The 71,652-nt window shown below is 40.4% G+C and overlaps 5 protein-coding genes across 6 annotated transcripts; all 5 read left to right on the plus strand.

The window, feature by feature from the left end:
• The first annotated feature begins 12,000 nt into the window (after positions 1-12,000).
• On the plus strand, positions 12,001-17,933 carry LOC103509438 (2-hydroxyacylsphingosine 1-beta-galactosyltransferase-like). The gene is made up of 5 exons (XM_017444287.2): positions 12,001-12,215; positions 12,994-13,220; positions 13,911-14,133; positions 15,761-15,980; positions 17,299-17,933. Exons 1-5 carry the CDS (start codon positions 12,119-12,121, stop codon positions 17,597-17,599), a joined length of 1,068 nt encoding a protein of 355 aa, XP_017299776.1. The 5' UTR covers positions 12,001-12,118; the 3' UTR covers positions 17,600-17,933.
• LOC103509448 (2-hydroxyacylsphingosine 1-beta-galactosyltransferase-like) lies at positions 14,951-29,819 on the plus strand. The gene is made up of 10 exons (XM_026823687.1): positions 14,951-15,251; positions 19,536-19,780; positions 24,924-25,028; positions 25,116-25,248; positions 25,845-25,870; positions 26,558-26,912; positions 27,201-27,244; positions 27,967-28,149; positions 28,362-28,584; positions 29,150-29,819. Exons 2-10 carry the CDS (start codon positions 19,586-19,588, stop codon positions 29,449-29,451), a joined length of 1,566 nt encoding a protein of 521 aa, XP_026679488.1. The 5' UTR covers positions 14,951-15,251; positions 19,536-19,585; the 3' UTR covers positions 29,452-29,819.
• A 986-nt stretch (positions 29,820-30,805) lies between these two features.
• Positions 30,806-55,594, plus strand: LOC103509301. The gene is given in 16 exon segments (XM_008473911.2): positions 30,806-31,002; positions 31,092-31,851; positions 32,160-32,382; positions 32,847-33,066; positions 33,936-34,235; positions 36,432-36,870; positions 37,285-37,510; positions 37,932-38,151; positions 49,154-49,440; positions 50,476-50,704; positions 51,357-51,688; positions 52,412-52,678; positions 53,104-53,693; positions 53,925-54,153; positions 54,893-55,097; positions 55,099-55,594. Coding segments are annotated over 16 exon segments (4,896 nt in total). The 5' UTR covers positions 30,806-30,934; the 3' UTR covers positions 55,400-55,594.
• LOC113467544 lies at positions 39,056-41,260 on the plus strand. 2 transcript variants are annotated; one of them, XM_026823783.1, is made up of 3 exons: positions 39,056-39,195; positions 40,714-40,869; positions 41,105-41,260. In XM_026823783.1, exons 2-3 carry the CDS (start codon positions 40,714-40,716, stop codon positions 41,204-41,206), a joined length of 258 nt encoding a protein of 85 aa, XP_026679584.1. In that variant the 5' UTR covers positions 39,056-39,195; the 3' UTR covers positions 41,207-41,260. The 2 variants fall into 2 exon arrangements, with proteins under 2 accessions (XP_026679584.1, XP_026679589.1); XM_026823788.1 differs by lacking the exon at positions 40,714-40,869 and having other exon boundaries at positions 40,949-41,260.
• Positions 55,595-66,082: 10,488 nt separating the features above from the next.
• Positions 66,083-71,007, plus strand: LOC113467541. The gene is made up of 2 exons (XM_026823772.1): positions 66,083-66,373; positions 70,781-71,007. The coding sequence occupies exons 1-2, from the start codon at positions 66,106-66,108 to the stop codon at positions 71,005-71,007; spliced, it is 495 nt and encodes a 164-aa protein (XP_026679573.1). The 5' UTR covers positions 66,083-66,105.
• The last annotated feature ends 645 nt before the right edge of the window (positions 71,008-71,652 follow it).

A 71,652-nucleotide genomic window follows, 5' to 3' on the forward strand; every position in this document is an offset into this window, starting at 1 on the left:
TCTCGGGCGGGAATCAAACCGCTTAGAAAGCTAACTGGGCTAGAGAGGAGGTGATTTATTTGTATAGTAGGTAGACCTTTTTTTAGAAAACAGTTGGTAATAAAAGTTTTTTATTCTGCGTGGAAACTAGTCTTTAACCATCTTCTTTGTCTCCTGTATGTGTTCCCAGGGTCCTGTAGTGACAGATAACGGGAACTTCATTCTGGACTGGCAGTTCCCACCTGAAACCCTCCAACCGCTTAGAAAGCTAACTGGGCTAGAGAGGAGGTGATTTATTTGTATAGTAGGTAGACCTTTTTTTTTAGAGTTGGTAATAAAAGTTTTTTATTCTGCGTGGAAACTCGTCTTTAACCATTTTCTTTGTCTCCTGTATGTGTTCCCAGGGTCCTGTAGTGACAGATAACGGGAACTTCATTCTGGACTGGCAGTTCCCACCTGAAACCCTCAACAATAGTTGGGAGTCCATAAACAACAAACTCATACTCATTCCGGGTAATTGTACGATTTGTACTCTAATAATGCTTTGAAGGCCTGGTCCCACTTATCGTTCGGAGAAAAAGTTGTGTCATATGTTGTGGGAACACTCTCATTCAAATTACATTGCCTATAGGACATTCGGGGAAAAAATAGGATAAAAGGATGAAACTCACAACAACTGGGACCGGGCCTTACCTGTTCACTCTGCATGTAAAAAAAAAAAAAAAAAAAATCTACCCAAGGTATTTATATAAAATAACTTTTCTTTCCTACTGTATTCTGTAGGTGACTGAAGAACAGGAAATCTCCACTCTCCTTCGGCTGGAAATGGTTCAGGCCCGCTGTGGAAGAAATGAGATTTTTTCAAACAGGTTTGACAGAGAGGGAACTGTAACTGCTAAGGTCTTATCGTCCCGAGAGCGAAGAGAGAAGGAAAACAGGACTGGAGAAAGGCGTTCCGAGAACGAACCTTATCTGTAGAGGATAAAACCTGCCCCGGGCGGGAATGGAACCCTCAGCCTAGCGTTTACAAGGCAGACAGGTCCAAGCTTTTTTTTTAAAAGAGGTTTGACAGAGGGAACTGTAACTGCTATAGTCTTATCGTCCCGAATTCGAAGAGAGAAGGAAGACAGGATAGGAGAAAGCCAGCCGTTCCGAGAACGAACATTATCCCATCAGGATAAAATTCGCCCCGGGCGGGAATCGAACCCGCGGCCTAGCGTTTACAAGGCAGACAGGTCCAAGCTTACTGGGCTGGTTAGTGGCTACTACAGTAGAAAAGATTCTATGAACGCCTGGTATCTCAACCATGTGTATGCAATATGGTAAAGAAAAAAAAAATCTCCAAATCCTGCGCATGTGACTAGTAGCGGGCCTGGACAACTGGACATGAGGCCCTGACAATAAATTTAATTAAGCCATTGCTCAACTAGTCACATAAGTTAAGTAATTTGACGCTCGGTTGAAAAATGGATGGGTGACCGTCTGGGCAGTCTCGTGCGGCAATCTTTTCCCGGGTAGTGAGGTCAACATGCGTAACTAGTTAATACCTATATCAAAGTGGAATGAAAAATAAGAAAAAAAACCGACCATCGAAAATTTCAGCCTATTAAATTACTTTCCTTCCATACCTAAGGATAAGGAACGTAGGTAGGTACCTACCTAGTAAAAAAAAAAAAAACAAAGTTTGATATAGGGAACTGCAACTGTCAAAGTGCTAAGGTCTTATCATCGCGAAATCGAAGAGAGAATTAAGACAGGATAAAAAAAAACCCAGCCGTTCCAAGAACGAACATTATCCGTTCAATATAAAATCAGTCCTGGGCTGGAATCGAACCCGCGACCTAGCGCTTACAAGGTAGACGCGCTACCATCCTAGCCAACAGGCTAGCCTGAAGTTTTAGTGAACTTGGCAAGTCCTGGAGATTTGAAAATGTTCACCAGAATTCCGCTAGAGAGCGTTACCTGCTTCGATATCAAAACTATCGATACTTGTTCATATTTCGATATTTTTTTATCGATATCTCATTTTCATATCAGTGGCGGATATCCATTTTGAATTTTTGATACCAGTTTTATAATTTATTGTTTTAAACGAAATAATAACTGTATTAACTAATAAATATAATAATATTGGTGTTCTAGAGATTTTTTTAGCCCTCCTGGCTGTATTATCTTAAACGTTTTATGTTTTAATTTCCATTTTGAACAACGCTTAAAACGATACGTAAAACGTGTAAACGCGGCTTGAAAAAATTGAACACAACTATCGATATCAGTTTTCGATTCCGGTCACAATCACAATCGAAAAACCGTGTTTGTCGCTATACTTGCTAGTCTTGCTATCAAAATTTGAAAATGTTGATAATTTTACCAAGGCTGGGAGCTTTTGATAAGGTGAAAGTTTTGCTGAATGTAGTCCTGTGTGTTTCCCATTTGAAGAGAACTTTAGCCATGACCAATCTCGTAGAAGAAGCTAAGAGGATCGCAGCTTATCAGGCAGTGGATGATAACGTTCTTGTAAGTTTCCTGCATTATCTGTTGAGACAATCTGGTTTTTTTGGTGACAATGTTGCTCGTGTGAAATTTGACTAGAGAGGCATTGACCTTAGCATTACATGTTCACTCGTTGACCTTACACCATTCATTCATGACTGTAACACCCCATGCAGCTTTTTTTCCTTTTCTCAAAGTAATGGGTTTCCATTTTCCATTCGTACATAGCAAAAGAACTCATGGTTTTTCAGCTTGCAGGGTTAGAATAGGGAACTTTTTGGTCTTGGTAGGTAGGAAGTAGGTAAGTAAGTATTTAGCTTTGTAAAATAATAATGCAGGTAAATTATACCTACCCTGATTTCTTAAAATTAGCACCGAAGCAGTGGCGTAGCGTGTATGTATGGCGTGTATGGCGGCCATACAACTCAAAAGTTCACTCTAATCCCCATAAATATTAATGCCATGTACTGTGATGGGACTTGGTAGACCTGTGCATGAGCCTTACAACGCCCTACACTTGAATTTAGACCACGCTACGCTACTGCACCGAAGCGAATACAATAGTCCGTCCACTATACCTTTTATTATTAGTAATAATAAAGGAAGGACGGACTAAAAAGAAACTATAGCTACGTCTACACTCGTGCCTTTTTACGTGCGCTATGACGCATGCGTCATGTTGCCACTGAATTGAACGTGGCATGCGCTATTGAATGCCTCTTTCGAGTTGAAAGCAGACATTTTCGTGTTGAAACTGGTATTGAACGTGAATCCAACCTACTTGGATATTCTTTACTCTTTGCGCTTTTGAGTTTAGGTACAAGTGTTCCCAACTGTTTACAAAGTTATTATCAATTTAAAATTAGTTATTATCAAAATGAAAAGTTAATAAAAGAGATAGGATTAGGGCTTTGCTAGCCTCTGTATTGTTTAAGAACAGCTAAATGGGTTCTTTCATAATAGCTTTAGATGGTGTTTTAAAAACCTTAACGAAAACGACCTTGGGAATGTCTTTTAAACCTCAGTTAAAAATAAAGCAAACTGCGAAAAGTTATTATCAAAATAAAAAGTTTTTGGTCGAGTTGCATAGACAATTTAAACCAGGATTAACTTTAATCCCAAACTAAATTTGCATTGGTTCTTATGGAAAAGACCTTTATCCAAATTTAATCCTCTGATCATTTGAAAGTTTCTTGTTTTCAAATACTTCTTCACCCATGATCTCTTCTTTTTTTTTACGTTTTAACACTAAAAAAGTGGAACTTAGAAGAAGAGCACACAAATTCGAATCTGAATCCATTGTACTAGTTGAACGGAACAGCCTTATTCTTGACCATTATGTAAAGTCTATATCTGTATATCTAGAACATAAACCAGGTTGTTTGCAAATCCCTATGTGTAGGTACCATACAAAATCATTCAACTGAAGTACAAGACCAATATGTCTGATCAGACCAAGCCGTATGTCAGACAGTATGAGAACGCTTCTAGTGACTGCTTTCAGTAGGACGGGGCTTACCGTGTTGTGGCGATATGAGGGGGACTCCATTGAGAACCTGCCGGGTAATGTACCCCAACTTTTACAATATCTCTAACCGTTTAGTCGGTATAGCTGAAAACCGCCAAAAAACGGTCGAAATCTGTGCTTCGGCTCGCTGATCAGACCAAGCCGAATGTCAGATGGTATGAGGACGCTTCTAGTGACTGCTTTCAGTAGGACGGGGCTTACCGTGTTGTGGCGATATGAGGGGGACTCCATTGAGAACCTGCCGGGTAATGTGCATATACGAAAGTGGATCCCGCAGCAAGATGTGTTGGGTAAGACCTGGTTTTATACTTTTCGGTTCAACTTCACAACAATAGTTGTAATTGCGGCATTTGTTTTAGTGGAGTAGTGGTCCAACATGCCTCGGTGGTGTAGTGGTCAAGACGCTCGCCTGGTAAACAGGAGGGCATGGGTTCAATCCCAGTCGAGGTATGGAATTTTATTCTCAATATAATTTGAGAATTTGAACACAATAATAGTAATGGCCTATTGTCGGAGTAAAGGGACTCCTATGCGAGCAGTAGAAGAAAAAAAAAGTAGGTACTTGGTACTTGAAAAAGATACATCAACCGGATGACATCATGAGGATGAAAAAAAAATCTACTACATTAGACATACTACGGGATGGGCATGTCTGTGTCGTAACATGCCCATCCCGTAGTATGTCTCTAATCAGATTCAATCCATGTATCCATTTCCATTCCCAGCTCATCCAAACTGTCGCCTGTTCATCAGTCACGGAGGTGTAAACAGCGCCCTGGAGGCTATTCACTACGGAATCCCCATTATAGGTGTCCCCTTCTATGGAGATCAGCTGTCCCATGTTAGACATATAGTGGACCTGGGTGCCGGTGTGGAGCTGTCCTATTTCAACATCACTCTGGAGTCTATCGCTTGGGCCACTAGCATTGTACTCAATAATCCGAGGTATGTATGTTTTTACGTCACTGTATAATAACTGCTTGGTGTATAATAACTGCTACACTGTATAATAACTGCTCGGTGTATAATAACTGCTATACTGTATAATAACTGCTTGGATCTTTAGAGCCCGTTCCCACTTGTCGTTCGGAAAAAAAATCGTGTCGTGGGAAGTCTCCCATTTAAATTACATTGGATACAAGGACATTCGGGAGAAAAAACAAGCTGGGCCCGTCCCTCCGGGAATTTTTTAGCCCGTAGTTTATTCGATCGTGATTAAAGAAAATCAGTACCTACATATGTATGTACCTACCTAATTTGTTTAATATTCAGTTTATTATTATTCTTGATTTAATTTTTCGATTTTACTTTCATGTAATGATTTAAAATGGTAATACTAGCAAGTACACTTTTAGATGAATCTGTGTAATTCCTTGAACTTGATGGGTCTCGAACTTTTACTGCTAGAACCTAGAACCAAGGTCAAATAAGTAACCTTCACTATAGACAACAATTGCTAGTTGATTTTATTGGATAAGAACACCGACTCTAGGTATTTATTGGAATTAGATTAGTCTTGTTCTGGCAGAGCCTGTATTCAGTACATACGGTATTTTTCGGACCAGGTACGTAAGTATATTTCGAGAAATAATTTACACACTTTTGTTTTGTTGTTTATTATTATTATTATTATTTTATTTTTTTAAGACGGTATTAATTTTCAAAATAGACATTCCGAAAAATGAATTTTAAAGGTAAAGGTAATTTATTTATTGGCAAATGTAATAATTTTACAACGGTTGTAAATAATTACAAGTTAAAAAGCCGGCACCCATTTCTTGGCGCGTTATACCGGGCGTTGCTTAACCTTGAATGGCATGTGGCGATGTAGTGCTAGTGCTACCTGACATTCCCTTTAGAATCTTGAGATACTGTAGAGTTCCTTTTTAGATTTAGATCTAACAAACTCAAGTCAGATCTTGGTAACCAAGTACCAAGATCTGACATCTGATTCGCTTTACATCTACATAATATGTAGGTAAGTAGATTTAACAAAGCAAAATTATCGGATTTTGTACCTATGGGTACCTATTTACTAAGGGTTGTACATGATTTTTGAACTGCCATTTATTTTGCGTTATTTTTGTTCTTTTTTTTTTCTGAGGTTTTGTCACCGGAGCCACCCAGTAACTTGCCAAATTGGCCTTCGACCTTGGAAGGATCATTCCCCGGACTCGGGCTACCGGAATGGTTATAGTTCCAACCAGCTCCCAATCACTATCCTCGTACAGAAATCAACTTGTTCCTAACCCATCTTTCTCTCCCCCCCGTCAGCCATTTGTATTCTTAAATAACAATACTTAATACCAAGGTGTAATAAAATGTCCTTTGTTTCTTTCCAGCTTTCCACCAACCTCAGTGGTGCAGTTGTTAACATGTTGGACTTTGGATCTGGAGGTTGGTGGTTTGAGTCCATGTCAAGTCATAAAAAAATTATCTAGGTGTAATAATCGGGGATTGATTTTTGTGACAAGCATTTAAATATGCTTAACACAATTAAAAAATCCTTAAAAACTCCTCCTTTGTTTCTTTCCAGCTGAAAGAATCAAAGCGGAGAAACTGAAGATAGTATGTGTACCGACTTCATTCCAAGCAAGACAGCTAAAAGCATTTAAATATGCTTACTTAACACAATTAAAAAAATCCTTGAAAACTCCTCCTTTGTTTCTTTCCAGCTGAAAGAATCAAAGCGGAGAAACTGAAAATAGTATGTGTCCCGACTTCATTCCAAGCAAGACAGCTGATTCTAAAGAACAATATGGTTCTTGGAGATTTGGAGACACATCCAGATGTAAGTCCAGTAGCGTAGCGTGGTCTAAATTCAAGTGTAGGGTGTTGTAAGGCTCATGCACAGGTCTACCAAGTCCCATCACAGTACATGGCATTAATATTTATGGGCATTAGAGTGAACTTTTGAGTTGTATGGCCGCCATACATACACGCTACGCCACTGTGTAAGTCCTACATATTACCTACTGGTGATAGGTATTTATTTATTTTCTCCAATAGGATGGATAGAGGGAACTGTAACAATCATCCCAAAATACGAGAGAAAGGATAGGATGAGAAAAAGCCAGGTAGTCCAAGAACAAACCTTATGTGTTTAGGATAAGGTATGTCTTTTACAGAAATCAAACCCATGACCTAAGGCTTACAAGGCAGTACCCTGTACTACAAGGCAGTACTTAGACTTTGTATACCTACTCTGAAAGTGCAAAGGTCCACACACACTTATCCAGCATGAATACAGTCTGTTTCTATGCTGAAAAAGTGTGCAATTGTGCATTTGATCCACTGTAAATATGAAACAAGCTCAGTGGTGTAGTGGTTAATGCATTGGACTTTGGATCTATAGGTTGGTGGTTCGAGTCCAGGTCAGGTCAGTTTATCTAGATCTAATAATTTTGGAATGGTATTTATGATAAGCAATGAAGTATGCTTAACACAATTAAAAATTCCCATTTCCTAGGTATGTGGAACAAGTTTCATGGAATCGAGACAGAACATATCCATGACGGATAATTGGGTGTGAACTGTGCACTCTAACAGAGTTTATATTTGTTTCAGCTATCCTGTGTGATAGACGGTGCTGATGAAGTGGATGAGAATCTTGTAGTCCAGTAGCGTAGCGTGGTCTAAATTCAAGTGTAGGGTGTTGTAAGGCTCATGCACAGGTCTACCAAGTCCCATCACAGTACATGGCATTAATATTTATGGGCATTAGAGTGAACTTTTGAGTTGTATGGCCGCCATACATACACGCTACGCCACTGTGTAAGTCCTACATATTACCTACTGGTGATAGGTATTTATTTATTTATTTTCTCCAATAGGATGGATAGAGGGAACTGTCACAATCATCCCAAAATAGGAGAGAAAGGATAGGATGAGAAAAAGCCAGGTAGTCCAAGAACAAACCTTATGTGTTTAGGATAAATTATGTCTTTTACAGAAATCAAACCCATGACCTAAGGCTTACAAGACAGTACCCTGTACTACAAGGCAGTACTTTGTATACTCTGAAAGTCCAAAGGTCCACACACACTTATCCAGCATGAATACAGTCTGTTTCTATGCTGAAAAAGTGTGCAATTGTGCATTTGATCCACTGTAAATATGGAACAAGCTCAGTGGTGTAGTGGTTAATACATTGGACTTTGGATTTATAGGTTGGTGGTTCGAGTCCAAGTCAGGTCATAAAGTTTATCTAGATCTAATAATTTTGGAACGGTATTTATGACAAGCAATGAAGTATGCTTAACACAATTAAAAATTCCCATTTCCTAGGTATGTGAAACAAGTTTCATGGAATTGAGACAGAACATATCCATGACGGATAATTTGTGTGTGAACTGTGCACTCTAACAGAGTTTATATTTGTTTCAGCTATCCTGTGTGATAGACGGTGCTGATGAAGTGGATGAGAATCTTGTACTTATCAAGGGAGGCGGAGGCTGTCTCACCCAGGAGAAAATTGTTGCCTCCTGTACACCTAAGCTGGTTATTATAGCTGACCACACGTAAGTTACCCTTAGGATATCAGTGCTGTTTTCAGGTACTTTTTACTTTCCTTATCTTATAGGAAGGAAAGTAATGTATTAAAATTCATATCAGTACCTTCCCAAGTAAATAACAACAGCGATGCCAGACTGTCATATGAGGCATAAGCATTAAGAATGTTTTCTCCACATAATTTTGTATATTGTGTAGTTATCTATGATGTCATTGCCAGCCTAGTAAGCTCGGAGCATTTGCCTCGTAAACGCTAGGTTGCAGGATCGATTCCCACCCGGGGCATATTTTATTCTGGATGGATAAGGTTTGTTCTTCAGAACGAACCTGCTAGGTAAGTGGTATTCCATTGGACCCAGTCCTGATAAAGCTTTTTTTCATGGATTAGAAATCTGTGATAGCGGGAAAATAGTTAAATCCTCAAATTAATCAAAGGTATTTTCCCCCATATTTCCAGCAAACAGTCCAAAAATCTAGGCGACAGGTACAAGAAAGGCATTCCCATTGAAGTGATACCATTGGCGTATGTACCGGTACAGAAGAAGATACAGACCATATTTGGAGGACAGGCTCCGGTCCGGATGGCCAAGTCAAAAGCTGTAAGTATATGTTGAGTGCTGAAACTGATTACCTTTTAAAAAGTAGAACACCAGTAACTTGTACTCTTCACAGTAAGAGTATTTAAGCTACTGATGTTCTTCTTTTCAAAATTAATCTTCACAAAGTCACGTTAGAATCTATAAGTATGATTACCTTTTGTCCAATCAAATACGTGGACAGCTAGCCCAGTGCCCTAAATCACCAAAGTATGGAAAAGTATTTACAATTCCATATTTCGATATGATTCGTCCAAATTCAAAATTCTGCTTTTCCATTGGCTATTACACTTGTAAGATACTTTTCCATACTTTGGTGATTTAGAGCACAGCTATTACCTACATACCTACCTCATTAGCTCATTACCTATAGTTCTATTACCCACCTCATTTTGCCCTCGTATTTTAGCGACCACCGTTTCATGGGCTGGATCGGCTGAATTCGTATGCCTTCGGCTCCATAATAGTCGACATAGTCAAAGTCCGAAAGTTTGAGCTCTGTTTTTGGCAACTTTTCACTGACCAGTATTCCATCTTCTTTAGTCTGGAGAAAAAAAAAAGAACGATTACCATGATTATTATCATAACATCAGTGCTTAGCTGCTTAGTTATACCTTTTTTAAGAAAAGATATTGTACCTTGGACCGCTTTCGGATTACTTCAAATCACATTCTTTTACAGCCATGCCTGATTGCCTATCTAGGAACGGAAAAGTTCGGTCAGGAAAATTTCCGTCCCGGCTGGAATTCGAACCCAGCACGTCCAGATTGAGAGTCAGTGCTCTTGACCACACAGATCGGAAGAGCTTCATTGCTGGACTGGCCAGTTCCACCTGAAACCCTCAACAATAGTTGGAGTCCATAAACAACAGAACCTCATACTCATTCGCGGGGTAATTGTACTCCCAATTAATTCCTCGCCGCCATCGCGAGGCCGTGCGGGTTCAGTTCTTTCCAACTGGCGCGAATGATCTCTATGATATGCGCTGTCCTTTCATCGGCAAAAGTCCATGTATATCAAATTATGGGATGAACTGACGCCGTCCTAAAAAAAAAAAAAAAAAGGGCTTACAGGATATGCCGTTACATTAACAAACTTACTCTCACAAGTGTTGTATACTGTGGTTAAAAAAGGAGACTTGCGTATACCCTGGATTTTTATTAAACTTATATTTATTTCTTTTCAGGAGTGGTCGAGACCGGTCTATTTATCAACATGGCATCCCGAGTGTACTTTGGTCTGCAAGATGGAAGTGTCATATCCAAAGTTCCAAAGTCCTAGTGAACACCAACTGCCGAGTCCATGCCTAGGAATTGAAAACCAAATTTTTGCTGGAATAAATCCTGATGGCTGGATGACTCTCTGATCTACCGAAGTTTATCTTTGTTTCGCCTCCAAAAGTTGTGACGTCATTATTACAGTTGAAAAACCTTTTAAAACATTCCCTAACCATTGCATTAGTAATATGGTGACGTCGAAAAATTGCGAAATGTGAAGTCAAAGTTGCTTTCACGAAGTTCTGGAACGCACTTAAAATTTTCCAGAGTTACTACTTTGGTCTCATGGCCGGGACCAAAATCTGAATTTAAACTCAGTTCAACTCTAGGATTCAGCAATCTGATTGACTGAACGTGGGTTTCACCAATGACTTATTGAGAGATTGCACTAATGGAAGATTTTTTTAATGATCCAAAAATTAGTTTTTAGTGATCCAAAAAGGAGAAGTTTTCGAAAACTCCTGTTTGGACCATTAGAAACTCCTTTTTGGATGGTTAAAAATTATCCCGTTAGTGAAATCTCTCATAAAGTCATTGGTGAAATCCACCATGAATTGCTTAATTCTAGATTTAACCTTAAACCAAGTTTAATCTCGTATTGTGGTTCCGGCCATTTGTAGATCTCTTTGGATGGTAAGCAAGTGCTTTACAATTCGATTAATCTTGCCTCTTTATTTTTATGAATTATTTTTTCTCTACTTTCATGAAACTGTTTGCTCATGCTATTTTTAAGGCTGTAAATGTAAATATTTATTAGGAATTATTTTTTATAAATGGTTTATAATCTTTAAAGTCGGTAAAATAACAGTGTGATAAGTTGATGTGACAAATGACAATGGCTGCTAACCATTGAACTGAAAACAGGTTGTTTATGCTGTTGATAAAGTTGGATTCAAAACTATTTGAAAATGGATTTCTATTTCTACTTAGGGGAAGATAGGAAGAATCTCATAGTGATTTAGGATAGGGGTAGGTATTTAGTTTAGGTATTTTTTTTCCAAGCCTTGAGAGATTTATTTATTTATGGAAATGAAAAACTGCTGTTTTATACAAGAAATACGAAGTTACTTAAATATATATATTTCCTTCTTTTTTTCTTATGGCCGAGTGGGAACACTGACTCACAATCAGGAGGGGCTGGGTTCAAATCCCGGTCGCTGCTGACATTCCCCGTTCACAGATAGGATAGGTATGAACCACATTGGACCATGGATGCAAAAGAATGTGGCTTGTCAAAATCAGGCTTTTCTATCTAGCTTTTTCCCAAAAAAAAAACAGCCGTTCCGAAAACGAACCTTATCTCCTTAGGATAAAATCCGCCCCGGGTGGGAATCGAACCCGCGACCTAGCGCCTACGAGGCAGACGCCCTACCCGTCAAGCTAACTATGCTGGCCAAAATTCTTTGATCTTTTCTACTTTACATGGGTTCCAAGACTTCCAAGCTATGTAGATCGGCTTCGGTCAGCTGTAATGTAGACGCATTTTTATAAAGGTGTGCCCAAACATAGTCGACCGGCCGTCGGTCGATCGACGGCTACCGACTATGTGTGGAGGTGGACTGTGTGGACACACCTTTAAAACATCTTTCGACAAATTCAATTTTTTTTTGTTTGCCCAGGTTATCGGTGAGATTTGGTTCGCTCAGGAGGCCCTGGCCGTATTTGGGCACAAATTCCAAGCCCCTATCATAGGTCTCATATCATACGGTACCCCCCATACTGTATCGACCTACATGGGTACGCCTAACCTATACTCTTACATGCCGGACTATAAGTTTGCTTTCCCGGCCCGGATGAATTTCCTTCAGAGACTCCAGAATACTATCCTGGGTGAGTATGATAAATCATAACATAATCAATCTACGCTACGGTAGCTACGTAGCGTGGCGTAGGTTGAATAGTAGAGATTACCTGTGGATAATTGGATTATTTTGGGCGTCCAAGAGGTTTTTAAACCCCCCCAATCCTTTGAACACCGTGAGATAGGTGGCATTCCTATCTCACGGACACGGAAAGCAAAGCAAACATTGGATATGATATCGCCCTTTGCTTGTAATTTATTGTTGTATTGAGTATCTACATGCTTAAAACCAATAAAGGGTCTCATTGCCAGCCTAGTGCTACGGTAGATACGCACCGTGGCGTAGGTTGAATAGTAGAGATTACCTGTGGATAATTGGATTATTCTGGGCGTCCAAGGGGTTTTTAAACACCCCCAATTCTTCGAACACCGTCAGATAGGTGCCATTCCTATCTCACGGACACGGAAAGCAAACCAAACATTGAATATGATATCGCCCTTTGCTTGTAATTTATTGTTGTATTGAGTATCTACATGCTTAAAACCAATAAAGGGTCTCATTGCCAGCCTAGTTAGCTTGGAAGGTAGAGTGTCTGCCTTGTAAGCGCTAGGCCGCGGGTTAGATTTCCGCCCGGGGTGGATTTTATCCCAAACAGATGAGGTTCGTTCTCGGAACGGCTGCCTTTCTCCTATCCTGTCTTCCTTCTCTCTTCGCTTTCGGGACGATAAGATCTCGCAGTTCCTTCTATCAAACCTCTTGGGAAAAAACACCGGCCCAACGGACAACAACTTTCATCTCTTCCCCAGGCGTCTACACCCAACTGGTAGGGGACTGGTGGTACTATCCCAAACTGGATGGCATCATGCGAGACTTCGCCAACCACTCGGCCGAGCTGCCCCATCTGACTACCCTGCTCAGAAATGTGTCCACCACCTTTGTCTATTCGGATGTCATGCTGGAATATCCGCGACCCCAAACTTCCAACTTGATCCATGTCGGCGGGATCCACCTAAGAAACAAGAAACTTCCCAAGGTAATTCAACAAACAAACAACACCACTAATAAAACAACAACAACGACGACAAACAGAGAGACAAAAAGTTCATTTTCCGACTTTCTTAGCTGCAGGGTTTTCTGAACTAGTATTTTTTTCTTTCACTGTGAGTCTTTAAGATGTTTTACCAGGTCTTGAATGTTCCTAGACTTTGTGAGTCCCTTATCTATTATATCCTACTCGTATATCGTATATATCCCTATGAAGTCCAAAATCTATCTGCAGATACATGGTAAGAGTTACCATATACCTGAGTCCTGTGCATTGGAATTTCCAGGAGATTTAGAGTGTGTACCTACTACCTACCTGCCTAATATTTAGAGTGTGTACCTACCTGCCTAATCTGGTGTTATACTGCGATAGGTTTGGAGATAAATCAGGATATCCTGGAAATATTAAGGCCCTTGGGAGTGTATTATTCCTTTTATTTGATTAGTGAACTACTACCCTATTTGTGCTTATTACACAATATTTGCTAGGTCCTTATTTGTGCCTGTTTGACCTATTTCTGTTACCAGGACTTACAAGATAGATATCCTGGAAATATTAAGGCCCTTGGGAGTGTATTATTTCTTTTGTTTGATTAGTGAACAACTACCCTATTTGTGCTTATTACACAATATTTGCTAGGTCCTTATTTGTGCCTGTTTGACCTATTTCTGTTACCAGGACTTACAAGATCTCATGGACAGTGCCACACGGGGTGTCATCTACGTAAGCTTCGGCTCTCTGATCAGACCAAGCCGTATGTCAGACAGTATGAGAACGCTTCTAGTGACTGCTTTCAGTAGGACGGGGCTTACCGTGTTGTGGCGATATGAGGGGGACTCCATTGAGAACCTGCCGGGTAATGTGCATATACGAAAGTGGATCCCGCAGCAAGATGTGTTGGGTAAGACCTGGTTTTATACTTTTCGGTTCAACTTCCCAACAATAGTTGTGATTGCGGCATTTGTTTTGGTGGAGTAGTGGTCCAACATGCCTCGGTGTTGTAGTGGTCAAGACGCTCGCCTGGTAAACAGGAGGGCGTGGGTTCAATCCCAGTCGAGGTATGGAATTTTATTCTCAATATAATTTGAGAATTTGAACACAATAATAGTAATAGCCTATTGCCGGATTATTCAGTCCACGAGGTTTATTCTTTGTATGAATGAGGAAAAGAAGTAAGATCATCTATCAAGGTAAACTTGATATAAACGGTCAAATCAATCCCCTTAGAAACAGGGTCTTCACAAAGTGAATGGACTTTTTTGTCCATTAGAGGGGGGGCACCCATTTTAGAAGATTTGGGCCTAATCTGGGTTTCACATTCAAAGTAGCCCAAATAATCCTGTAATGGCAAACGACGAATGACATGCCTGCTGAGATGGCAGGCATATAGGAAGTAGGTAATGTATTTGATTTTTTTTTTTTTTTTTTTTTTTTTTTTTTTTTTTTTTTTTTCCTCAACTACGCTTTTAGCAGGCCTTAGGTGTATTTTTCAAGTTCCCTATACCCTATCCATAGGTCCATACTGTCCATAGTGTGAAAGATAGAAAAGTCTCCTTCTTCTGAGAAACCCTGTATACAGGGCAAGATGTCCAAGAACCCTAGCTCAATGTCACTCCACCACCACACAGTTCACCCATAGCAGATTATACCTACGTTATGCCCATAGTAGACCGCCCTACAGTTAGAATACTATACCAGACAAATACCTGCCTAGTATAACACTACAATCTACACTAGACTCTACATCTCAATCAGTGTTATCGGCGTTCTAATTTAAACACACATTTACCTCCCCGAGAGTTATCTTCACTGTGTGAGACGAACTTGTAAAACATTTTGTGTGCATGTGACTTTGTGAGCTTAAAAGTTAAAAGTGTCCGAATTTTTGTTTTCGATTTTTGCAATTAAATAATTAATTAGACGAAGTACCTACCTAAATAAAATTATTGACAAAAATAAATAGGTAATTAAAGAAGAAAATAAACAAAAGTAATCATGTCTCACGGACAAGGAAACTAGGTAAGTAGGTACCCAATAATAACTAAGTAGGTACCCAATAATAACTAACTAGGTAAGTAGGTACCTAGGTAAGTAGGTACCCAATAATAACTAACTAGGTAAGTAGTTACCCAATAATAACAACCAGTAGGTATAGGTACCTAAACCCTAAATCTGTTGATTTTTTTTTTTTTTTTTTTTTTTTTTTCGAGAGGTTATGTGGTCTGTGTCGTAACATGCCCATCCCGTAGTATGTCTCTAATCAGATTCAATCCATGTATCCATTTCCATTCCCAGCTCACCCCAACTGTATTGTCGGAGTAAAGGGACTCCTATGCGAGCAGTAGAAGAAAAAAAAAGTAGGTACTTGGTACTTGAAAAAGATACATCAACCGGATGACATCATGAGGATGAAAAAAAAATCTACTACATTAGACATACTACGGGATGGGCATGTCTGTGTCGTAACATGCCCATCCCGTAGTATGTCTCTAATCAGATTCAATCCATGTATCCATTTCCATTCCCAGCTCATCCAAACTGTCGCCTGTTCATCAGTCACGGAGGTGTAAACAGCGCCCTGGAGGCTATTCACTACGGAATCCCCATTATAGGTGTCCCCTTCTATGGAGATCAGCTGTCCCATGTTAGACATATAGTGGACCTGGGTGCCGGTGTGGAGCTGTCCTATTTCAACATCACTCTGGAGTCTATCGCTTGGGCCACTAGCATTGTACTCAGTAATCCGAGGTATGTATGTTTTTACGTCACTGTATAATAACTGCTCGGTGTATAATAGCTGCTATACTGTATAATAACTGCTCGGTGTATAATAACTGCTATACTGTATAATAACTGCTATACTGTATAATAACTGCTACACTGTATAATAACTGCTATATTATAAGATACTGTATAATAACTGCTATACTGTATAATAACTGCTATACTGTATAATAACTGCTACACTGTATAATAACTGCTCGGTGTATAATAACTGCTTGGATCTTTACAGCCCGTTCCCACTTTTCGTTCGGAAAAAAAAATCGTGTCGTGGGAAGTTTCCCATTTAAATTACATTGGATACAAGGACATTCAGGAGAGAGAAAAAAAAAAAAAAATCTGGTGTGAACATCACACGAATTTCCTTATCCTATTGAATGATGCTTATTTGAGTGTTCTTTTTACCCCAACTTTTACAATATCTCTAACCGTTTAGTCGGTATAGCTGAAAACCGCCAAAAAACGGTCGAAATCTGTCCAAAAGCGGTCAAAATACCGCCAAGCGCAGCAACCATCTCAACCAAACGTTTTGTGTTGCATCCTTGTCACATTTGTGAACTACATACCAAATTTCAAGTCTCTAGCTCATACCCCATTTATTGGCCTTGCTCGGCGTAGCTTAACATAGGTGACGCTAAAACCGGTCTTAAACGATCGACTGAAGTGTTATCTGAAACTTTCTCGCTTTGAGTTCATAGGTCGTCGCGACAAATTTCAAGATCAGAGGATCAGAGCTCATTTGTGTGAGAAAATGTGAAAAAAAAAAAAAATCCCCCAAAAACCAGTTTTTTGGCTTTATGGTTTCTGGACAAAATTTGCACTACCACTTTCGTGTTCCTGGTAAAAAGACCTTTAATTTGATATGTAGGTCGACCAGGTTTGGATAAGTCCTTCTATGGGGACAGACCGACTGACAGACACCGAAGCGAATACAATAGTCCGTCCCTTATACCTTTTTATTACTATTGTAATAATAAAGGAAGGACGGACTAAAAATTGATGGAGATGGAATGGGTCTTTTGTGACAGGAATTTTAACCTCCATTCCACGACAAACTTTCTGGTGTTCTCGTGTTGACCCAGCACTTGATTGGGAGGTATTGTGTCTTCTTTCCTCTATGATGAGGGCCATACTACGGAATGGTCATGCTACGACACAGACCACACGAGTCTAATGTAAACTGATCTTTAAAAAAAGAAGAAGAAAAAAGACTACAAATGTTTGACTTCGGAATGAAAATCTTGCTATTGCCGAGGGCTCATCATCAATTCTCTTCTCATTTCAGGTACAAGGCCAGCGCCCTGGCGGCATCGCGTCGTTTCAAAGACCGCCCCGACTCCCCCCTCAACACCGCGATCTGGTGGGTGGAATATGTACTTCGTCATCACGGGGCGCCTCATTTGAGATCTGCCTATGATGATTTATCATGGGCGGAATTCCTTCTCCTGGATGTCCTGGCGTTTGTGTCGGGAGTGGTGTTTCTAGTCCTGTATATCCTGCTGAGGATGGGGAGGATGGTGAAAAGGTTGCTCTCTCCTAGCGTCGGTAATAAGGGGAAGAGCAAGCCCAAGTCTAAACGCTCGTAGACTGTCTATTATACGAGGGTTGTTTGTTGTAGCGGTGTAGGTGCACCGAGGGGGGTTGATGGTCTCTAGCCAAGATTACTTGGTCCATCCCGAACCGCAGTCAACCATTGTTGTTCTAGTGGGTTCAGCTGTAGCCGAATGGTGATGGCAGAATAAAGAAAGGGTATCTTTTTCTTTTTTTCTGTCATATATCAGGGTGATAGCCGTTTTTAATTGGCTCAACCTTTGAAGCATGATAAACCCTTTGTAACCTGCAGCCTGCAGCTAGCCAGGCTGGTTAGGGTTTGACTATTCTGATCGCTATTTATATTTATAGTCCCACAGACACTGGGTCTTGCTGTGGGAGGGTTGCCCACCTCTGTGGCTGAGTGGTTAAGAGTACTCTCAATTCGGAGGTGCCCGGTTCGAACCCCGGCGTAACTTGATATACAACATGTGTTTGTTGTTTGTTGTAGCGGTGTAGGTGCACCGAGGGGGGTTAATGGTCTCTAGCCAAGATTACTTGGTCCATCCCGAACCGCAGTCAACCATTGTTGTTCTAGCGGGTTCAGCTGTAGCCGAATGGTGATGGCAGAATAAGGAAAGGGTACCTTTTTCTTTTTTTCTGTCATACATCAGGGTGATAGCCATTTTTAATTGGCTCGTCCTTTGAAGCATGATAAACCCTTTGTAACCTGCAGCTAGCCAGGCTGGTTAGGGTTTGACTAGTCTGATCGCTTTTTACTTTCCTTATCCTATAGGAAGGAAAGTAATGTAATCGGGTCAAAATTTCGATGGTCAGTTTTTAGTGCCAAAACACGAGAAAGTTGATTATCCAACTGCATGGGTTAGTCCAATAGTTGTTGCTCGAAAACCCAATAATGATATTCGTTTGTGTTTGGATACAAGAGAGCTTAACAAGTTTGTAAAGCGAGAGTATTTTGAGATACCTACCTTGGATGAATTTATGGCAAAGATGAATGGTGCTCAAGTATTTAGCAAACTAGATGCTTTCAGTGGAAATCAGATTCCCTTTGGGAGCGTAGGTTCGGATCCTACCGACTGCGCCATGTTAATTTAGAAATTTCTAGAAACAGGGAGCGAACATTTTCGTGTAAGTCTCAAGATTATATTTTAAAGACTGCCTCTCTCAACTGGCCATCTTCGACATGTACTCTCACACCTACTTCCTGTGCTTTCATCTGATTTTCTTTTACAAAAAGGCGATAATATCTATCGTTATATCTAGTAGGTATTAGCAGTAAGTAGAAGTGATAGCTCACCAACTAACCATATCAACGTAATAAGAGATAGGATATTTCTTTCTTTAAATACCTACATTAATGGTACATAAAGCTGTGTTCACACATAGTCGACGACCGTCGATGGACAAAGTGAATCATGTTGTCGAGGCAGTGTGGATGGTTTTTAATCGACATCTATCGAAGCGACGGGCGTCGACTATGTGTGGACACCTTTACATTAACCTTACATGACTGAGGATTTTCTATTATTCTTAATACTTACCTCATTTCAGGTGATTCAACCGACAGAAAATAGGATAGGGTTCACCCATTAATCGGCATCTATCGCGACGGGCGTCGACTATGTGTGGACACCTTTACATTAACCTTACATGACTGAGGATTTTCTATTAGGTATTCTTAATACTTACCTCATTTCAGGTGATTCAAGCGACAGAAAATAGGATAGGGTTCACCCATTTTGGTTCACCATGGCAAAGTCCATCCCGTCCATCTTCTACCTCCTCCTCCTCACCTCCCACCTCCAAGCAGCTCGCATACTAATCGTCCTCCCCCTCCCCCTATGGAGTCACTACATGCAGTTCCACCAATCGACATCTATCGCGACGGGCGTCGACTATGTGTGGACACCTTTACATTAACATTACATGACTGAGGATTTTCTATTATTCTTAATACTTACCTCATTTCAGGTGATTCAACCGACAGAAAATAGGATAGGGTTCACCCATTTTGGTTCACCATGGCAAAGTCCATACCGTCCATCTTCTACCTCCTCCTCCTCACCTCCCACCTCCAAGCAGCTCGCATACTAATCGTCCTACCCCTCCCCCTATGGAGTCACTACATGCAGTTCCACCCCCTGTGGCAATCCCTGGCCGAGAGAGGACATAATGTGACCGTCTATAGCGAGCTGTTCCGAGATCGAACATCATCCGTTCATGATGAAATCCGCCAAGGGAATCGAACCCGCGGCCTAGCGCTTACAAGGCAGACGCGCTACCAACCAAGCTAACTAGGCTGGCCCTCTCATTATTTCAGGATCTGGAAGACATCATGTCCAATGCCCCCCAAGGCGTAGTTTACGTCAGTTTCGGATCAATCATTCAACCTGCCAAAATGCCAGCGGAATTGAAAGACACTTTGGTCCGTGTCTTTTCGAAGATGAGACAAACAGTTTTGTGGAGATGGAAAGGAACTCCCATCGCAAATCTTCCCAAGAATATTGTTCAGAAGAACTGGGTCCCCCAGCAAGCGGTCTTAGGTAAGGTCCCTGAAACCTGAAATACCTACTTTTCAATCTTCAATCAGTATCAGCAACAAAGTTTGAACTTACTCGTTTTTCAAGAACCAACTAGCCAGCCTAGTTAGCTTAGTTGGTAGTACGTCTGCCTTGTAAGCGCTAGGCCACGCGTTCGATTCCGCCCGGGGCGGATTTTATCCTGATGGTATAATGTTCGTTCTCGGAACGGCTGGCTTTCTCCTATCCTGTCTTCCTTCTCTCTTCGATTTCGGGACGATAAGACCATAGCAGTTACAGTTCCCTCTGTCAAACCTCTTTTTTTAAAAAAAACCTACGTCAATAGTTTGAAGAGACGCCCGGCATAAATCAACACGGAACAGAGTTTTGATGTTTTACTGATTTTTTTTTTTTTTTTTTTTTTTTTTTTTTTTTTTTATTTTATGTTAAAATTTTTTTTTAAACGCACAAAATAAATTTAAAATTCTATACCTACCTACGACTGTGTAACATAAAATTACCAAAACAAATAAAATCGAGCCTTAGTGGCGTGAATTAAGGCATTAAGGAGTGACGATGGCAGCCCGATATTAAAATAATAAAAACATTACAAACACAATGATTAGAAGAAAACAATGATTAGGTGCCTACTTGAGAGGAAAAAATAAAATAAATACAGTCGAAGCTGGATAAGAAAGATTTTTTTTCTTTCTTTCTAGACGTTTGATAGGGGGAACAGTAACTGCTAAGGTCTTATTGTCCCGAAAGCGAAGAGAGAAAGACAGGATAGGAGAAAGCCAGCCGTTCTGAAAACGAACCTTATCTAGAGGATAAAATCCGCCTCGGGAGGGAATCGAACCCGCGACCAATCACTTACAAGGCAGACGCGCTACCCTCCAAAAGCTTCGGAGTTATGCTAAGGTTTGGTTTATCAGGGGACTACGCGCTACTAAAGTCGAGCGGCTACGAGTCCAGAGAACGACGGACCTAAATCAGGAGGAAAAAAAAAGAAAAAAACCTGAGACGCGAGTAAGGTTAATTAAAATTTACGAAACATTCACAGTACCTACCTATCATGCAGTAGCGTAGCGTGGTCTAAATTCAAGTGTAGGGCGTTGTAAGGCTCATGCACAGGTCTACCAAGTCCCATCACAGTACATGCCATTAATATTTATGGGCATTAGAGTGAACTTTTGAGTTGTATGGCCGCCATACACGCAATACATACACGCTACGCCACTGCTATCATGTGAGTAGGTAACTAAGCTCCGTGGATATGTAAACAGTACATATCGAAGTAACATTGATAAAATGGACTCTTGAGTGAAAGGTGACTACTAGTTACTAGACGAGGTTAAACTAGAGATAGCAATGCCACAGCGAAGATGATAGTCATACCCGTAACCCGTACCTACTCCTACTGAGATAGAGAACGACTTATGTTCGAACCTGATCACGTTATACGTTAAATATCCAATTTAGTCCTGAGAAATGGCATCATGAGATGTTGGAACATGTTGACTCTTTTCCATCAATAAATTCGTTTATTTAGTCAAGTGAAGACTTATTCTCTTCTTATTTTAGTATTAATTAGTACTTTTTTAAGTTCCCTATACCCTATCCATAGGTCCATACTGTCCATAGTGTGAAAGATAGAAAAGTCTCCTTCTTCTGATAAACCCTGTATACAGGGCAAGATATCCAAGAACCCTAGCTCAATGTCACTCCACCACACAGTTCACCCATAGCAGATTATACCTACGTTATGCCCATAGTAGACCGCCCTACAGTTAGAATACTACACCAGACAAATACCTGCCTAGACTACACTACAATCTACACTGGACTCTACATCGCAATCAGTGTTATCGGCATTCTAATTTAAACACAGTAAACACACAGTTACCTCCTCGAGAGTTATCTTCACTGTGTGAGACGAACTTGTAAAACATTTTGTGTACATGTGACTTTGATGTGAGCTTAACAGTTAAAAGTGTCCGAATTTTTGTTTTCGATTTTTGCAAGTAAATAACTAACTTGACGAGGTACCTACATATCTAAATAAAATTACTGACAAAAATAAATAGGTAATTAAAGAAGAAAATAAACAAAAGTAATCATGTCCCACGTACACGGAAACTAGGTAAGTAACTAGCTAAGTAGGTACCTAGGTAAGTAGGTACCCAATAATAACAACAACCAGTAGGTATAGAGGTACCTAAACCCTAAAACTGTTATTTTTTTTTATTATTTTTTTTTTTTTTAAAGAGGTTGATAAAGGGAACTGTAACTGCTAAGGTCTTATCGTCCCGAAAGCGAAGAGAGAAAGACAGGATAGGAGAAAGCCAGCCGTTCTGAAAACGAACCTTATCTAGAGGATAAAATCCGCCTCGGGTGGGAATCGAACCCGCGACCAATCGCTTATAAGGCAGACGCGCTACCCTCCAAAAGCTTCGGAAGTTGTGGTAAAGTTTGGTTTATCAGGCAACTGTGCCCTACTAAAAGTTGAGCGGCTACGATTCCAGAGTACGACGGACCTAAAAAAAAGAAAAAAAACTTGAGACGCCAGTAAGGTTTATTAAAATTTACGAAACATTCACAGTACCTATCATGTGAGTAGGTAAATAAGCTCCGTAGGTAGGTAAACAGTACATATCGAAGTAACATTGATAAAATGGACTCTTGAGTGAAAGGTGACTACTAGACGAGGTTAAACTAGAGATAGCAATGCCAAAGCGAAGATGATAGTCATACCCGTTAACCCGTACCTACTCCTACTGATATAGAGAACGACTTATGTTCGAACCTGATCACGTTATACGTTAAATATCCTTCCCTTCCTAAATTTCCTTAATCGCACCGTGTAAGGTCGCCCTATCGGTGCGCCAATCCCAACACACCGTGTGTAGTACACCGGCAGTGTTCCAAAAATATCTGAAGTGAGTAGATGTGTATCTTTTATCGTGTCGTGCCATCTTATCAATCTGTGAACTGTGATCTCTATCCAAAAGGCCATTAGCAAATCTGACTCATTCGAAATCGATTTCCCTTTGAATCTCTGACTTAACTTATTCCTCTAGCTCAGGCTTGTCCAACCCGCGGCCCGCGGGCTGCATGCGGCCCGCGAAAGCCCGCGAACTCTAGGACTGAAGATTACATCAATGTTTGGTAGTTCATACATGAAAGTGCTTTTTCAACTATGAAGCATGTGAAAAACCAATTAAGAAACTATCTTTCGGATGTGTCTCTTCTTTGCGGCCCGCCAACTCTCTACCTTGGTCTCTTGTGGCCCTCGGGCGCACAAAGGTTGGACAACCCTGCTCTAGCTCTACTAACGTATAACTTACTTTTCAAAGTAGACTTTTATAGCATTCTGGATTCGGGCGTGAGTACCTACTTCCTGTGCTTTCATCTGATTTTCTTTTACAAAAAGGCGATAATATCTATCGTTACATCTAGTAGGTAGCATCAGTAAGTAGAAGTGATAGCTCACCATATCAACGTAATAACCTGCCTCGGTGGTGTAGTGGTCAAGGCGCTCGCCTGGTAATCAGGAGGGCGTGGGTTCAATCCCAGCCGAGGTATGGAATTTTAGTTAATTTAGAAATTTCTAGAAACAGGGAGCGAACATTTTCGTGTAAGTCTCAAGATCATATTTTAAAGACTGCCTCTCTCAACTGGCCATCTTCGACATGTACTCTCACATCTCCCCTCTTAAGGTGAGTATCTCTCTGGAGGATGGACCCTCCTTCCGAATCTTGTAACATACACTTCTTCTTGATCACGTTCTATTGCAACATCTCCTTCATCTAAAATAACAAAAAGGACAAAAATGGAGGAGTTGCAAATGGGTAAAAATTATGAATAAATGGTCGATTCCAATGTAAAAATTTGGGAAAAATCCAGATCTGAGGTCAAAACTCCGAAAAAATAACTGTAAACGATCGAAAATTCAATTTTTATTTTCCGTTCTAATGAAGATGTGTGACGTCAGCTGTATACAGGGCAAGATGTCCAAGAACCCTAGCTCAATGTCACTCCACCACACAGTTCACCCATAGCAGATTATATACCTACGTTATGCCCATAGTAGACCGCCCTACAGTTATGAATACTACACCAGACAAATACCTGCCTAGTATAACACTACAATCTACACTGGACTCTACATCTCAGTGTTATCGGCATTCTAATTTAAACACACATTTACCTCCCCGAGAGTTATCTTCACTGTGTGAGACGAACTTGTAAAATATTTTGTGTACATGTGACTTTGATATGAGCTTTAACAGTTAAAAGTGTCCGAATTTTTGTTTTCGATTTTTGCAATTAAATAATTAACTAGACAAGGTACCTATCTAAATAAAATTATTGACAAAAATAAATAGGTAATTAAAGAAGAAAATAAACAAAAGTAATCATGTCTCACGAACACGGAAACTAGGTAAGTAGGTACCCGGATGACACAACCAGTAGAAACTTTCTCGCTTTGAGTTCATAGGTCGTCGCGACAAATTTCAAGATCAGAGGATCAGAGCTCATTTGTGTGAGAAAATGTGAAAAAAAAAAAAAATCCCCCAAAAACCAGTTTTTTGGCTTTATGGTTTCTGGACAAAATTTGCACTACCACTTTCGTGTTCCTGGTAAAAAGACCTTTAATTTGATATGTAGGTCGACCAGGTTTGGATAAGTCCTTCTATGGGGACAGACCGACTGACAGACACCGAAGCGAATACAATAGTCCGTCCCTTATACCTTTTTATTACTATTGTAATAATAAAGGAAGGACGGACTAAAAATTGATGGAGATGGAATGGGTCTTTTGTGACAGGAATTTTAACCTCCATTCCACGACAAACTTTCTGGTGTTCTCCTCACCTCCCACCTCCAAGCAGCTCGCATACTAATCGTCCTCCCCCTCCCCCTATGGAGTCACTACATGCAGTTCCACGGAGATGGAATGGGTCTTTTGTGACAGGAATTTTAACCTCCATTCCACGACAAACTTTCTGGTGTTCTCGTGTTGACGCAGTTCCACCCCCTGTGGCAATCCCTGGCCGAGAGAGGACATAATGTGACCGTCTATAGCGCTTTCCCTCCGGAGACACCCATTCCCAACTTCCGTCATGTCGATCTGACGTTGCCCAAGATCAAAGATGTTTTCGGTAAGCGCTGAACGGTAGGGGTCCATGGAGTCCATGGCGAAGAATTCCATAGAATCACAATTGAGCGCAAATTCGATTTAAAATTCTCCCCATCGCGCATCGGATCGTTTAGAGTTTAGACTATTTAGGCCAATGATTCCCAAACTGGGGTCCGCGAACAACTGATTCAAATCAGAGTCCAAACAACGGAGTAAAAATGAGTAATACTCGTAGTTTTATGAGTCAAGTTAATGTCCTTATATTGGTACAAGGCCCTAGTGGTCTGCGGCAATATAGGGTAAGTGTACCATTTATTCGCCCACCTAAAAAACGTACCATTTATTGGCCCACCTGCCCACATTTAGTTTTCTAATTATTGTTTTTATGACTACAATTTTTGAATAGCACTGGTTCGATAGCAGTCTTTAAGCCCTTTCTTTTGATGAAATTGGATCTTGAAAATTTTCGTCCAGTTCAGACTTGTGGCGTAGGTACAGGTGGGGCCAATAAATGGTACGTTTTTTATAGGTGGGCGAATAAATGGTACACTTACCCTACATAGTAATAGTACATACCTGAAGCTTTACTAGAGCTAGACCATGATTATTCTCCCACAGACTCATACGATCATTTCGAGCGGAAGATTATTATATTTTGTACTTTAGATATCTAAGAAGATAAAAATAAAATAATTTAAAAAAAACCATTTCCTGTGAATTAATTTCTATGTCTTGCGTCTTTTTCTTTCTTTTAAGCGCCTTTGTGTACCTTGTACCTAAGGTACAATTACCGAGATACCATACTTATCAGACGGACAAGGTAAGCAATTAGCTAATATCTACGTTACCTATATCAAATTAAAGCACGTTTAGAAAAAGGAGCTTAACAACGTGGGCACCCACAGGTATTACTGTAAGTAGTGGTTAACATTAACACCGTCGAACACGGAATGTGAGAAAAAATCCCTTTTTCCTGTAAGGAATTATAGGAAGAAGAAGAAGATAAATCAAAAACAGGCACTGCACCCAAGAAAAGCGACACCATGACATAATCTAGCGACATTTAATTGGAACTGTAGACGCGCGATTTTTAGTTGGTAGCACGTTTAACTTACGATATGAAACAAGCCTGAAAATACTTCCAATATGAAACAAGCCTGAAAACCAATGCACTACAGGTAGGTACCTAAACTGGCGATTAGATTTTACCTCCAATGCGATGTTAGAATACAAGTAGGTTTAATAGTTTTCAGCTTATCCCCTCTCCGGCCATTTTTTTTTTTTTTTTTTTTTTTTTTTTTTTTTTTTCCCACGATCATTTCGAGCGGAAGGCGATACAAGCATCCCAGAGCAATTTCGAGCAGGGGATCTACACCCAGAATCTGCTCTTCAACTTCGGCATCTTCATCAGTCAAGAAGTGTTCGCAAACCGCGCGTTCCAAGACCTACTCCATTCCAACGACACATATGACTTGGTTATTCTGGAGAGTTTCTTCGGGCAGGAAGCATTGGCTGTGTTGGGACACAAGTTCCAAGCGCCCATCATTGCTGAAACATCGTACGGGACACCCCATAACTGTTTCCTGTTCATGGGCAACCCAAACCTGTACGCTTACATGCCGGACTATAAGTTTGCCTTCCCGGCGAGGATGGACTTTCTGCAACGCCTGCAGAATACGGCCATGGGTGAGTTTGGTGACATAACAGGTTACATGCCGATTTGCTTTTTCTTTGGAATTGAAACTCCTCAGTCCTTCAGTTGGTCACAGGAGGCCATGTACCCCCATGAGTCCATTAAAGTTCTACAAATACCTAATTACTTTTTAGAGAACAGGCTCCAAAGATTTACAAACCTTTGATTTGAAAAGAAGAACAGTAACTTATATTCTTCAAGTCTTCACAGTTTTGGGGAGTATTAGTTACTGCTGTTCTACTTTTCAAGAATCTATTAGAACCTTTCATCCCTTCTATTAGGACTGTACGCGCATGTGGTCGGGGACTGGTGGTACTTCCCGAAGGTGCATTTCTAACGAAAGTCACAACTTTGGATCGGGGTTGTGTTTTTGGGTCACTAGGAAGCTATTTGCTATGAAAACCCTTTTTGTTGAGTTAGTCCCCGAGCTATGATGATCTACATATAAAGGATTATAAGACTCTATCTTCTCTTAAGCCGAACTACGTTTGTCTGTTTTACAGTATTTAAGCTACATCCCCTATAGGGGTAAGCTATTTATCTCTAACGAAAGTCACAACTTTGGGTCGGGGTTGTGTGTTTTAGGTCACTAGGAAGCTATTTGCTATGAAAACCCTTTTTGTTGAGTTAGTCCCCGAGCTATGATGATCTACATATCCAAATTGACTCTTAAGACAAGGGGCTCACCAATAATATTCTGAATATTATTTACTTACTTAAGTTATGTTTAACAGTGGATACTTACAAGTCTCATTATCCTGACTCGGAGTTTCCACCTCTTTTTCACCATATTTCAGGATCTGAAGCAGATACTCGATGATGCTCATGAGGGATTCATCTGGTTTAGTCTCGGATCGGTCATGGAACCGAAAACCATAGATCCCGTTTTGTTGGCCGACCTGTTCCGAGCGTTTTCCAAGTACAAATACAAAGTAGTTTGGAAGTGGAGTGGTCAGGATTTGGGGAATGTTCCACGGAATGTCATCTTGAAACCTTGGGCGCCCCAGATACCAGTTTTAGGTAGGATCTTTTTCTAATACCCCGAAGGTGGACGAAATCATGCGAACATTCACGAAGCCTGAGGACAATCTCCCCTATATCAAAACCATGATGAACAACATTTCCGCCACGTTTATCTACTCGCATCCTATATTGGAGTCTGAGCGGCCGCAGGTCTCCAACTTGATTCACGTCGGCGGAATGCACTTGAAGAATGAGAAACTGCCGAAGGTAAACTGGACTTTTTCTCTTAACTGTAACTCCAAAGGTCTTAATGTCCCGAAATCGAAGACGGAAGACAGGATAGGAGAACGCCTGTTCCGAGATCGAACATCATCCGTTCAGGATGAAATCCGCCAAGGGAATCGAACCCGCGGCCTAGCGCTTACAAGGCAGACGCGCTACCAACCAAGCTAACTAAGCTGGGCCTCTCATTATTTCAGGATCTGGAAGACATCATGTCCAATGCCCCCGAAGGCGTAGTTTACGTCAGTTTCGGATCAATCATTCAACCTGCCAAAATGCCAGCGGAATTGAAGGACACTTTGGTCCGTGTCTTTTCGAAGATGAGACAAACAGTTTTGTGGAGATGGAAAGGAACTCCCATCGCAAATCTTCCCAAGAATATTGTTCAGAAGAACTGGGTCCCCCAGCAAGCGGTCTTAGGTAAGGTCCCTGAAATTTGAAATACTTTTCAATCTTTAATCAGCATCAGCAACAAAGTTTGAACTTACTCGTTTTTCAAGGACCAACTAGCCAGCCTAGTTAGCTTAGTTGGTAGTGCGTCTGCCTTGTAAGCGCTAGGCCGCGGGTTCGATTCCCGCCCGCCAATTTAGTTCTGAGGATGGCATCATGAGATGTTGAAACAAAATGGCTCTTTTCCATCAATAAATTCGTTTATTTAGTCAAGTGAAGACTTATTCTCTTCTTATTTTAGTATTAATTAGTACTTGACATGGTATCCCGTTTTCAAAGTTTATTTACGTTAAATATCCTTCCCTTCCTAAATTTCCTTAATCGCACCGTGTAAGGTCGCCCTATCGGTGCGCCAATCCCAACACACCGTGTGTGTCTAGAAGTCAAAACCAACCTGAACAATCACTATAGTTAACTAGAGGATAGAGCGTTTACCTTGTAAGGACTAGATCGTGGGTTAGAATCCCGACCGGGGCGGATTTTATCCTAAACAGATAAGGTGCGTTCTCGGATCCTAGCTTTCTCCCATTCTGAAATCCCTCATTCGAATTTTGTTTCAGCTACAAGCTTGCTGCTTTGAAAGCCAGTCGGAGATTTAACGACCGTCAGAATTCTCCCCTCAACACCGCGATCTGGTGGGTAGAGTACGTACTTCGCCATCACGGGGCGCCTCATCTGAGATCTGCCTTTGATGATTTATCCTGGGTAGAATTCCTGCTCCTGGATGTCCTGGCGTTTGTGACAGTAGTTCTCCTGACAGTATTGTATGTACTTCTTTGGATAGCAAGAGCTGTAAAGTGTCGTTTATATTTTGCTAAGAAAGCTAAAAGCGAGTGAAAGGAATCCAGTGACGCTCTTTGACGTTCAAAGAACCATCACGGTTTCGAAGAGAGGACTTTGAGACGTTTCTTAGAATTTTTGACGATTTGTGTCCCTGGATAGAGGGCAGCCTTGAGAGTCAAAATAGTCAAATAGATCTGGCCTAAAACGGGGTCTAGGTCTAGGCCTATTCCATGTATCACTACTCATACTTATGTATGTGTATATATAGATGTACATCTGTCCTAGGACAGGTTTCAACACGACGTTCTCCACTTTTCTCGATCTGGGACGTCCTCCCTCATTTGTTCAAACGTTCTTCCATTCAACACATCTCTCAGCATTCCAAACCTCTTTGTTCCTACTGATCTCTTTTCTCTCAGCTCTCCTTCCATGATTCTTCTCTGCAGACAATTTCTTCTCAGGATGTGACCCAGCCAACCTCTGATCTGTCCTAGGACAGGTTTCAACACGACGTTCTCCACTTTTCTCGATCTGGGGCGTCCTCCTTCATTTGTTCAAACGTTCTTCCATTCAGCACATCTCTCAGCATTCCAAACCTCTTTCTTCCTACTGATCTCTTTTCTCTCAGCTCTCCTTCCATGATTCTTCTCTGCAGACAATTTCTTCTCAGGATGTGACCCAGCCAACCTCTTTTCCTGTTCACTATGGTTCTCATTATTTCTCTTTTCTCATCAACTCTTCTCAGCACTTCTTCATTCCTGACTCTATCTGACCACTTGATTCCTTCCAGCCTTCTCCACATCCACATCTCGAAGCTCTCCAGATACTTCTCTTCTTTCTTCCTCATCGTCCACGTTTCCGCTCCATACAGCACCACACTCCATACGTAACACTTTGCAAATTCTTCCTCAGCTTCAGTGGTATCCTTCTTGTGGTCAGTAGATCCTTGACTTTCTCAAACGCTATCTTCCCCATTCCTATTCTGCTTCTGATTTCTTCTGTGCAGCTTCCGTTTGATTTTATTTTATTATGTGTAGTCTCTACTGCTATTATCTAATCACAAACTCTGAGATTGTGACGAAATTCGAACCAGGTTCGTTTGATAGGACCTTGTTCATTCAGGACCCTGACATTTTTGTAACGTATTTGTTCAAAACTCAATTCGTTCCATTTCTAGTCTTACCTATTTTTAGTCATTTATGTGTCCAAACCGTGTTTTTTTTTGTGGAAATAAAATAATTGTATGTAATTAAAAAAGTAAAAAGCGTCTTTTATTTTTCTTTTCGGTGTTGCAGAAATGCAGATATGAGCGAATTTTAGTCAGTTAGACACTTATCTAGGTGGAAATAAAATAATTGTATGTAATTAAAAAGTAAAAAGCGTCTTTTATTTTTCTTTTCGGTGTTGCAGAAATGCAGATATGAGCGAATTTTAGTCAGTTAGACACTTATCTAGTACCTATCTACAATCTACATACAACCTAGTGTTTGTGTTTGGTTTTTGATTGGAAATTTTCCATCTTTCATCGTGAATCCCAATGGTTCAAATAAGTTTTCTCCTCTTCCCAATCCTCTTGCTACTCGTACAAACACAGGGTTCCCGAATCTTAGCTTTCTGTGAATCCCAATGGTTCAAATAAGTTTTCTCCTCTTCCCAATCCTCTTGCTACTCGTACAAACACAGGGTTCCCGAATCTTAGCTTTCCTCCCATTGGATAACTGGAGTCACTACATGCAATATGAACTCCTGTTTGAAACTTTGGCCGCTAGAGGGCACCACATCACCATGTATAGTCCGTTCCCTCCCAAACAGAACCTGACCAACTTCAAGCATGTCTACGTTAGAAATCCTGCGTTCAACAATCGGGAATACTCCCCTTTCGAAGACTGCAGACAAATAGGCTGGTTTCATCTCAGTGCTTACGACTCTTTGGAATTCACGCTCAAAGTGAACAGGGAAATTCTGGCTGACCCGATCTTCCAGATTTTGATCCGATCGAAAGATGCGTTTGATTTGGCCATGGTGGAATCCACATTTCACCAACAGACAACAGTCCTGTTGGGGCATTACTTCAAATGTCCTGTTATCCTGATGGGAAGTGTCTCCGTAGATAGCAACATCCTGGAGAGCATGGGCAGCCCCAATGTATTGTCCATCATGCCAGAACAACTCAGACCACTGTCCGATAGAATGACTTTGACTGAGAGAATTCAAAATGTTTACTACGCTTGGGTACGGCTTATCTTCGGTCGTATCGAATACCACATCTTGGACAACCAAGTGGCGAGTTTTGTAGGTCCTGGCATTCCTCCATTGGAAAGCTTGTTCAGGAATGTTTCGTTTGCTTTCCTGTACTCTAACGCGGCTTTGAATTATCCGTTTCCCAACACCCCAAACATTGAGCACGTTGGAGGAATCCATATTGAACGATACAAGAACACAACTCTACCGGAGGTAAGGCCCTGAGATATCAATTTGCCTCTGTTTTTTACGCTGATTTGAATTTCCTTCTTTCCAACGATAGGTCAATAACATGGACCCTTTTTCAATTGACATAGGGGAACAAAGGATTATAAAGACTCTATCTTCTCTTAAGCCGAACTACGTTTGTCTGTTTTACAGTATTTAAGCTACATCCCCTATAGGGGTAAGCTATTTATCTCTAACGAAAGTCACAACTTTGGGTCGGGGTTGTGTTTTTGGGTCACTAGGAAGCTATTTGCTATGAAAACAGTTTCCACCTCTTTTTCACCATATTTCAGGATCTGAAGCAGATACTCGATGATGCTCATGAGGGATTCATCTGGTTTAGTCTCGGATCGGTCATGGAACCGAAAACCATAGATCCCGTTTTGTTGGCCGACCTGTTCCGAGCGTTTTCCAAGTACAAATACAAAGTAGTTTGGAAGTGGAGTGGTCAGGATTTGGGGAATGTTCCACGGAATGTCATCTTGAAACCTTGGGCGCCCCAGATACCAGTTTTAGGTAGGATCTTGTGTCACAAAAGATCTAACCAGGTCGCAGTGACCAAGGGCGTTTATTAAAGCCGATGGCCCTACCTTTACCAATACCAATAGGTAGGATCTTTTTGTAATACGTACCAAAGTTGGTCTAAATCTTCATTTCTAGGGTAGGTAGGTAGGTAGGTAGGTACATAAATGCAATTAATTATCATTGCCTTTAGGGCAAGGTAGGTAATGTAGGTATAGGTGCCCTTATATTGAACTCTCCTTTAAGTCTTTTGAACTTGGTTATTAGGGTAAGATTTCCTAAGAGTATACCTCCTGAAGGTACACTTGACCTAACAGGCTTGAAGAAAGTTGAGATGATTCCATACTTAGTTCACTCGATGTCTCACTTTATCTGTTCTGCTCTAAAGTTTAAAAGGATCCTACAATCTATTTTGTGACCCCCAAAATTTTTGCTGAAAAACCTCTTTGTCCTTCCAGCTCATCCCAACTGCAAGCTGTTCATCACTCATGGAGGTCTCAACAGTCAATTAGAGGCAGTCCACTTCGGCATACCCGTCATCACCATTCCATATTTCGCGGATCAGTACAGGAATGCACTCTTGGCGGAGAGGTTTGGCTTTGGGGTCACCTTGAGGAACACCAATCTATCAGAGGCGTCACTGGATTGGGCTATCTCAACAGTGACCACTGACTCTAGGTGAGTCTGAGTCTGGAGTTCTGGGAATATTTAGGTCTAGGCAAAGTAAGTAGGCATTTGAAATGCATTCGCCAGCCTAGTTAACTTGGTGGGTAGCTCGTCTGCCTTTTAAGCGCTAGGACGAGAACACCAATCTATCAGAGGCGTCACTGGATTGGGCTATCTCAACAGTGACCACTGACCCTAGGTGAGTCTGAGACTGGAATTCTGGGAATATCTAGATCTAGGCAAAGTAAGTAGGCATTTGAAATGCATTCGCCAGCCTAGTTAACTTGGTGGGTAGCTCGTCTGCCTTTTAAGCGCTAGGACGTGGGTTGTATTCCCGCCCGAGGCGGATTTCAACCTGAACGGATAATGTTTGTTCTTGGAACGGCTGGATTTCTCTATCCTGTCTTCCTTTTCTCTTCGATTTCGGGACAATAAGACCTTAGCAGTTACAGTTCCCTCTATCAAACCTCTTCCTTCAAGCTTTTTTAGAGTTATCGAACCCAGGAATCATCTTGGTGTGGGTATTTGAAATGGATTTGGATTTTGTATATCGGTTCATTTTTTTGAACTTTTAGCATAATAGCATACCTTGTCCTAAGCTGACAGTCTGAATAAAGCATTACCTGTTGGTTTCAGATACAAGGAGCGTCTTGGTGTGGGTATTTGAAATGGATTTGGATTTTGTATATCGGTTCATTTTTTGAACTTTTAGCATAATAGCTTACCTTGTCCTAAGCTGACAGTCTGAATAAAGCATTACCTGTTGGTTTCAGATACAAGGAGCAAGCCATGGCTAGATCCAGGATACTCGAACTTTTAGCATAATAGCATACCTTGTCCTAAGCTGACAGTCTGAATAAAGCATTACCTGTTGGTTTCAGATACAAGGAGCAAGCCATGGCTAGATCCAGGATACTCAAAGACCGTCTGAGATCGCCTCTAGATACTGCGGTATATTGGACAGAGTATGTACTGCAACATGAAGGCGCCTTACACCTAAGTCCAGTATCTAGACACCTCTACTGGTTTCAATATTATCTACTCGATGTCCTGGCTTTCATTTTGGTCATAGGGGCCATCCTAGGGGTTGTCGTTCTACTTTGCAGCAAGTTGACGATAAAAATGCTCTCAAAAACACATAATGCTTGGACAAACGAAAACCGGGATGTGAAAAAAGATCTCTGAAGGAGCGTTCTCCACTACAGTCGATCGAAGTCGGTTGACATTGACTGGAATCCATATAAATTGATAACATTAAAGGGTCTCATTAAAGATAAAGATAAAGAGATCAAGTATGGAATAAGATAACTATTCCATCGTTGAAGAAAAGACTGGAGGCAGAATGCAATGGAGCAGGAGGGTTGTGTCAAAAAGTCTACTAGCCCTCAAATGGAGGTGCGTGAAGTTAGCACCACAACTTTTGCTGCGAATTTGTACCAAAGCCCATCATTTAGTACCCATTTTGTTCCATCAAACACGCTGATTTGAATTTCCTTCTTTCCAACGATAGGTCAATAACATGGACCCTTTTTCAATTGACATAGGGGAATAAAGGATTCAGCCATTCACTATCAGGTATACCTGACAGGTACACCTGATCAGGTCCACCTGATACCTGATAATGAGTGGCTGACCTTACAGTATTGTATGATTTTGAATGCAATGATTACTCTCTATAGAATCTATAGTCTGAATGTAGATTAGAGATGCCACTACGAAGCTGTTAAGTGATAACAGGATGTAATTGTCAATCTTCATTTGAAGGAAGAAGCGAAGTGAGGTCTCAGTTTGAACTCGATCATTTTTTAGTCAGTTAGTCATTGAGTGGCTGACCTTACAGTATTGTATGAATTTGAATGCAATGATTACTCTCTATAGAATCTATAGTCTGGATGTAGGTTAGAGACGCCACTAAGAAGCTGATAAGTGATGACAGGATGTAATTGTCAATCTTCATTTGAAGGAAGAAGCGAAGTGAGGTCTCAGTTTGAACTCGATCATTTTTTAGTCAGTTAGTCATAGTCAGTTCGTTATGCGATAACATTCGAACGTTCCATTGTCCGGTTTTCGGTGCATTTCTTCGAGAGGTATCGCATTCGATTATGTGACTTTTTTTTGGCTGAACCGATGAGATTCCGGTTTGGACATAAACACTTTGCTCCACAAAGCGCAATCTCACAATCTCATTGGTTCAGCCATGTTCAACAATAAAAACAAGTCACATGAATAATCGAATACGATGAGGTTCAAATTCAAAGTCACGGGCCAGCCTACTTAGCTTAGTTGGTAGTGCGTCTGCCTTGTAAGCGCTAGGCCGCGGGTTCGATTCCCGCCCGGGGCGGATTTTATCGCCCATCCCGTAGTATGCCTCTCATCAGATGGGCGAGAAGAGACACAATACTTCCCATTTAGGTGCTGGGTCAACGGCCATCCTAAGGGTTGTCGTTCTACTTTGCAGCAAGATGACGATAAAAATGCTCTCAAAAACACATAATGCTTGGACAAACGAAAACCGGGATGTGAAAAAAGATCTCTGAAGGAGCGTTCTCCACTACCGTCGATCGAAGTCGGTTGACATTGACTGGAATCCATATTAAGAATTGATAACATTAAAGGGTCTCATTAAAGATAAAGAGATCAAGTATGGAATAAGATAACTATTCCATCGTTGAAGAAGAGACTGAAGGCAGAATGCAATGCAATGGAGCAGGAAATGTGTTAAAAAGTCTACTAGCCCTCAAATGGCCCTGTGGGAGTTGTGGGAGTACATAAGTAAAATTTCCAAAGGAATATTTGATATTGCTGTGTTGATCAACCAGTCACAGGCTAGCAGTTGGCAGTTTTATTTATTTGTTTGTTTGTTTGTTTTTTTTTTTTTTCCCTATAATGCGCTCTGGAACACCAGGTCGTTCGCGCCGAAATATTTGTTTGTTTTGTAAATAAGGTAGAGGTGCCCCTGAGGTAGGTGTTGGAAATAAAACGCCTTATCTCCCCTGGATTATTATTATCAACTATTTATTCTTCTACCTATGTACGTTAATCTGTTTTCTTAAGCTGTGTATCTACACACACATGCACGGCCGTCGATCGACGAGATGAATCTCGTGTTGTCGTGGCAGTGTGGACGGTTTCAGTCGACATCGAACGACGGCCATCGACTACGTGTGGACACAGCTTTAGGCGAACCATTCACTATCAGGTATACCTGACAGGTACACCTGATCAGGTCCACCTGATACCTGATAGTGAGTGGCTGACCTTACAGTATTGTATGCATTTGAATGCAATGGTTGGTACTGCGTCTGCCTTGTAAGCGCTAGGCCGCGGGTTCGATTCCCGCACGGGGCGGATTTTATCCTGATGGGATAATGTTCGTTCTCGGAACTAGAGCCATTCTTCATGCAGGAGGTAACAGTTGTGTTGGGACACATCTTCAATGCCCCCGTCATTCATCTGGCCGCTACAGGACCTTACGGAAATATCCTAGAAGCGATGGGCAGTCCCAATATAGTGTCTTTCATGCCAGAGATCTATTCCTATTTGAAGTCCAACATGAGTTTGGTGGAGAGAATCCAGAACTTCCACTACACCATGATACGTTATGTGTCCCGTCAGGTGCGGAATTGGTTCCTGGACCGGATGATAGAACAGAACCTCGGCCCTGGTGTGCCACCCCTGGACAGTTTGCTAAGAAATATCTCGATGTGTTTCCTGTATGCAGAGCCAGCCCTGGAGTATCCCTATCCTATGGCTCCCAACATGGTACAACTTGCAGGAATTCACTTGCAACGGAATAAAACCTTGACTTTATCAGAGGTAAGGAATAATATTTTCCTACTCAATAAGAACTTTTTTTATGTCTGGCTGGGGGACGTGAAACAGGGAGTAAACCAGCTTAGTCTGGCGGGGGGGGGCTTTAAACAGGGAGGATACCAGCCTCAAAATTCCCTTGATAAAGAAATAGCAAAGGGCATCCGCTCGTAAAAAATTGTAGCCAAAACTAAAATTCAGGCCAAAGCAATCACCCTAGGGCTGATTGAGAGACTGACGAAAAACGCCGACCCCGTCTAAACACGGAGAAAAGGCGAAGAATAAAAACACTGTTAGCTGTTAGTCCCAGTAGCTCAGAGAACATTGAACTCCTAATTTGGAGGAATGGGGTTTGAGTCTCAGTGCACATTTGTAAAAAGCTTCTCTTCAATTGATACCTTCATCCGTATCTTCACACAGGATCTCAAGAAGACACTGGACGCCGCCACAAATGGCTTCATCCTCTTCAGTCTCGGATCCGTCATAACTCCCAAAACCATACCTCCCGAGCTACTCAACAACCTACTCCAAGTGTTCACCAAACTAAGCCACCTTACCATCCTGTGGAAATGGAGTGGTCAGCCACTGAGCGGTTTACCTAGGAATGTGGTTCAACAGAAATGGGTCCCGCAGGTACCTGTTCTAGGTGGGACATTGTATTGTTTTTCATTTGTGAAAATTTTTGCTGTGAAAATTGTGATGTTCCCATAGCTATTTACCATAGAATTTTTAAATCAAGGAGATAGTGTAGTGCATGACGGCCTAATCAGGGGTCTCTTAAGCCAGCTACTCATTATCCAGCTACCTGATAGTGTGTGTGACTGTGTGCTCATCCGGTATCAGGTAGACCTAACAGCTGTCAGACGGACCTTTTTAGCCGTACCTGTCAGGTCTATCTGATATTGAGTGACTGGCTTCGGAGCAAGTCTTCAATCTGTGGCGCATGGCCAGATGACCAATTAGACCAAACCCATTTCCTCATGAGATTGTCTTTTCTTAATATCGGTCGCCTTGGATCAAGTAAATTTCCTTCAACATTTTGACTCTTTGTCTGCTTCTAATTTCAGCTCATCCGAACTGCAAACTGTTCATAACTCACGGTGGTCTAAGCAGTCAGCTAGAGACGGTAACCTATGGAGTGCCAGTAGTCACCATACCGTTCTTTGCAGATCAGTTCAGTAACGCGATGAAAGGTGTGGAGTTTGGGTTTGGCGTTTTCCTCAAGATCACCAACCTGACGAGTGAGGCTCTGGAATGGGCCATTACCACTGTGATTGGTGATCCAAGGTGAGCTCCGTCGTCACTACTTCTTCCATAGTTAGGGTCTTGCTTCTAAGGTGTGTCTACAGACCACATTACCACTGTGATTGGTGATCCCAGGTAGGTTACCTTGTCACCTCATACTATACAGTTACTCAGGATCACATAAGGTAGAGGCACTCTACCATCTCGTCACATCACGTGAACTTATGGGGCTCACGTGATGTGATAGAAATGTGGCTGTCCTGAACAAGATTACCCACATGCCTACAATATTATGGGAAAACTTTGAGCTACATTCTTCCGACTCACTATAAGTTCACGTGACGTGATGGTAGTGTGTTTCTACCTTTACCATACAATCTATATACTACTACTGCTACAATCTCATGTTGATCTTTTTCAACCTCTGAGAATGCTCATCTCTCAGGCCAGCCACTCACGCTCAGACCGTATAAGAGACACCTGGCTGGGTCTATCAGACAGTTGGAACGTGTGTGGCGGAAAAAGCTTGAGACGTAGGTCCCTCAGACATTCTGACAGACCTTGGTCAGTGAAACCGCGGTCTGTCAGATGGGCTGAGCGGAATGGTTGGCATTTGGGAGAGGTCTCCAACTTTGCAGTTTCCTTCAACAAAGGACATCGTAAACCTAAAAATCTTATCATTTAGATTAAAATAAAATTTATTTTTATATTTTTAGCACGTCTTTCCTTTATTATTACTTTCTATTTTTTTATGCACTTATACTCGTATGTTGCGGCACTAGAGTTACGATTTTTTGGTCTCCACACTTCCTATTTTCCTTCTTCCACAGGATATTCAGAAAACTCTGGACTCGGCTTCGCAAGGATTCATCCTGTACAGCCTAGGATCTATCATGAAGTCTGAGACTGCTCCCGACACCCTAGCTAGGACGTTAGTTGAGATCATTCTATTCGGAATAGCTTAAACCAGTTGAATTAACGCCCAAAGTGTGGCCCCGGACATTGATTAGTAAAATGATAGCAGTTACTTATGGACCAAGCTGGGTATTTTACACTCTAAATTGAGAAGCATCATAATAGTTCAAGGTAAGATAACTTTATTTGTCGCATCTAAATGTTTGTTCTATTTTCTGAATTCATAGATTTTATATCACAACGAAAATTTAATCATATATCTATTAAAAATATTAGGAGGACCTTACAAAAAAATTGTGTAGGTATACCTATTTTGATTAAAAATTATAATAGCCACCAGCACCATGTTGTCCCACCTACCCGTTCAAATACAAACCGCGCACAAAGTTGATTAACATTAGTAACACGTTGGGAAGTAGTACATGCAAAGTAGTATTACCGCCGGGGCGCCGCGCCGTACAAGATAACCGCCTTTGTTCATTTGAGATTATAAAGGCATGTCCACACTTCCACACATAGTCGAACGGCCGTCGATTGATGTAGACTGGACCATCCACACTACCTCGACAACATAGATTTACCTTTTCAATCGACGACCGGTCTACTAAGTTTGGCTACACGTTAGGTAACGTTTGAATCTTTTTTTTTTTTTTTTTTTTTTTTTAAAAAGCCCAAAAAAGGCCAGCACCATGTTGTCCCACCTACCCGTTCAAATACAAACCGCGCACAAAGTTGATTAACATTAGTAACACGTTGGGAAGTAGTACATGCAAAGTAGTATTACCGCCGGGGCGTCGCGCCGCACAAGATAACCGCCTTTGTTCATTCGAGATTATAAAGGGATGTCCACACAAAGTCGACCGCCGGCCGTCGATTGATGTAGACTGGACTATCCACACTACCTCGACAATAGATTTACCTTTTCAATCGACGACCGGTCGACTAAGTTTGGCTACACGTTAACGTTTGAATCTTTTTTTTTTTTTTTTTTTTTTTTTTTTGGGCCCAAAAGTGTCACAAAAGATCTAACCAGGTCGCAGTGACCAAGGGCGTTTATTAAAGCCGATGGCCCTACCTTTACCAATACCAATAGGTAGGATCTTTTTGTAATACGTACCAAAGTTGGTCTAAATCTTCATTTCTAGGGTAGGTAGGTAGGTAGGTAGGTACATAAATGCAATTAATTATCATTGCCTTTAGGGCAAGGTAGGTAATGTAGGTATAGGTGCCCTTATATTGAACTCTCCTTTAAGTCTTTTGAACTTGGTTATTAGGGTAAGATTTCCTAAGAGTATACCTCCTGCCTGAAATACCTACTTTTCAATCTTCAATCAGTATCAGCAACAAAGTTTGAACTTACTCGTTTTTCAAGAACCAACTAGCCAGCCTAGTTAGCTTAGTTGGTAGTACGTCTGCCTTGTAAGCGCTAGGCCACGCGTTCGATTCCGCCCGGGGCGGATTTTATCCTGATGGTATAATGTTCGTTCTCGGAACGGCTGGCTTTCTCCTATCCTGTCTTCCTTCTTAATTCTTAGTTCAGATTAGGTGGTACACATTTATGTATCTCAGGAATGCCAATAGGTTTTCTGCTGAGTCTTGGTCGTCTTCTAATGAAGAAGTTTGGTGGAAAGCTGGACGGAATGGACTGATGTACGAGCGGCATTCTAAATCTTTGAATCACATTTTCAGATGGACTTCGTTCCCCTCAGACTCCTGTTGGTCATTTTTGGGTTCCTCACCAGCACAATCCAGGGTGCCGATATCCTGGTATTCCTGCCTTTGGCTACTTGGAGTCATTACATGCAATATGAACTCCTATTTGAAACTTTGGCCGCTAGAGGGCACCAGAAGGAGTTTGGTGGAAAGCTGGACGGAATGGACTGATGTACGAGCGGCATTCTAAATCTTTGAATCACATTTTCAGATGGACTTCGTTCCCCTCAGACTCCTGCTGGTCATTTTTGGGTTCCTCACCAGCACAATCCAGGGTGCCAATATCCTGGTATTCCTGCCTTTGGCTACTTGGAGTCATTACATGCAATATGAACTCCTATTTGAAACTTTGGCCGCTAGAGGGCACCACATCACCATGTATAGTCCGTTCCCTCCCAAACAGAACCTGACCAACTTTAAACATGTCCATGTTCAGAACCAGGCGTTTGACAACATCATGAGTATGTGAGGGTTTCAGTTAATCCAGAGTTTAAGAAATACTGGTCTTTGTTAATCAAATGGGTGACGTCAAAGAAAACCCTTAATACTGATGTGTTAATCCTCAGTGGTAAGATCGGCCATTAGTGAAATCAGCGTGTTGAGTTGTTGACATGCTTTTGAGTTAAGCACTCTTCATTTTTTTTTTTTTTTTTTTTTTTTTTTTTTTTTTGTAAACTGAAAAACCTCTTTGTCCTTCCAGCTCATCCCAACTGCAAGCTGTTCATCACTCATGGAGGTCTCAACAGTCAGTTAGAGGCAATCCACTTCGGCATACCCGTCATCACCATTCCATATTTCGCGGATCAGTACAGGAATGCACTCTTGGCGGAGAGGTTTGGCTTTGGGGTCACCTTGAGGAACACCAAATTGTTCAATCCCAGTCACTACATGCAATATGAGCCTCTATTTGAAGCACTGGCCGCTAGAGGACACCACATCACCCTGTATAGTCCGCACACCCTCGGTCAGAATCTGACCAACTTCAAACATGTCTACCTTAAGAACCAAGCGTTTTCTGAGTCCGCAAGTAAGTACAAGAAGAAAAGAAAGAAAACAAAGGGTTTTTTTGGGGGTAGAAATGTACTCAACGGAGCCTGGACCATAGTACCGACCCTCGCAGAAAATGAAGAAATTGAGCCTTGTATTTTTTTTGCGACGGTCCATGGTCTTCTAGACTAGGGTCAAAGATCAATGGACGCGCACTAATGTAGGGTTAGCCATTTCACATTTTTTCTATTTCCTTTCAGAGATATTCAACCCGTTGAAAAAAGAAGAAACTTACGTCCTCTTCCGGATCAACCCCAAAGTTCCCTCCTCCACCAAAGTCAACCGAGAAATCATATCCGAACCCCACTTCAACAATCTTATCCGCTCTGTTCTTCTTCTTTCCTCTACTCGTTCTTCTTTTGATTTTCCATAGCATATTTTTCGTTCTTTTACTATCAGGTCAATAGGTATGATGATGGTTAAACGGTGAGAATTCACACATTCGAACAGGTACTATTTATCCTCAGAATTGTTCATCGCGTGCTGATGCCAAGATCGCTCTGGAATGGGCCATTACCACTGTGATTGGTGATCCAAGGTGAGCTCCGTCGTCACTACTTCTTCCATAGTTAGGGTCTTGCTTCTAAGGTGTGTCTACAGACCACATTACCACTGTGATTGGTGATCCCAGGTAGGTTACCTTGTCACCTCATACTATACAGTTACTCAGGATCACATAAGGTAGAGGCACTCTACCATCTCGTCACATCACGTGAACTTATGGGGCTCACGTGATGTGATAGAAATGTGGCTGTCCTGAACAAGATTACCCACATGCCTACAATATTATGGGAAAACTTTGAGCTACATTCTTCCGACTCACTATAAGTTCACGTGACGTGATGGTAGTGTGTTTCTACCTTTACCATACAATCTATATACTACTACTGCTACAATCTCATGTTGATCTTTTTCAACCTCTGAGAATGCTCATCTCTCAGGCCAGCCACTCACGCTCAGACCGTATAAGAGACACCTGGCTGGGTCTATCAGACAGTTGGAACGTGTGTGGCGGAAAAAGCTTGAGACCTAGGTCCCTGGGTCTATCGAGACAGTTGCGGAACGTGTGTGGCGGCAAAAAGCTTGCGAGACGTAGGTCCTCAGACATTCTGACAGACCTTGGTCAGGTGAAACCGCGGTCTGTCAGATGGCGGCTGAGCGGAATGGCCTTGGCATTTGGGAGAGGGGGGGGGTTTCCTCCAACTTTGCAAAGTTTTCTTCAAAACCCAACAAAGGACATCCGTAAAAACTAAAAATCTATCTAAGTAATTTTTGGTATGTCCCACCGTTTCCCCTTTTTCAGATAACAAGGGGAGCAAGCCATGGCTGAGATCCAGGATACTCAAAGGACGTCGTCTAAGATCGGCCTCTAAGATACTGCGGATAATATTGGACCGAGGTATTACTGGCAACATGAAGGCGCCTTGACACCTTAGCCCCAGTATCTAGACACCTCTTACTGGTTTCAATATTATCTACTCGATGTCCTGGCTTTCATTCTGGCTGTTCTGATGGTTGCCTATATCTTCTGAATCAGGAAGATATTGAAGGGTCTGTTTGGGGACCAGTGTCGAGGTTTCAAGGAAAAAGGAAAAAAACAAAAAGACTGATCAAAGAAGTGCTGTAATGATGAAGCTGTGCTACAGGAGAGCACTCAAGTCTGTGGTACCTACTTAACTTGGACCATGACACTTTAGGTCTCTAGGGCTAGGAAGTCTAGGTTTTTTCTGTTGGTTGGGTTTCTCTAGTCCTAAGGATTTAAAATGACAACATGGTTGAATGGTAAGAGATTACCCGAGGGAATAATTTCGCAAAGTTTCTAATAATTCTTGTATATTGGTAGATCCAATAAATGATGAAGAACAACTTCTATTTTCTAAGGCGAACAACTTGTCGGGCTTAGCTTGTCGGATGCAAAAGCTTGATCGGAAATCGAGCGGACGTCCAAAGTTCGAAGTGCCCTAGTCGTCTATAGTCTCTATGTTGAGATGCATCAACAACAAACCGATTACAGACAGACAAAGCACAAACAGAAAATCTTCGAATTAAAACTTACAATTTTCCTCTTTCGTGCAAGGTCATTGATAAGATGCATTTATAGTCTGTAATGCCGGGTCCACACTAGCGTAATGTAACATGTAATGTAATCGCGAGCGTGGTACAGTAACATTTGCGGGCTCAGCGCTCGCGTGTGTTCACCAAACGCTCCATTCTTCAAGGTTATCGTAGTGCTCGCTTCGATGTTCAGAAACCCGTCCACACTTGTGTAACACGTCTGTATCAAACATCAAAGAAGATCACCAGAAAACCGACAACATCGTGGATCCGAGGCGAGCGTTCGGCGAGCATTCACTTGAGTGCTCCTATCCCGTCCACACTAGTCAATTTTGATACATGTAAGGCGCCCGCGTTAACATGTTCACGTTACATTACGTATGTGAGGACCCGGCATAAGGGGCCTTTTGATAATGATATCAGATTCTACACAATTTGCAGAAACATGAAATGTGCAGGTGCAGGGCAGGCACACTAGTTCATGAAGAGGAACGGGGTAGAGAAATGAACGGGTTATACGTAGCAAATTGCAGGTTATACGGATCCTTACACTGAAGTGCTACAAAGCCGGGGCTGTTTGCATGACAGCAGAGTTTGTATCAAAAACCTATTAGCAATCTCAAGTGTCCATCCATTGGGCTGATTACCCTATAATGTCCTACATTGCGGGTTATGAAAACTTGGACCAGGCACCTCCGGCGTGCAAGCCTAGTATGAATAGTATGATACGCACTAAGCCACGGAGGTTATTACTTGAAGATTGTATTATCACAAGGAAAATTGGAAAAGTTCTGAACAGCATACATTATCGTAGGTATGTGTGTAGTTGTAGATTGCCTGATTATCTATTTGTGTAGCTATATGCTATATATTGCGTATTGCACTTTACCTAAGATTGTACAATAAATTTACATTGATTTCCTTCTAAGTACCGATGCCTCAACTTGTCTATCAGTAAGAACTTATTCCATCAGTATTTATAAGTCGGCAAAACCGATTAGATTTTACTTTGTAACTGAGAAGTATTGAGAGTTTTTTGCGAGAGATTTCGAATTTTTTCTTGTTTTTCTGCCTGTTTACTCGGAGTTTTTTTTTTAAAGTGAGTGGTTGAGTTAGTTAAGTTAGTGAGTGAGTGCTTGAGTTAGTTAAGTTAGTGAGTGAGTGCTTGAGTTAGTTAAGTTAGTGAGTGAGTGGTTGAGTTAGTTAAGTGAGTGAGTGATACCGACTTTCAGATGTTTCGCATATGGTTCTCTCTGGCGCTTACTGCCCTCCTCTGCACCACAAGTCAGGGTGCCAGAATATTGGTGTTCATACCGTTGTTCAATCCCAGTCACTACATGCAATATGAGCCTCTGTTTGAAGCACTGGCCGCTAGAGGACACCACATCACCCTGTATAGTCCGCACACCCTCGGTCAGAATCTGACCAACTTCAAGCCAAAACTAAAATTCAGGCCAAAGCAATCACCCTAGGGCTGATTGAGAGACTGACGAAAAACGACGACCCCGTCTAAACACGGAGAAAAGGCGAAGAATAAGAACACTGTTAGCTGTTAGTCCCAATAGTTCAGAGAACATTGAACTCCTAATTTGGAGGAATGGGGTTCGAGTCTCAGTGCACATTTGTAAAAAGCTTCTCTTCAATTAATACCTTCATCCGTATCTTCACACAGGATCTCAAGAAGACACTGGACGCCGCCACAAATGGCTTCATCCTCTTCAGTCTCGGATCCGTCTGTTAGTCCCAGTAGCTCAGAGAACATTGAACTCCTAATTTGGAGGAATGGGGTTTGAGTCTCAGTGCACATTTGTAAAAAGCTTCTCTTCAATTGATACCTTCATCCGTATCTTCACACAGGATCTCAAGAAGACACTGGACGCCGCCACAAATGGCTTCATCCTCTTCAGTCTCGGATCCGTTCCCAGTAGCTCAGAGACCATTGAACTCCTAATTTGGAGGAATGGGGTTCGAGTCTCAGTGCACATTTGTAAAAAGCTTCTCTTCAATTAATATCTTCATCCGTATCTTCACACAGGATCTCAAGAAGACACTGGACGCCGCCACAAATGGCTTCATCCTCTTCAGTCTCGGATCCGTCATAACTCCCAAAACCATACCTCCCGAGCTACTCAACAACCTACTCCAAGTGTTCACCAAACTAAGCCACCTTACCATCCTGTGGAAATGGAGTGGTCAGCCACTGAGCGGTTTACCTAGGAATGTGGTTCAACAGAAATGGGTCCCGCAGGTACCTGTTCTAGGTGGGACATTGTATTGTTTTTCATTTGTGAAAATTTTTGCTGTGAAAATTGTGATGTTCCCATAGCTATTTACCATAGAATTTTTAAATCAAGGAGATAGTGTAGTGCATGACGGCCTAATCAGGGGTCTCTTAAGCCAGCTACTCATTATCCAGCTACCTGATAGTATGTGTGACTGTGTGCTCACCCGGTATCAGGTAGACCTAGACGGACCTTTTTAGCCGTACCTGTCAGGTCTATCTGATATTGAGTGACTGGCTTCGGAGCAAGTCTTCAATCTGTGGCGCATGGCCGTGTGTGACTGTGTGCTCATCCGGTATCAGGTAGACCTAACAGCTGACAGACGGACCTTTTTAGCCGTACCTGTCAGGTCTATCTGATATTGAGTGACTGGCTTCGGAGCAAGTCTTCAATCTGTGGCGCATGGCCAGATGACCAATTAGACCAAACCCATTTCCTCATGAGATTGTCTTTTCTTAATATCGGTCGCCTTGGATCAAGTAAATTTCCTTCAACATTTTGACTATTAGACCAAACCCATTTCCTCATGAGATTGTCTTTTCTTAATATCGGTCGCCTTGGATCAAGTAAATTTCCTTCAACATTTTGACTGTCACTGTATAACTGTTGGGGATTTTCGTGATTTCTTTCGTGTTTGTCCCTCCTTTCGGCGGCAAACTACCCGCCTGTGTTGCCTCTTCACAACCTTACCCAGCATGACTGTTACCTCTGCCCTGTGTCAGCCTCTGTAGTAGGTAGGTATATAGGTAATTTTATTAGGTATGGTCCCGAGCGAAATGGGAAGGTTTTCCTGAGCAGTAGGTATTTGGGTGACAATTATTTTGATTATTGTGTTATCGAAATTGTCTTGTGTACTTTACCTAGTACCTACGTAATGCGGTGTGCCGGTAATATACTACTTATCAGTTAGGGTACTTACACACGAGTTCAAAAGTTCAAATGAACTTGGGTCAATCCAAAACTCAAAATGTGTGGCGAAACCGGAAGTATTTATAAACATTAAATAAATTTATAAACATTAAATAAATATTTTGATATTGATATTGATATAAAGTATATTACGCAGTCTACTCTGTGACTAACTCTGGCGCCCGAAATCCACGCGCAAATTGAGATTCTCTGGTGAAGAAAATTTGCAAAATTGACATCAATGCTGAATTTATGATCATTTATCATTATTTGACTCGAATCCATTTGGACTGGGGCCAAATTTACTCATCGTGTGTATTGGCCTTTTCCAATGCCAGCCATGTCGAAATTGTCTTGTGTACTTTATCTAGTACCTACGTAATGCGGTGTACCGGTATTATACTACTTATCAGTTAGGGTACTTACACACGACTTCAAAAGTTCAAATGAACTTGGGTCAATCCAAAACTCAAAATGTGTGGCGAAATCGGAAGTGCAGTCTACTCTGTGACTAACTCTGGCGCCCGAAATCCACGCGCAAATTGAGATTCTCTAGTGAAGAAAATTTGCAAAATTGACATCAATGCTGAATTTATTATCATTTATCATTATTTGACTCGAATCCATTTGGACTGGGGCCAAATTTACTCATCGTGTGTATTGGCCTTTTCCAATGCCAGCCATGCGATGATAATTGCCTCGTGTTATCAGTTCTTATCAAATAAGGTAGGAAACACTAAATAGCACTTATACACTAAATAGCACTTATTTATTACTTAATTTTCAAACAAATATAGTTAGTGATATCCATATACCCAATGCTACTATGAGACATACTAGTCTGTCTAATTGTTATTTGAGCTCTTGTTCTGAGATCTTATTTCAGCTGATAGTCAGTTTTAAGGGATTTTCAACAATTTTAAGGGATAATAATTTTTATTCATCTAATAAAAATACATTAATTATTTAAAGTCAATATTTAAGGGTATTTGAGTGAAATGGATATCCATATACCTAATGCTACTATGGGACTTACTAGTCTGTCTAATTGTTATTTGAGCTCCTTTTGTTCTGAGGTCTTATTTCAGCTGATAATCAGTTTCGATGTAAATAGATATAGGTATACCAGGTGATTTTCATTTCAGATAGATACCCATTAACTGTTTTTTTTTTTTTTTTTTTTTTTTTTTTTTGTATAGAGGTCAATTACTCAGGATCACATAAGGTAGAGGCACTCTACCATCTCGTCACATCACGTGAACTTATGGGGCTCACGTGATGTGATAGAAATGTGGCTGTCCTGAACAAGATTACCCACATGCCTACAATATTATGGGAAAACTTTGAGCTACATTCTTCCGACTCACTATAAGTTCACGTGACGTGATGGTAGTGTGTTTCTACCTTTACCATACAATCTACTACTACTGCTACAATCTCATGTTGATCTTTTTCAACCTCTGAGAATGCTCATCTCTCAGGCCAGCCACTCACGCTCAGACCGTATGAGTTCACGTGACGTGATGGTAGTGTGTTTCTACCTTTACCATACAATCTATATACTACTACTGCTACAATCTCATGTTGATCTTTTTCAACCTCTGAGAATGCTCATCTCTCAGGCCAGCCACTCACGCTCAGACCGTATAAGAGACACCTGGCTGGGTCTATCAGACAGTTGGAACGTGTGTGGCGGAAAAAGCTTGAGACCTAGGTCACTCACGCTCAGACCGTATAAGAGACACCTGGCTGGGTCTATCAGACAGTTGGAACGTGTGTCTCAGACATTCTGACAGACCTTGGTCTCTCAGACATTCTGACAGACCTTGGTCAGTGAAACCGCGGTCTGTCAGACGGGCTGAGCGTGAATGGTTGGCATTTGGGAGAGGTCTCCAACTTTGCAGTTTCCTTCAACAAAGGACATCGTAAACCTAAAAATCTTATCTAGTATGTACCTCAGACATTCTGACAGACCTTGGTCAGTGAAACCGCGGTCTGTCAGACGGGCTGAGCGGAATGGTTGGCATTTGGGAGAGGTCTCCAACTTTGCAGTTTCCTTCAACAAAGGACATCGTAAACCTAAAAATCTTATCTAGTATGTATTCCCACCGTTCCCTTTTCAGATACAAGGAGCAAGCCATGGCTAGATCCAGGATACTCAAAGACCGTCTAAGATCGCCTCTAGATACTGCGGTATATTGGACCGAGTATGTACTGCAACATGGAGGCGCCTTACACCTTAGCCCAGTATCTAGACACCTCTACTGGTTTCAATATTATCTACTCGATGTCCTGGCTTTCATTCTGGCTGTTCTGATGGTTGCCTATCTTCTGATCAGGAAGATATTGAAGGGTCTGTTTGGGACCAGTGTCGAGGTTTCAAGGAAAAAAGGAAAAAACAAAAAAGACTGATCAAAGAAGTGCTGTAATGAAGCTGTGCTACAGGAGAGCACCCAAGTCTGTGGTACCTACTTAACTTGGACATACACTTTAGGTCTCTAGGGCTAGGAAGTCTAGGTTTTTTCTGTGGTTGGGTTCTAGTCCTAGGATTTAAATGACACATGGTTGAATGGTAGAGATTACCCGAGGGAATAATTTCGGCCTTTTGTTTCTAATAATTCTTGTATATTGTAGAGTCCAATAAATAAAGAACAACTTCTATTTCTAAGGCGAACAACTGCAAAAGCTTGTCGGAAATCGAGCGAACGTCCAAAGTTCAAAGTGCCTAGTCGTTCGTTTATTCTATCAACATTAACCCTGGCTACTACACTATAGTCTCATGTTGAGATGCATCAACAAACCGATTACAGACAGACAAAGCACAAACAGAAAATCTTCGAATTAAAACTTACAATTTTAAAAAAGACTGATCAAAGAAGTGCTGTAATGAAGCTGTGCTACAGGAAAGCACTCAAGTCTGTGGTACCTACTTAACTTGGACATACACAAAAAAGACTGATCAAAGAAGTGCTGTAATGAAGCTGTGCTACAGGAGAGCACCCAAGTCTGTGGTACCTACTTAACTTGGACATACACTTTAGGTCTCTAGGGCTAGGAAGTCTAGGTTTTTTCTGTGGTTGGGTTCTAGTCCTAGGATTTAAATGACACATGGTTGAATGGTAGAGATTACCCGAGGGAATAATTTCGGCAAAGTTTCTAATAATTCTTGTATATTGTAGAGTCCAATAAATAAAGAACAACTTCTATTTCTAAGGCGAACAACTTGTTGGCTTAGCTTGTCGGATGCAAAAGCTTGTCGGAAATCGAGCGGACGTCCAAAGTTCGAAGTGCCTAGTCGTCTATAGTCTCATGTTGAGATGCATCAACAAACCGATTACAGACAGACAAAGCACAAACAGAAAATCTTCGAATTAAAACTTACAATTTCAGTCTCATTCTAGCAGGATAAACAAGGTACGAGTATATTCTATTCTATTCTGTTCTATTCCAGCTCATCCAAATTGCAAGCTGTTCATCACGCACGGGGGTCTAAAGAGTCAGATAGAGGCAGTTCACTTCGGTGTGCCAATGGTTATCATCCCCTATTTCTACGACCAGTTCCAGAATGCTGCCAAGGCTGTGGAGTTTGGACTCGGGATAGAGCTGAGTAATAAGAACCTGACTGTGGAGTCTCTCGAATGGGCAATCCGCAGTGTTCTTCATGATAGCAGGTAGGTAGATGAGCTGTCAAAGTGGAATCGATCGGAACTGAGTTTTTTTTTTTTACATACCTACCTACCTGAGCCCCAGTTCCTGGGAGGTAGAACGTTGGACTCGTATTCCGGGGGGCTAGGGTTCGAGTATCAAAGTGGAATCGATCGGAACTGAGTTTTGTTTTTTTTTTTACATACCTACCTACCTGAGCCCCAGTTCCTGGGAGGTAGAACGTTGGACTCGTATTCCGGGGGGCTAGGGTTCGAGTCTTACAATTTTCCTCTTTCGTGCAAGGTCATTGATAAGATGCATTTATAGTCTGTAATGCCGGGTCCACACTAGCGTAATGTAACATGTAATGTAATCGCGAGCGTGGTACAGTAACATTTGCGGGCTCAGCGCTCGCGTGTGTTCACCAAACGCTCCATTCTTCAAGGTTATCGTAGTGCTCGCTTCGAGGGTTCGAGTCTTATTGGTGATGACATACAAATTTGGTAGCGTCATTTCAAGGTGGTCATTTGAATTAACTTTCATGTCTAATATCCTTTTTGTTGGAATTTTAACATGCTCCTAAAATAACTTTACGAGGCTGAGTGCAACTTGTTTTTTCGTAGTAGGTATCCAGTAGGATAAAATCTAATTTTATCAATTACCCACTTGTCTCTGGTACAGTAACATTTGCGGGCTCAGCGCTCGCGTGTGTTCACCAAACGCTCCATTCTTCAAGGTTATCGTAGTGCTCGCTTCGACGAGTATGTACTGCAACATGAAGGCGCCTTACACCTTAGTCCAGTATCTAGACACCTCTACTGGTTTCAATATTATCTACTCGGCGAGCATTCACTTGAGTGCTCCTATCCCGTCCACACTAGTCAATTTTGATACATGTAAGGCGCCCGCGTTAACATGTTCACGTTACATTACGTATGTGAGGACCCGGCATAAGGGGCCTTTTGATAATGATATCAGATTCTACACAATTTGCAGAAACATGAAATGTGCAGGTGCAGGGCAGGCACACTAGTTCATGAAGAGGAACGGGGTAGAGAAATGAACGGGTTATACGTAGCAAATTGCAGGTTATACGGATCCTTACACTGAAGTGCTACAAAGCCGGGGCTGTTTGCATGACAGCAGAGTTTGTATCAAAAACCTATTAGCAATCTCAAGTGTCCATCCATTGGGCTGATTACCCTATAATGTCCTACATTGCGGGTTATGAAAACTTGGACCCGGCATCTCCGGCATGCAAGCCTAGTATGATACGCACTAAGCCACGGAGGTTATTTCTTGGAGATTGTATTATCACGAGGAAAATTGGAAAAGTTCTGAACAGCATACATTATAGTATGTGTGTAGTTGTAGATTGCCTGATAATGTATCTGTGTAGCTGTATATTGCGTATTGCACTTTACCTAAGATTGTACAATAAATTTACATTGATTACCTTCTAAGTACCTATGCCTCAACTTGTCTATCAGTAAGAACTTATTCCATCAGTATTTATAAGTCGGCAAAACCGATTAGATTTTACTTTGTAACTGAGAAGTATTGAGAGTTTTTTGCGAGAGATTTCGAATTTTTCCTGCTTTTCTGCCTGTTTACTCTGAGTTTTTTTTAAGTGAGTGCTTGAGTTAGTTAAGTTAGTGAGTGGTTGAGTTAGTTAAGTTAGTTAGTGAGTGGTTGAGTTAGTTAAGTGAGTGAGTAAGTGGTTGAGTTAGTTAAGTGAGTGAGTGATACCGACTTTCAGATGTGTCGCATATGGTTCTCTCTGGCGCTTACTGCCCTCCTCTGCACCACAAGTCAGGGTGCCAGAATATTGGTGTTCATACCATTGTTCAATCCCAGTCACTACATGCAATATGAGCCTCTATTTGAAGCACTGGCCGCTAGAGGACACCACATCACCCTGTATAGTCCGCACACCCTCGGTCAGAATCTGACCAACTTCAAACATGTCTACCTTAAGAACCAAGCGTTTTCTGAGTCCGCAAGTAAGTACAAGAAGAAAAGAAAGAAAACAAAGGGTTTTTTTGGGGGTAGAAATGTACTCAACGGAGCCTGGACCATAGTACCGACCCTCGCAGAAAATGAAGAAATTGAGCCTTGTATTTTTTTTGCGACGGTCCATGGTCTTCTAGACTAGGGTCAAAGATCAATGGACGCGCACTAATGTAGGGTTCCGCAAAGAAAGAAAAAAAAAAAAAAAAAAAAAAAAATGGGGGTTTTTTTTTGGGGGGGGGGGGGGTAGAAGTGTACTCAACGGAGCCTTGACCATAGTACCGACCCTCGCAGAAAATGAAGAAATTGAGCCTTGTATTTTTTCTGCGACGGTCCATGGTCTATACTAGGGTCAAAGATCAATGGACGCGCACTAATATAGGGTTAGCCATTTCACATTTTTTCTATTTCCTTTCAGAGATATTCAACCCGTTGAAAAAAGAAGAAACTTACGTCATCTTCCGGATCAACCCCAAAGTTCCCTCCTCCACCAAAGTCAACCGAGAAATCATATCCGAACCCCACTTCAACAATCTTATCCGCTCCGGGCGAGGCTCATTTGATATTGTCTTAGCCGAGCCGCTGTTCGGTCAGGAGGCCACGGTGTATCTCGGCCATGCGTTAGGCGTCCCACTTATCAACCTAGGCGCCTCGGCCGCCCATGCCGACATTCTGGATGTCATGGGAAGTCCGAACATTGTCTCTCACATGCCAGAGTTCTATTCCTCACTAACAGACCGGATGAATTTCATCGAGAGAGCCATAAACTTTATCTACGCCATACACAGATACTACCTCCGGCTTTGGACCTACTGGGAGGTGGACCACATGATAGCCGCCCAGTTTGGAGCGAACGTGCTGCCCTCTGTGGAGAGTTTGTTGCGCAACATTTCGCTCTCGTTCGTGTGCACGGATGTCGGACTCGAGTACCCTCGGGCGCAGTCGGGCAACATCGTGCCGATTGGCGGCATTCATATTGAGCGCAACGGGAATTTGTCGCTACCAGAGGTGAGAATAGTTTGTATGAACGCCTGGTATCTATGTTAGTATATGCAATGTGCTAAACTTTTTGGACTAAAAGAAGTGAGATATTTAGATTAAAATTTATTTTTCCATTTTTAGCCCGTCTTTCCTTTATTATTACCTACTTTCTATTTTTTTATGCACTTATACTCGTATGTTGCGGCACAAGGGTTACGATTTTTGGTCTCCACACTTCCTATTTTGCTTCTTCCACAGGATATTCAGAAAACTCTGGACTCAGCTTCGCAAGGATTCATCCTGTACAGCCTAGGATCTATCATGAAGTCTGAGACTGCTCCCGACACCCTAGCTAGGACGTTAGTTGAGACTTTCTCCAAGTTTGAAAACTACAAGATCATCTGGATATGGAATGGACAGCAAGTGACCGAGCTACCCTCTCATGTTGTGCAAATAAAGCAATGGGTTCCACAGATACCAATACTAGGTGAGACTTGGCTGTAACCAGGGCCGTATTCAGGGGAGAGCTGTAATCAGGGCCGTATTTATGGGAGTGCTGTAACCAGGGCCGTATTTAGGGGAGTGCTGTAACCAGGGCCGTATTTAGGGGAGTGCTGTAACCAGGGCCGTATTCAGGGGAGAGCTGTAACCAGGGTCGTATTTAGGGGAGTGCTGTAACCAGGGCCGTATTTAGGGGAGAGCTGTAACCAGGGCCGTATTTAGGGGAGTGCTGTAACCAGGGCCGTATTCAGGGGAGAGTCTCTGGAATGGGCCATTACCACTGTGATTGGTGATCCAAGGTGAGCTCCGTCATCACTACTTCTTCCATAGTTAGGGTCTTGTTTCTAAGGTGTGTCTACAGACCACATTACCACTGTGATTGGTGATCCCAGGTAGGTTATAGAGGAGAGCTGTAACCAGGGCCGTATTTAGGGGAGAGCTGTAACCAGGGCCGTATTTAGGGGAGAGCTGTAACCAGGGCCGTATTTAGGGGAGAGCTGTAACCAGGGCCGTATTTAGGGGAGTGCTGTAACCAGGGCCGCATTTAGGGGAGAGCTGTAACCAGGGCCGCATTTAGGGGAGAGCTGTAACCAGGGCCGCATTTAGGGGAGTGCTGTAACCAGGGCCGTATTTAGGGGAGTGCTGTAATCAGGGCCGTTTTCAGTCTCATTCTAGCAGGATAAACAAGGTACGAGTATATTCTATTCTATTCTGTTCTATTCCAGCTCATCCAAACTGCAAGCTGTTCATCACTCATGGGGGTCTAAAGAGTCAGATAGAGGCAGTTCACTTCGGTGTGCCAATGGTTATCATCCCCTATTTCTATGACCAGTTCCAGAATGCTGCCAAGGCTGTGGAGTTTGGACTCGGGATAGAGCTGAGTAATAAGAACCTGACTGTGGAGTCTCTCGGGTCACTTGTCTCCACAATCCAGATACAAGAAGCAAGCCATGGCTAGATCCAGGATACTCAAAGACCGTCTGAGATCGCCTCTAGATACTGCGGTATATTGGACAGAGTATGTACTGCAACATGAAGGCGCCTTACACCTTAGTCCAGTATCTAGACACCTCTACTGGTTTCAATATTATCTACTCGATGTCATGGCTTTCATTCTGGCTGTTGGGGTGGTTGCTGTTCTGCTCATGAGAAGGATGGTCAGAAATCTATTGGGGAAAAGGGTTAACGTTGGAAAAGAGGAGACTAAAATGGGCATCGGTAAAAATGACTGAAAACTTGGCTGTGATACGTAAGATTGATTGAGAATAGGTAGAAAATATGTTGCCTATTGCATACTCATTCAGATGTCAGGCGTTCATACAAAATGTACAATTCTCGAATTTTCGGATGCTTGTAGTTTCGACCTTTAAGGTAATTTTAGACTATTTTTAGAGCATTTTATCTATCTTGACTTGCTTATCCAAAAGATCCCGAAATCGAAGAGAGAAGTAAGACAGGGTAGGAGAAAGCCAGCCGTTCCGAGAACGAACATTATCCCAGCAGGATAAAATCCGCCCCGGGCGGGAGTCGAACCCGCGGCCTAGCGCTTACAAGGCAGACGCACTACCAACTAAGCTAACCAGGCTGGCTAGCGTTAACACTTTGCAAACTAAATTATCATCAAATTTCATGAACATTTCAAGTGGTTCTTCTTATCAAAGCATGAAACACACGCTTGTCATGATGAGATTTTTCAAGATGGGTTTTATTTTAGCTGTTGGGGTGGTCGCTGTTCTGCTCATGAGAAGGATGGTCAGAAATCTATTGGGGAAGAGGGTTAACGTTGGAAAAGAGGAAACTAAAATGGGCATTGGTAAAAATGACTGAAAACTTGACTGTACTAGGTACGTAAGATTGATTGAGAATAGGTAGAAAATATGTTGCCTATTGCATACTCATTCAGATATCAGGCGTTCATACAAAATGTACTCGAATTTTTGGATGCTTGTAGTTTCGACCTTTAAGGTAAATTTAGACTATTTTTAGAGCATTTTATCTATCTTGTCTTGCTTATTCAAAAGATGATCTTGCCCAGGTAGAGTACGCTGGACAGCGTGGGTTCGTATCCCGGGAAACGGTTCAGCAAACATTTTCCCAGAGAGCGTTAACACTTGGCAAACTAAATTAGCATCAAATTTCATGAACATTTCAAGTGGTTCTTCTTATCAAAGCATGAAACACACGCTTGTCATGATGAGATTTTTCAAGATGGGTTTGTTCGTTTTACTACCTGGGTGAGATAGTTAGTAGGTAGCCTCTAGAAAGGTATAGGTTAAGAAGGCAGATAGGAAGGAAGGAAGGAGATAGGTAGAGGTACCTACCGAGTACCTATTAATTACCTCACCAAATTATAGGCTGAATAGGTACCTACTCGTGGCTTGTGACGTTGAAAGCCCTGCCTCTCTTACCTCTAAACTCGTTATCTTTATTACCTATCTTCAAACACAAATGTGTGAGTACGTAGGTACCTTGCCAATTAGCTTAGCGCTGCGGTTACCCAACCTAGGGGAAATTGTGCCCCGCGGGGGAAAATGTGTGGTTTTTTTTCTGCATTAGTAGGAGAATGGTAACGTAACCTAAGGTAGTTTAAAAATACATAATAGATCAGTTGCGCTTACTTGGGTGATGTTTCTAAGTCATAGAGCAGGAAAAATGAGGACTAACGGGATTTTTCTTTTTTCTTCTACGACTTCTAGATCCCGAGATAAATCGATCTAAAAAATACCGGTAAATCGTGAACTTTGACGTCACGGCATACGCTCCCGTAGGCGATGACGTCATAATTCATGACTCATTGTTTGTGCGCAAGCGTTTCTGCGCATTTTGACATTAAGTCTGACGTCACAACTCTTTGAACTTTTTAATTAAAACACGTGAAATCTGACGTCACAACTCTTTGAACTTTTTTATTAGAACGGCAATTAAAAATTGAATTTTCGACCTTTCGAATTTTTCCTGCTTTTCTGCCTGTTTACTCTGAGTTTTTTTTAAGTGAGTGCTTGAGTTAGTTAAGTTAGTGAGTGGTTGAGTTAGTTAAGTTAGTTAGTGAGTGGTTGAGTTAGTTAAGTGAGTGAGTAAGTGGTTGAGTTAGTTAAGTGAGTGAGTGATACCGACTTTCAGATGTGTCGCATATGGTTCTCTCTGGCGCTTACTGCCCTCCTCTGCACCACAAGTCAGGGTGCCAGAATATTGGTGTTCATACCATTGTTCAATAATAATATTTTCCCAATTGCAACTCCTTCATTATTCACAACTTTTTACGTAGGAATCGACCTTTTATTACTAATATTTTCCCAATTGCAACTCATCCATTATTGAGCCAACTTTTTTCAGCAATAAAAAAAGAAAGGTCAGGAAGTCAGCCAAGCTAGCTTGGAGGATAGCTCGTCTGCCTTGTATATTGTAACCACTACTTGGTGGGATCGATTCCCGCCCGGGGCGGATTTTATCCTAAACAGATAAGGTTCGCTCTCCGAGAAGCTAGCTTTCTCCCATCCTTGTCTTCCTTCTCTCTTCGCTTGCAGTACGATAAGACCTTAGCAGTTACAGTTCCCTCTATCCTCTGTCAAACCTCTTTAAAAAGTTTAGGGACCACTCGCCTAGTGGTTTAAATAACCTCAATCAGGTGTCAACTAGAGGTACTAAATAGGTATGAAGGTATACATACCTATTTAGTAGGTACTTAGGTATGCAGAAGATTGGCAACTTAAAACGCGTGTCTTCGAACACAAGTCATGTCTAATCAGTTGCTGAAATACGACTGAAATATTAGGACCGAGTTTGGTGCTTTCGAGTGTCTGACTCCGTCATATAATTTTCTATAACATACCTACGTGAGTTGATCGCCTTCTTAGTTACCAAATCGTAATTCGTATTTAAAAAAAAAAAAAAAAAAAAACCTACTAAAAAAATAATATATAAAATAGTAAAGAAATAAAAAAAATCTTTCTTTTTCGACGAGTGCTTAAAAGGATTGAAATAAAAAATAAAAAACCTTTTCTTATCACTAGTGAAATATTATATAGTTCGGAAAAGGTCAGGGTGAAAAAAAAGCTATATTATTTTCGCCACCTAATACATAGGTACCTACCTAGGTATAGGTATGTACATTAAAGTAGGTACCTAACTATTCATTCTAATGTAACATTGATTGAAAAACCTAGTGACGTTAAAAAGAAAGTGAAGAAATGAAAAAAAAAAAAAAAAAAAAAAAAAAAAAAAAAGCGAAAACTTTTTGAAAAAAAAAAAACCCCAAAGGGGAAAATTTTGGGCAAAAAAAAAAAAATGCTGATAACCTTTTAGTAAAGAAAATACACTCGAAGGTAGAAATTTGAGGACAGTGTTGGGTTCATCCTTTCTGACAGCCTTTTCTGCTGGTTTTGAAAACGCTTTTTTAAACTTTTTATGGTGCCAACTAAAAGTTCATGTAGGTACCTATAGTCCTATATTGTCTTCGATATAGGTCCTACATACTTGTTTCACATTAAAAGTTCATAATTTTGGGCGGTAAAATTTAAAATTTTCAAGGCCTTTTTTATCTCTACCCTCCACTACCAAAAAGTCTTCAATTTTTTAACCCCACCACCAAAAAAAAAAAAAAAAAAAAAAAAAAAACACATTCCCCCCCCACAAAAAAATTTTTAATTTTTTTTACCAAAACAAAAAAAAAAAAAAAAAAAAAAAAAACATGCATTGATTGACATTTGATATGAAAATAGCTGTCTAAGTGAAGAGATGAAAATGATGTCCTGAATTTTTGTACTCAAGTGTAGTAGTTATGAATGCTTATACCTACTCACTTACCTACCTAGCTAGTTATACGAGTAGGTACACATATTTTATGTACCTAGGCATTCCTAATATTACGAGCATAAAGAAGTTTAAGCTTTAGTAATAGCGAAACTGCGAATCGTAGATAATTTTTACCGAATAATGATGTGTGTTGAGATGGTGAATAAAGAAACGAAATAAATATTATTAATTATTTAAAAAGAAAATAAAAACCTATCTCTAATCTCTTCCTACATTGTTCAAAAATCTAAAAACGAGTTTTCTTTTCAAGTTTGTTGGCTTACTTGGATTAATACCTACTTACTGTAGGTAGGTATATATCTAAATTACCTACCTATTGTTGGTGAAATAATCTAGGTAGGTATTAGGAGTAGGTAATAATTTATTACCTATACTTATACCTAACTGTCTTGTACCTAGGTACTAAATAGGTGCCCTTACGTGGAGTACCTAAGTTAGGTACCTAAATAAATAGTTTTTTTTTTTATGAAAATACCTATCTGGGTAGGTACCTAGGTAAGTACCTAGGTACTTGTCTTTTTATGAGTTGATAAAAATATCAATTTTTTATACTAATCCTTTAATAATAGTTGTGAGGCTAAACTGAGCGTCCAGATAACAGAAGACCGCAGGTTCAATTACAGAAGACCAGCAGAGATTTTTTCTAAATACTTTTAATGACTCTTTTATTTGTCCTCTGAATTAATTGATCAAAGTTACAAGTTTGACCACATTCCACACTGTACCTACTGAACCTGAACGTCTTGACTGTAGCTATACATACGTACCTGTAGGTACATATTTATTGTCTCAGTATCTTAATAAATAAAATTAGAGAACCTTTTTAATTTTCAATGGAAACGTAGAAAAAGATATATGCCACGCTGATCCCGTACAAAGGACGGGTCAACCACTAGTAATGAATAACCACCCTGTAAAACTCGGTACCGTCACTTTTCAATCACCCTGTATGTATCTTCTATGTTCCATATGTCTTAATAATTAAATGTTAGTGCCAAACATCAACTCGTCAATTTAAAACATTCCGATATTTTAAAAAGATTTAAAAATAGTGTCCTCTGTTCTCTGTATACTGACCCAGTTAATCTATTTTGTGGTGAATAAGATCGGGAAATCTTAAATCTGAAATAATAAAATCTATTTATTAATTAGTTAATCGAATAATCTAATAAAAAGTTGATTTAAAGGAAAGTAAAAAAGAAAATATTAAGTAGGCAGACCGACCTTATAAAGGAATCAGTGTTAGGTACTTTTGAGAACTCCTTTGTTAGCTATAAATACCCTTTAAGAATGAATTATTTTTCTGGTGCATTGGTGTGATAAATTTATGAGACGAAAGGAATTAGGTAGCAAATGAAATTGTACCTGTAGGTAATAATAGGTAGGTACCTATTTCTTGTGATTTCTCAATTATTATAGGTACCTATTTCTTCTCCTTTGATACTTATGTACCTACATAGGTACCTGCGAAGATAATTGATTCTTGGTAAGTAGGTACTGTAGGTAATCTGTAGGTTCCTAATGGTGATGTTGAGTGATTTATTTTTTCCAGGAAACATTAGGTATAAAGATTAACAAGTTAAACGTACCAGGCACTCAACACTCAACTGTCTAAGAATTAACTATTTTTCTGGTGCATTAATTGGTGTGATAAACTTATGAGACGAAAGGAATTAGGTAGCAAATGAAATTGTACCTGTAGGTAATAGGTACCTATTTCTTGTGACAGCTCAATTATTATAGGTACCTATTTCTTCTCCTTTGATACTTATGTACCTACATACGAGTAGGTACCTGCGAAGATAATTGCTTCTTGGTAAGTAGGTACTGTTGTAGGTAATCTGTAGGTTCCTAATGGTAATGTTGAGTGATTTATTTTTTCCAGGAAACATTAGGTATAAAGATTAACAAGTTAAACGTACCAGGCACTCAACACTCAACTGTCTAAGTATACCTCTCAACTTAATGGATGAATACCTCTCATTCTATTGGCTTTTTTTTCTTCTTCCTCTTTTTTTACGTTTATCAGAGTACCTAGAGTTTTTACTACTATACCTGTTACTACGTACCTACCTACCTTCTTGTTCATTCATGAAGATGAAGAGATCCTTGATCTAAATCGGATAGGAAGTCGTAAAAGTCCATTGATGCATTGATTAATGAAACTTTTGCGGTCACCCACGAAGAAAAAAAAAATATTCCTTTCTATTACCTACGTACATAATGACCGTCATGAATGATTGAATTGATTGATGGTCGATCGCTCGATGTCGACTGAGCCGTCAACACTGCCTCCGATAACATAAATTCACCTCTTCCATCGGCCGGACGACTATGTTTGGACACACCTTTACTGAAGGAATAATTCGATTAAAAAAAATTGCGAAATTTTATAAATACCTATAAGGAAAACAGACGAATTTTCCAAACAAGGAAAATTTCGAAAATCTTTTGCTAGCTCGTCTCCAATTGGTTATTGGTGAATGGTGATACTCGACGGAATTTCCCAGGGAAAATTTCGAACAGGTAGTTGAAGGTTGAAGCACCTACCTACCAGGTTCATATATGTATACTTCAAGCTGGTTGGTTCAAATACTTCAATCTAATTGGTCGGATGATCAGTCTTGGATCGCATGTTATAAGGCTTGCAAAATCCCCCGGTTCATCTTTCAAGATGTAAGGAGGTTTTTCCCAAAGATGAACCTAATGTTATTCCATTTTCGTTATTTTCCTAATAGGTAGGTACCTAAAAATAACCTCTGTTCCCGAATGTGTACCTATCACATTAGGCTAGCACTCCGGTGGTTCCTTGTTCGATTCCCGGTGAGGTCGAAGTTTTTTCGACTCGTTTCGAGTTCGGGGTGCACTCAGTCTTGTGAGGACAATTGAGGAGCCAGTGACATCATTACCCAGTGTAAAAATATTGATGATACGAGTAAACGAAAATTAATAGTAAATTAGGCACTTAGTGATGCTGTGATACCCACAAAAGTTGTGAAGAAGTTGTGCTTTTAAAATTGAAATCCCCCTGTGTCTGAGATTATAAGGTCATTCGAAATTTCATAACACAACTGGTAAATGACCGCCATGAGTGTTAACATGACCTTGTCATACATGCCAAAAACAATCTGACATGACACGTAAACACGATCACGCCGACGCACGCCACAGCTGCTCTGAAAATAGCGTAAAATATTAAAACAGCGTAAAATAGGAGATGTCTAAGCAAGTTACATTGATGGTAATATATGTACTTAATGGATGAATACCTCTCATTTTATTGGCTTTTTTTTTTTTTTTTTCCCCTTCCCCTTTTTTTACGTTTTTCAAAGTACCTCGAGTTTTTACTACTACCAGCCTGGCCGATTTTGATGAAATTTCTTTTGTTGGTTTTTAGTAGAGTAGGGTACTGAGGGTGACCATGGGGCTATTTAAATTTGTCATATTCCATCCCGACTCAAAACGGCAGCACCTCAAAGTTATGACTCTTATAGCCACGGCTGATCCCGCACAAAGGACGGGGTCCAACCACTAGTTAAAATTCATATAACCCAAAGGGGACTGCTGACGATCGACTACCAATAGTGACAAAATTCGATTCCCAATTCCCCACCACGGGGCGATTTCATCCCTAACAGATAAGGTTCGCTCGCGGAACGGCTGGCTTTCTCCCTATCCTGTCTTTCTTATTTCTCCGCTTTCGGGAGGTATAAGACTTTAGCAAGTTGTACAGTTCCCTCTATAGCAACCCTCTAAAAGAGGGAAAAATCCTTTACCTACCTATGGGTTTCCGAGAAAAAAAAAAAAAAAAAAAAAAAACTTTAGGTATGAGTTTCCAATATCCTAATCTACATGCCAGTTCGACCCCTTCAATCAACATAGTGTTGGACGAACCCTGTACGTACGTAAAGACAAAAGATCTATGTATAGTTAAAGTTGCCCTGTGTGCGGTTAAAAAAATGTGTGTTATAAAATCTGCGACGCAAATATTCCAGTTACAATGAACCAAGATAAAAAAAGGTAGATATAATATGTACCTACCTATAACATGTTATTACATACAGAGATACATACACATACACATACAGAGAGATATGTATATTACATACAGAGATATAAAGTTAGCAACTCAGCAACCTCTTCATATCTGAGATACCAGAGAGAGAGAGAGAGAGAAGAGAGAGAGTAGAGAGAGAGAGAGAGAGAGAGAGGGAGAGAGAGAGAGAGAGAGAGAGAGAGAGAGGAAAATGAAGTACCTATTATTAGGAACCTTTTAATTGAAATGAAGTGAAGGATCAAAGCTTACATAGGTAATCTGACATTAAGTTGGTAAGTAGGTATGTAGGTATACATAGGTACCTACTGTCAAAGCAGTAGGTTATAAAAGTATCTAGATTCTAGGTACTAGGTAAGTAGGTACCTACCACACAGGCCGTCCGACAGGCGATACTTCTTTTCCCTATACTTATAATTTGCGATGCTACATCTTTTCCCTATAATAACTTCAGGTACCTACCTAGCTCGTATGTTAGTAGGTACATATGTACGTTGTCGACTGTCGACTTTCTATACAGCATTATGACTGTATTACAAATCACGCCGAAGAAGAATGCACCTTTGGGTTTCCCTGAGGAAAAATAAATGAAAATAATATCATCCATAATCATGAATTTCTGTATCTATTCAGATAGGTATACCTACAGTCGAACCTGAGAGGAACCTGTCTAATTCGGAATGCTAGGGAAATGCAATAATTGCATTAATTGCATTTCCCTATATAATTGCAATAATTGCATTTCCCTAGAAAAATTATTTTTCTAACTTATTCAGGTTTCCCAATTACATTTATAAAATGAAGGGGCCACGATTGTATCCCCTTTTGTCCAGGTTTTCTCTTTAGACAAGTTCGACTATGGCTGTGACTATATGTGTGTGCTTGTTGCTAAATTTAGAATCGACATGACAAGTTGCGTTGGTATGCTTTAGAATCAACTCGGAGATCGACAGGCAACAGGCAGGTATGTACATTGTACAACATATTGTACATAAACGTAGGTATAGTAAGCTACCTAAGTAAGTTTGGGGTTGGGTGGACTAGTGGTACATAGTGCTGTCACAATGTAATCTTGTAATTGTCATGAAAAAAATAATAATAAAAAAAAAAAAAACTGTGTTCATTACAATGGATACCTACTACCTACTGACTTACCTACCTATTATAGTATACGGCATTACCTGATTACCTAGTATATGACAATTATAATAATTGCACATCACTGGCCAATTAATAACCAGTAGGGTAGGTAGGTAGGTAGGAACAATGCAGAATTGAAGATTGATCAGAAAAACAAGTGTAATTTATTGTAATTACAATTAGCTTGGTTATTTGCGGACAGTTATTTATCATGTCTCATTGTTGATATCTAGTTTTGCTAAAGATTTGAAGTAGGTAATCTAAGTCAGTGGTTGATTTCTTTAATCGAAATCCATACTGATTTGGCGATATTCTGTTTTCATTCTCTAAGGTATTGTTCAATTTTATGGTCAGCAGATGTTCCATTACTTTCAATTAGCTTGGTTATTTGCGGACAGTTATTTATCATGTCTCATTGTTGATATCTAGTTTTGCTAAAGATTTGAAGTAGGTAATCTAAGTAGGTATACGTACAATATACAATATAATATACAAGGTAGGTACCTACCTACTCGTACCTAGATTTATGATGTAAATAGTGTAGGTAGATATAGAACTGAATTATTACCTACCTGGAACTTGATTTGACCTTCAATTTTGATTATTTAATACAACTAGGTAGATGTACAACTGCACATCTTAAATTGGTTAATTTGATTCAACCTATTGTAAATTGGTAGCTACTTAGCTAATGAAATTCATAGATATGTACGTGAACGCTTTTAAGGAAGAAGGACCCAAGGAGAGGGTCCAAATTTTCGGAGTCTGGCCTACAGTTAAGGAGAAAGGAGAGGGCCCTCGAGGCCCCCCCCTATACATATACCTACATAGGTACTTGAACTTTGTCCAATCGAATATTTCTCACCTATGAATAAGAATTTTTCATCTACATAACATTTTTTTTTTTTTTTTTTTTTTTTTAAAAAAAGGAAATTAAAATATCAAACCCAACAAAGATTTTTTTTTTTTTTTTTTTTTTTTTTATGTAAATACAGGATACTAAATATGCATACCTACATAAGTATGTAATTATATGTAGGTATTACCTATGTATGTACCTATAGCTATAGATAGCAATCAATTCTTTACAATATTATTCAAATTTCATGACTTACCGAAATGTAGAAATCGGTACATTTCGGTAAGTCATGAAATTTGAATAATATATGTAAAGAATTGATTGCTATCTAAATGAGAAGATATTTTAAGGAGTAACATAATAAAAAAATGTATTATGGATAGTTATATAATATGTATAGACTATGTAAGTATGTAGCGTTAAGTTTAGGTGGTAAAATATTTTTCCTCGGTTGTTAAATATTCCACTGGCAAGTTTTTCCTAAACAAAAAAAAAAAAAAAAAAAAAAAAAAATGAATTTATCAGTGGTTGATTTCTTTAATCGAAATCCATACTGATTTGGCGATATTCTGTTTTCATCCTCTAAGGTATTGTTCAATTTTATGGTCAGCAGATGTTCCATTACTTTCCCTGTTGTACTAAGAAGGCATATAGGCCTATATGACGAGGGAAGGCCTTCCGGTTTGCCAGGTTTGTTCAGGAGCACAACTTTCCCTTTTTTCCATTCGGCAGGAAAGATTCCATCCACGAGACATTTGTTAAATGTTTTCAGAAATATATCTGGTCTGTTCATTATTAGTATTTTCAACACTTCTGGTGCTATTCCATCTATCCCAGGTGATTTCTTGTTTTTTATCCTCCCACAGGTTTCTACTAGTTCTTCTATCGTGAATAATTCTATTTCATTTTCTTCCACATGTATTTCATCCCATTGTATTTGTTCATGAGTGGGGAATAGAGTGTCTAGGATTTCTAATTTCAGGTCTCGTGGAATCACAGGTTTTGGGGTGGCGAATTTCCTCATAACGATTTGATATCCTGTCCCCCATATATCTTCTTCCAACTCGTCACATATGGATTTCCAGTTATCTTTCTTACTTTTTTCAATTATGTTCTATAATGTTTTCCTTGCCCTGGCATATTGGTTGTGCAGGTTCCTTGTTATTACTGAGTCTGGGTCTATTTGTCTTCTTCTCGTGTATTTTCTTCGAGCTGCTATGCATTTTTGTCGGGCTTTTTTGACTTCCTCGTTCCACCAATACACATTTTTTCTCCGGGTGACTTTAGCTTCTGGCATCGATTGGTTGCATACTGATTCTAATACTCTCATTAGATCACAAGGTGAGTTAATATTTACACATTCCTCATTGAAAGTTTTAATCAGCTTTTCTTTATTTAGCTTGTTTATATTCCATCGTCTACTTACAGTGTTGATGTCCTCTATATGTTCCCCGACTTCAAAATATATGTATCTATGGTCACTTAAAGATTCCGTGTCCTCCAGAACCTTCCATTTTCTTGTTGTTCCCATTGAAAGTTTTAATCAGCTTTTCTTTATTTAGCTTATTTATATTCCATCGTCTACTTACAGTGTTGATGTCTTCTATATGTTCCCCGACTTCAAAATATATGTATCTATGGTCACTTAAAGATTCCGTGTCCTCCAGAACCTTCCATTTTCTTGTTGTTCTAGCAGCTTGTTCGGTACATATGGTCACATCTAAAAACGAGAACTGCTGATTTCTACAAAATGTCGGAGTTTTTCCGTCGTTCATCATAATAAGATTTTCAGCTGCCATCCATTCATTGAGCATATTTCCTCGAGCATCAGTATATCTATTGCCCCATTCTGGTGCTTTTGCATTTAGGTCTCCTGCAACTACAGTTTTCCTCCCTCCTGCTTCTTGAAATGAAAGAGTTATCTCATCTAAGATTTCTGAGAAGTTATTTATTCCACTATTCGGTGAAATATACACACTGAAAAATATGTGACCTTCTGTCTCAATCCAAACAAAGCTCTTCTTTTTCCCCTGATTCTTGACAAATAATTTTCTGTTTATGTATACGCATGCTCCAAAATCCTCAGACGCTGGCCATTCTTCATTTGTTGCAATATTGATGTTTGGTTCGCTAATGAGGCAAACATCGATATCCAGGTCAATAATTGTTTTCTTCAGTAGCTCTGTCGCACTTCTGCTCCTATTTAAGTTTATTTGTAAAATTTTCATATTGATTTACATTTTTTTCATTACTTGCTTCCTTATTTTCCGAAACGATGGACATGCCATGGTATCTGGTCTGTGGCCTTCTTTGTTACATTGTGGGCAAATGCTCCTTTTTGTACAATCTTGTGTTATGTGACCTGGTTCCATACAGTTAAAGCATCTCGTCACTTCCGTTTTTTCTTGAGCGCAATTTTTGGCTATATGACCCATTCGCAGACAATTGTAACATCTAGGGAGACGTATTCTTTTTTCCACTTGACATATTGTCCAGTTAATCTTTATTTTTTTGATTTCAATCAGTTTGTAATATAGCTCTGTGGACACTACTACCTCTGACATCTGTGTCCCATTTCTCGCCAGTTTAATAGACTTTACTTCAATATCTGAAGGTTCTTCTGTGTTCAAGGCTTTCATCAGTCCATTTACAATATCTTCTTGTTCGGCTAGGGCATCTATTCCTGTGATCATAAGTGTCCTTTCTTCTTTTGGAATGTTTATTGAAAAGTCCGTACCTTTTCTCGACAGGATCTCGCTTTTAAGTTTTTCTGCTTCCCCTCTCTGGTTGTTACTTTTGATATTTCCTTCTTAGTTATTAGTGTTTCTTCTTTGTCTCTGTGTATTTTCTCTTTCTCTTCCGTCCTTTTCTTTTTCCATCATTATCTTTCTGATCATATTTTCTAATATTTTCCAGTTTTCACTGCTTTTTATCATTAGTGGAACTATGTTTTCAGGTGCGATTGTTGTATTCAGCATCCTTTCGGTGTCAGTTCTTAGTGTTCTCCATTTGTCGCATTGGAAGATTGTATGTTCGGCTGTGTCATCGTCCCCATCGCAGTAACTACACTTCGGGTTTAATAGACTTTACTTCAATATCTGAAGGTTCTTCTGTGTTCAAGGCTTTCATCAGTCCATTTACAATGTCTTCTTGTTCGGCTAGGGCATCTATTCCTGTGATCATAAGCGTCCTTTCTTCTTTTGGAATGTTTATTGAAAAGTCCGTACCTTTTCTCGACAGGATCTCGCTTTTAAGTTTTTCTGCTTCCCCTCTCTTCGTTACTATCATCATGGAATCTTCTTTGTATTTTCTTACATTTTTAATCTCAAACCCTTCTTCTGGGATAACCCCTCTCATTGTTTTCGTCATATTTGCGTAGGACATGGTTATAGGTTTTACAATTAGTACTTCTGTGTCGGTTGTTTGTCTTCCTCTCTTTTTTGTTGTTTGAGCTGACAGTGGCGTTGGAACATAAAAGTCTATTTCTATGTCCATATTCTTCATTAATAATTCCAGAATCTTCCTGATCACTTGTCTTCTTTCTTCTTCTACAACCGCTACAGCTATCTTCGTACTATTTGTAGATTGTAGTTCCAGAATTAGTTCAACTAATGCTTTCCTAATATCTTTTACATTTTCTCCTGCGATGAGATAAAGTCTCTTCCTTCCTCCAGACCCTTTTTTGGTTTTCGACACGTTTTCGACGTAACTTGTCTCTCCAGCAGTTAGATCGTTTTCGAGAATATCTTCAACGTCTGGGTGAATTACCTTCGCTGTGTCAAGAATCCCAGATTTGGCTTTATTATCCTTTACAAAGATTACTGTATCAGTTGATTGGTTTGGTATCAATGGATTTCCCACCTTCATGACTGACTTCACATAGCTGTCTTCTGGCCACTCTAAATCACATAAAGATCTCATAATATCAAAGTCTCCATTGCTCTTCTCGTATTCTTCTATTAAGTTTCTTACTTGTGTCCCACATGTCTCCTCCTCTTCTTTATTCACTTCCTTTCGACATTTACAGCATACATTCTGATTCCCTCTTTTCAAAGGTAATTTGTTTCCTTCCAGAAGCGAGAGTAGATTCTTATCCTTTATCGTTTTCACACAGTTTGAAATTTTTTCAATATTCACTTTGATTTCACTTTTTGTGTTTTTTGTTTCTTCGATATGTTTCCGGAGTTTGGCTATATAATTAAAAATCGTATTAAGGGTAGATGCGAAGAACTCTGCATTTTCACTCCAATTCTCATCTTCGTCCTCGGGGGGTATTTCCTTGTTACTTCTATCTTGTTTCTTTCCACTCTCTTGTCTCTTATCCTCTACTTTCCTTGTACTTCGAGGAGAAGGAGGAGGAGATCTGAACATGATAATAAGAGTTTATTCACTCCCTCTCTAAACATGGAAAGTCCGCACCAAACATGTACTACCTCACCAATTACCTTACCAACTCTCCGTCTCTGCTATCACCACTTTCGATATCCGCCACTGGTTGTAAAAATCGGCGTGCGTCTTCTCTAATCAATGAATAAATCAATCACCACACAGATAATTTTGATGTATAGAACAGATGAAAATTCTAGCTACACTTCATTAACAGATACCACAGGAAGAAGTACTATACTGACTCACAATTTATCTTGCACCCTATAGATGCGAGACCTAGGTACTCCCGACTCCGGTTCCTCTGCTATGATGAATGTATTGAACACTGATTAATTGATAACATCACTAATTTATTATTTTTTTTTTTAAACTGTAAATACTTTTTAATTACAAAAGGTATTAAAAAACCAATTACACAATAAAAAAACTTAGAAAAAGCACTTTCCAAAAATATCCAGTTCTAATATATTAGACTGATTTAAGCACTATTTATTATTATTTCAAAATGACTCGAAATAAACGATGTTACTCATTCAATCGTCTCGATCAGAAGAGCATAGGGTTAGGTAGCATGCAAAATGAATAACATGGGATAAACAAGAGTCTTCTAGTCCGAGGGTCGGGATATCATGACAGAATATTAAAGAAGTAAATAAGGACAAGACTTAGAAGAAGAAAGAAAGAAAAGATATAGAAGGAGGAAAAGGAAGTGCAAAGAAAATAGAAAGGAAGAGAAAAAGAGAGGGGAAGAAAAAAATTGCACAAAGGTAATTCAGAATTTTCGAAATTTTAATGCTTACCCCTTGGAAGTTAGATGGTAACTCCCTCCAATGGTATGGCAATGGTATGGTCATGTGATGAGAAGGGATAAAGATTATATTGGAAAGAAAGTGAGCAGAATAGAAGTGACAGGACGCAGAGCAAGAGGCAGACCGAAGAAGAAATGGGAGAATTGCGTAATAATGCATGAGCTTTTTTAAGATAAAACATTCCTTGTTTATCCTGCCCAGATAGGTACCAGCAGTCTTTTCAGTTTTTAGAAACAAATCAGTTCAGAATGTTCGGATCAAACACCATTCAAGATTAAACAATATTTGAGACTAGATACCTAACAATAATATGTAGAAGGAGCCCCAATTGAGGGATTATAGGAACCCCAAGAAGTGTTTTCTTGAATTTATTTATTATTTACTATTATTTATTTACATAAGTTTTGTCCTCTTTATAAACATTATTTAACCATGAAAGCATCACAGGCCATTCGCCGACCCCACTTGAGTGGGAAAAGGTAAAGAAGAAGAAGAAGAAGAAGATCCCTTGGAAGTTAGAAGGTAAAACGTTTTTCCTTTGCTCCCCCAGGTGTTTCAAATTCCGAAACCACTTCCTCAATGGAACAGGAGCGCTACCTCTCCATCCTAGTGTCCCTCACACCGCTTGCTCAGTTACGTCAGAGTTGTGGCTGGGGCATGTCAGATTCTAGTCTCAGTATTAACTCGCTGCTATTGGCGGCGGAAGACAACACGCTGACACCGGAGAATTCTCGTCGCTCCAACCCGTTCAGCAAACCTATGTCTACCATGGGGTGAGTGGAACACGGTTTTTCTTTCTTATTAATTAAATTAATGAATGAATGAACTGTTAGCTTTATTTATACAAATATGTATGTCAACAATGTTAAAGCTAATACCTACATATAATACTTAATACTAATATCTAATCAAATTTAATGAAATTATTATCAAATCATGGAATCTCTTTGGTAAAGCAGAAAGCTTTTTCACAAATTTGGTGTGGTAAAGCTGAGAGTTTTTTCACAGTTTTTGTTGTGGTAAAGCAGAACGGTTTTGCACAATTTTTGTCTTCTGAGTTAAGTCTACAGTTCACTAAACTAATGGAGGAGTTGCAAATGGGTAAAAATTATAAATAAATGGTCAATTCCTATGTAAAAAGTTGGGAAAAATCCAAATCTGAGGTCAAACATGCCAAAAACAATCTGACATGACACGTAAACACGATCACGCCGACGCACGCCACAGCTGCTCTGAAAATAGCGTAAAATATTAAAACAGCGTAAAATAGGAGATGTCTAAGCAAATTAATTAATTTGATGATTAGGTTTCTGAGCAAATAGAACGTAGTAGGTACAGACTAGAAATTACAATTACTCGTACCTATCTATTTGTAATAGTAATTGCATTAGGTAATACAATAATTTCATTAGTTATGATTGG

This window comes from Diaphorina citri, unplaced genomic scaffold (assembly GCF_000475195.1).
Source record: "Diaphorina citri unplaced genomic scaffold, Diaci psyllid genome assembly version 1.1 scaffold23, whole genome shotgun sequence".
In the NCBI taxonomy this organism is placed as follows: domain Eukaryota; kingdom Metazoa; phylum Arthropoda; class Insecta; order Hemiptera; family Psyllidae; genus Diaphorina; species Diaphorina citri.

Coding starts and splice junctions, on each gene's coding strand:
- LOC103509448 (XM_026823687.1), top strand. CDS start 19,586: ATGGCAAAGTCCATACCGTCCATCTTCTACCTCCTCCTCCTCACCTCC. Junction 26,913..27,200: donor CCTGCAGAATACGGCCATGG/GTGAGTTTGGTG, acceptor CCCTTCTATTAG/GACTGTACGCGCATGTGGTC. Junction 28,585..29,149: donor CCCCCAGCAAGCGGTCTTAG/GTAAGGTCCCTG, acceptor TCCCATTCTGAA/ATCCCTCATTCGAATTTTGT.
- LOC113467541 (XM_026823772.1), top strand. CDS start 66,106: ATGGATTTCCAGTTATCTTTCTTACTTTTTTCAATTATGTTCTATAAT. Junction 66,374..70,780: donor TACTCTCATTAGATCACAAG/GTGAGTTAATAT, acceptor TTGCTCCCCCAG/GTGTTTCAAATTCCGAAACC.
- LOC113467544 (XM_026823783.1), top strand. CDS start 40,714: ATGGACTTCGTTCCCCTCAGACTCCTGTTGGTCATTTTTGGGTTCCTC. Junction 40,870..41,104: donor CTTTGGCCGCTAGAGGGCAC/CAGAAGGAGTTT, acceptor GCTAGAGGGCAC/CACATCACCATGTATAGTCC.
- LOC103509438 (XM_017444287.2), top strand. CDS start 12,119: ATGGGTACGCCTAACCTATACTCTTACATGCCGGACTATAAGTTTGCT. Junction 12,216..12,993: donor ACTCCAGAATACTATCCTGG/GTGAGTATGATA, acceptor TCTCTTCCCCAG/GCGTCTACACCCAACTGGTA. Junction 14,134..15,760: donor CCCGCAGCAAGATGTGTTGG/GTAAGACCTGGT, acceptor TTCCATTCCCAG/CTCATCCAAACTGTCGCCTG.